The following is a 72,089-nucleotide window of genomic DNA, read 5'->3' on the forward strand; positions in this document are numbered from 1 at the left end:
TAAAGACAACCATAGACTGGTTCATCTTAAGTCAAATTAATTGGGAAACTGAGAAGGTTCTGGTTGCTTCCATTTTGGAGCTAGAGGAGAAACAAGGAAATTGAGAAAACATTGAAGGAACTCTCTTTTTTATATGGAATAAAAATTTACATCTTTTTCTCAAAGAGCTAAACAATTCTGAGGAAATTTATTTTACCACATCCTGGCTAGAGTATTGCAAGGGGACTTACAGAGTCTTTTTATTGACCTGGAGTTTATGTTCAAACATATTCATGAGGTGTGATAATAGTCTTTAAAATTCCCCTGGATCATCTGAACTTAAATGTTACAGCTATAACATTGTTTACTTTTTAATATAACAGAATAATAAAAGGATTCCAGTACGTTGCCACGTGTAGTCATCAGAGGGAGAGAGAGAAAATTTTCCATAATGAAAAACAGATTAGTCCTTCCTAATTGTGCAATAAATAAGCCGCTCTATCGCGCTAATGAATTGGTACCTTGATGGTGTCTTGCATTAGAAATTTAATTTCAATGAGCATGTTTTCCAGTTATTAGGGACCATAGATAATGCTACTGTTTTCACTCTCCTGAGTTTAAAATTTGAAAGTACTGAGATTACCTTAAATCTTCCATCAAAATTGATTCTGGTTCCCCTTTTAAACTATAAGAAAATTCTCTACTATCCAAAGATGAAGTTTATCTCTAGTGCAAGTGACTCCCCTTAAATAACAAGGGCAAAGCCAAGATGTGGCTATATAAATGCCTCCATGATATCTCTATTTATAATTACAGCTGCCTCATGATTATTAACAGAAGAATGTTTGTCTGTGGAAATCATCCTGTTTTGCTTGCGTAATTACTGGCTAATAATTCAATTTGTTCAACCTCATAAACAGGAACATAAACAGGCCTACATGTTCATGGCCCCGTTTGTAAGCTTGGGGCTGGATGGAGGCTTCCCTTCCGCTTGACTGGCAGGTGGACAGCCTGCTTCCTGTTTAACTTCCACAGCATATTGTCGTATAGAACTGCAAACCATTACAGAATCGAGATGAATTTCTGCTGGAGTCTCAGCTTTGTTTTAAGATTCATTTTCCGTCTCACAAAAGTAGTGATCTTAATTTGACAAGTGATACAATCTCTCCTGCAAAACTCAATATTAGATTCTTCCTCCTTTACCATCTTGGGAGGATCAAGTTAGAAATAAGTTGTTTATCTAATGTAAAATATGGTGCCAGAGACAGGACCCCTCTTCCCTCCAATAATACCCTGACAAGGTGTTGTTATAGGACAAATCATGCACCCACCTATATGTTTTTAGCGAGGAATGAGTTGAATAAAACCATTCTTCATTTGTTGCTGTTGGGAAATTAGTGTAATGCATTTCCTGCGTAGGTTGTTTTTTTTTGGTTTCTTTTTTTTTTTTTTTTTTTTTTTTTTTTTTGAGATGGAGTTTCGCTCTTGTTGCCTAGGATGGAGTGCAATGGCGTGATCTGTGATCTCGGCTTGCTGCAACCTCCGCCTCCCAGGTTCAAGTGATTCTCCTGCCTCAGCCTCCCAAGTAGTTGGGATTACAGGCACCTGTCACCACGCCTGGATGATTTCTGTATTTTTAGTAGAGATGGGGTTTCATCATGTTGGTCAGGTTGGTCTCAAACTCCTGACCTCAGGTGATCTGCCCGCCTTGGCCTCCCAAAGTTCTGGGATTGCAGGCGTGAGCCACCATACCCATTTTTTGCTAGTCTTATGATAAAGCTTAGTGTTTTAAATTTAAAAAAGGCCAGAAAAGGTGATTAATAGCTTTAAAATATTTTTAACAGACTTCAAATTAAACAATTACCTGTGATGTACAAATGTAACTTATATGTTAAGTAGAGATCACTTCATTTGTGGTTGGACTTTACTTCTTTTAATTATGAAAATGTGCTTCTTGGAGAGGTGGGAATGACCTTTTCCTAACACTTTTAATCTATCCTCTGCCTGGAGGAGAGAAAAATACTTTAGATAAACCATCTGGAAAACTTCTAATTTGTTCTATGAAAAAATAAACATTCTGCTCAGCAGAAATAACCCAACTGGCAAGAGTCTTCTTTCCATTTGGATTATTTCTTATCTACCCTTTATTATTGTTGTAAATTAAACCTTTGCATCTAAACTCAGCACCACATAAAATATAGAGGACAGTATTTGCCCTGCCTTTCTGTAAAATGTTTTAGAATTAAAGATGTAGAGATATCTGTATATATATGGCCAACACACCATACAGACTAATGAAAAATGTGTGAATTATGTGGCTGTTTAGTCTTTTGTACTCACAGATTTTAATATAAAGGTCCCCTTGTTTGAATATATATAGTATGAGAAGACAAATTTTGGTGAGGAAACTCCTTGGTGCTAAATACAACTTAAAAATGTAAACACATTTTAAGAAATGTCAAATTTCTCACGGAGTCAATTGTTACTATTTATTGTATGCTTTCTCTGTTCCTGGCCCTATACTAAGTTTCTTACATGAACTAATGAAGAAGGTCCTAGTGTTATCCCCATTTCACAGATAAACAGAGTTAAAGAGAGACTGACTCGGACCAACAAAATCATGGGACCAATAAGTTCTACAGTTTGGATTTGAACTAAGGAATTCTGTTCTCATAGAATGCATTGAACTCATACACCATTCTAAGCTTTTATATAAAAAGCAGGTTGGCCGTAGGAATAGAAAAATGCACTCAGCCAACCAATACTGCTTTACACTATACAGTTTTAATCTGGAAATACTTTATATTTAGACTTTAGTTACTGTATATGGTCAATGTATGTAATGTATATAAAATGGTATTAATATGTATAGATGGTAGCTTATCACCTTTTAAGAAATGAAAATAAAATAAAATAAAACAAAACATAATAGCTAATGTGCAGGAATTCAGGAGCCATGGAGGTCAGCACAGGAGCAGCAAACTGGTTTAAGTGGAGGGGTGGTTTACTGCTAGCATTGTGATCAGAATCTTGCCCCAGTGACCAGTCTCCTGAGGCTGAATGGATTGAGCTGGAAGGAGATAGCTGTCACTTAAGCACTCGCAAATGAGTCTTCTCCTTTTCCTCCTTGCTATTACACCTTATTCCTGTGGTCTCTTATTTATTTCTGTAATTAAGTCAAAAGACTCTTTTCTGGGCTCCCTTACTCTGGTTTTCTACATTTCTGTTCTTTAATTCACCAATCCATTCTCCACATTGCTGCTAGAATGTGTTCTATACAATTCAAATCTGCTTCTCTCATTTTTCTATTTGAAATTCTTCAATTGCCTCTTACTGCCTTCAGGATAAAACCCAAACTCCTTAGTCCGACACACAAGGCCTTTCATGTTTGGTAGCTATAAATATCCAAGTTACAGACTCTGATGTGCAAAAATGTAACTTTCTTTATTTAATAACTCAATTTGACTTTCCAATTCTTAGAACTCAGTCTGCAAAATGGCAGACAATTTAATCTAGATATTTTCTAGATTTCTCTGTCTAATTCACCTGTTTTTCAGTCAGCTCAGGTTTAACATTCAGTCATAATCAGAATGTCTCCTATATGTATTTTCCCCATCCACATCAGTTAGTAGAATATTCAAGAGGCACCAGGGTGAGTGTGGTAGAGGACACCTGTGTGTCAGCTGTAATCCGAATGGATTCCAGGCTGCCTTTGCTATAGCTAGTGACTCCACTCCCATCTTGGTTCCTGGAACTGGTGGCTAAACTTCCTTAGATTCCAACTGGAAATGAGTTACTTCACAATTTACTATGGAGTGCCTTTATTTTGGCTGTAGTGACCGTTAGGAAGTCCCAGAAAGTCTTTATTTATTAGGTTGGTGCAAAAGTAATTGTTACCTGCCCAAATGCTCATCAATCAACAAGTGGATAAAGAAACAGTCAAATATATATATATATATATACACATATATATTATATTATATATTATATATATACACATATATATATATATATATATAATGGAATACTACTCAGCCATAAAAAGGAATGTATTAATGGCATTCACAGCAGCCTGGATTGGATTGGAGACTATTATTCTAAGTGAAGTGACTCAGGAATGGCAAACCAAACATCGTATCATCTCACTCATAGTGGGAGCTAAGCTATGAGATTGCAAAGGCATAATAATAATACAGTGTTCTTTGGGGACTCGGGTGGAATGAGTGGAAAGCGGGTGAGGGATGAAAGGCTACAAACTGGGTTCAGTGTATACTGCTTGGGTGATGGGGTGCACCAAAATCTCACAGATCATCACTAAAGAACTTATGTAATCAAATGCCACCTCTTCCTTAAAAACCTATGGAAATAAAAAATAAAAAACGTAATTGCAGTTTTTGCTGTTACTTTTAATGGTACCAACCTAATTTTTTAATTTTTTATCATCTTTGGGGATGGTGGGAAGCTCATTATCTGTTTACTTCATCTAGGATAAGTTAGAGACATTGGCAGGACTCTCTCTGATCCTTTTTCCTGGACCCTTCACACCATCCTTTCTATACCCCTCCCCACACCCCTGTTGTCAAAGAGTGCTTTGGTGATGTAGAGCTCAAGAAGCAGAGAAATGGTACTCTGAATTCAGATTCTGCCAAACCTCAAACTAACTCTATCATGTTCCTACATGGTGCTTGGTTATCTCAGAGTAGGACAAAGAGTTTATGGATCCTACAGTATACAAAACTCACCTCCTCTTCAAGCTTGCTCTCTTTCCAGAGTGGAGGATTTTCCTGCTCTTGGTGGGTGGGCCAAGAAAAAACTTGATGGCACCTTTTTTCAAACATATTGTTTATACCCTTCTCATAATTATTTGAGGTTGGAAGATGAGAATCTGGTTCATTTGTTCTCTGGGTGAACATTCCTCTCTGGGTAAACTGGTCTTTATGTTTTGAGTTGGAGATGCTGCTTGGATAGAGCTAGTGAACCCACAAATGAATATTCCAGATTATCATTCTGTCACACATTCACCTCTCGCTTACTTTTTGTTTTAGTTAGATTTGTTTTCATAATCTATCTTGCAATAAACACACACACACACATCACCTGGCTTTTTTTTCTTTTTTGAGACAAAGTCTTACTCTGTCATCCAGCCTGGAGTGCAATGGCAAAATGTTGGCTCATTGCAACCTCTGCCTCCTGGATTCAAGCGATTCTCCTGCCTCAGCCTCCCGAGTAGCTGGGATTACAGGTGCCCGCCACCACAGCTGGCTAATTTTTGTATTTTTAATAGAGATGGGGTTTCACCATGTTGGCAGGCTAGTTTCGAACTCCTGACCTCAGGTGATCTACCCGCCTCGGCCTCCCAAAGTGCTGGGATTACCGGCGTGAGCCACCGTGCCCAGCCCACCTAAATTTTAATAATCTATTAATATTCAGTGAAGTGATCATCATGCAACCTGTGAAATTTGAATGTGTTCCCTAATTGCCCAGCCCACAACAACCCAAGTATGGTGAACTTCCTGTTGTTTCCATAAAGCTTGTGTTTCTCTTCACAATAACACTGGAATGTATTAAAGTCATTTCCTTATTTGTGTTTTTCTCACCAGACTGTGAACCCTTTTATTTTAAGAACTCTTACTTTATCTCTGGTAAACCCCATAATCTCAAGCCCCTACATTTGGCACAACTACTGACATTTAACAGGTTTTAGCATAAGTTGACTCGATGAATGAATAAATGATGAGTAAATCTAGAACCTAAACAATTCAGAATAATGTAGGGAAATGGTTTTCAAATAATTTTTGCTTGCGTAATCCCTAAAAGAATGTTGAACATTATTTAACTCTGTATATTTTTAAGTTGATATTTTGAAATGTTCACTATAAGCTTAGATAATTTTGAAGAGTGTAATTTCCAGAATGCGCTAAATATTTAAATGTAAATGTTGTGTTATTTTAAGTGCATTGAATGGTATGTAAATATCAGAGTGATTTGGTATCTTTCACTATTCGTTTAAACAATACACGAACAAATGCTTCTGAAATAGTTGGAATTTTAATATCTTTTCTTTTTCTCATTGAAGTTATATTTTAATTTCAATTCCTCTACAGTTTTTTCAAAAGTAATAACTTATCATGCTTGCAAGTTATTATGGATCATTTATTGTTTTCCTCTGTATCAAAAATATGTAGATTGAAATTTTAATTGTTTATTAATTTCCTGCAACCATTAACTCTGCAGTGATTTTTAAAAGCTCATTTGTGTTACTATAACAATTAGTAGTATACACTTGATGAAAGCAAAATAGATAAGAAATTTTTATAATAAATGTAAGAGATAAATTTAGTGAGAAGGCATCTTTTAATAAAAACAATTGGGGCATGGTTTTATGGTGCTTCTATTAAAGGAACTGCAAATTATTCCTTTGTTTGGCACTCTACAGGTTTTTGCATGATGGTAAAATGCCAACTGACTAAGGGGTACACGTTATTACAGAGAGAAGGGGTAATTGCCAAAGGGGAAGTGGGAAAGGATAAATTGAGGGCTGGTACTTTCTCACAGAGATCAGTTACCAGACAGAAAGCAGATGAAATTTGAGGATCTGAAAAGTCATCTCCTGAAATCAGTTTTCAGGTTCCCATCAGAAAATTTCTGATGCAAAACCAAAATTGACAAGTGGGATCTAATTAAACTAAAGAGCTTCTTCTGCACAGCAAAAGAAACTACCATCAGAGTGAACAGGCAACCTACAGAATGGGAGAAAATTTTTGCAATCTACTCATCTGACAAAGGGCTAATATCCAGAATCTACAAAGAACTCAAACAAATTTACAAGAAAAAAACAAACAACCCCATCAAAAAGTGGGCAAAGGATATGAACAGACACTTCTCAAAAGAAGACATTTATGCAGCCAACAGACACATGAAAAAATGCTCATCATCACTGGCCATCAGAGAAATGCAAATCAAAACCACAATGAGATACCATCTCACACCAGTTAGAATGGTGATCATTAAAAAGTCAGGAAACAACAGGTGCTGGAGAGGCTGTGGAGAAATAGGAACACTTTTACACTGTTGGTGGGACTATAAACTAGTTCAACCATTGTGGAAGTCAGTGTGGCGATTCCTCAGGGATCTCGAACTAGAAATACCGTTTGACCCAGCCATCCCATTACTGGGTATATACCGAAAGGATTATCAATCATGCTGCTATAAAGACACATGCACACATATATTTATTGCGGCACTACTCACAATAGCAAAGACTTGGAACCAACCCAAATGTCCATCAATGATAGACTGGATTAAGAAAATGTGGCACATATACACCATGGAATTCTATGCAGCCATAAAAAAGGATGAGTTCATGTCCTTTGTAGGGACATGGATGAAGCTGGAAACCATCATTCTCAGCTAACTATCGCAAGGACAAAAAAACCAAACACCACATGTTCTCACTCATAGGTGGGAATTTAACAATGAGAACACTTGGACACAGGAAGGGGAACATCACACACCAGGGCCTGTTGCGGGGTGGGGTAGGGGGTAGGGATAGCATTAGGAGAGATACCTAATGTAAATGACGAGTTAATGGGTGCAGTACACCAACATGGCACATGTATACATATGTAACAAACCTGCACATTGTGCACATGTACCCTAGAACTTAAACTATAATAAAAAAATTTAAAAAAGGAAAAAAAAAGAAAATTTTTGATGCGGGTATATACGCACCTGAGTTAACATCTGAACCTGGATTAAGAAGATGCTGGTATTGTTTACTAAATAGTAATTACAGATAAAGTTTTAAGAGCTAGAATATCTTTGCTTTTAAATAATGTGAAATTAAATAGGGGTTATGTTTCCCTGTAGATTTTTTAAACAATAGAGTTAATGAATCACAAAGGATTACTTAGTATCAACACATGGATTCCATGCCAACTGGTAACCAATCATATACCATATAGTAGTACTTTATTCTCTTGAGTAAGGATATTTTCACACTGCTTACCATTATCTTGTGAACTCAGAGAGAGCTCACTTACCACCAAGGGGTTGGCCCAAGCTATTCATGAGGGATCCAGCCCCATGATCCAAACACCTCACACCAAGCTCCACCTCCAGCATTGAGGATAACATTTCAACATGAGATTTGAGTGGGGACAAATATCAAAACTATGTCAGAGGGAATGAAATTTTAAAATCTCCAGTGAGGGTTCATAAAGAATATATTTAGTTATAATATTGCATGTGATTGCCTTCACGAATGCAAATGCTGTAAATCCCATATACACATTGAGGATGCTTTAGCATTATAGTCTAGAAGATTTTTCCCATTGTAATCATTTTTCCCCTAGGGAGAAATATTTTATGAATTGTAAAAAATGGATTTTAAAATTAATTGTAGGGAGAAAAACACATTTATATATTGAAAACTGTCTATTGTGTGTGTGTGTGTGTGTTGTGTATTTCTATACATACATATATAAAGATATATAAACTTACGTATATTTAAATTGAAGATGACTTGTGGACAAAATGAGGGCATGTTTGGATTCTGTAAGCATTGCTACCCTACCTTCTAATTTGCTACTTCTTTTCTATACCTTGCGGACAGGCCTCTTGCATGTATTTATAGAGGGCCCTGCTTCTACCAATAATCAAAGGATGATTTGAGGTCATAGACAAAAGAATCACAGATAATTAAGTATAACACTTTATTGATTAGGACAGGGTCATGCTACCATTTGTCTGAGAAGAGAAGATAGTACACAATGTGAATAGCCAGGGAGATGCCACACACTTAGAGGACTTCTAGAGAGGGTATAGTGGGTAGGTGTGGTGTTGATTAATGATTGCCAGGTCAGGTCTCTTCTCTCTTCTTCCTGGGCACATGGCTGAACATGTGCCAGTTGAACATGAGAAAAAGTGAATGTGTAACTTTTAGGTCGCTTGTCTAAAAGGAAATCACTTTCCTGGGACTTCTTATGTTTTCTTTTCCCTCGATTTGGAACATAGAAGTGTCCACATTCAGCTTCAACTCTGCAAATGAGGACACGGTCCTGGGAATAGGGGGCCCACAAGATGAAAAGAACTTGTCTGAATGAATCTATGGCCTGGAATTTCTACATACTTTTAAGCAAGATAAAAAATATGTATTATTCAATGTAAGGGGACTGTATTTTTTGATGTTTCGTGGCCGGTTTCTTCACTAGTATAAACGGGCTCAGGATGAGTCCATCATGAAAAAGAAGAAAACCTCAGGTGTTATGTGATTTTATGTGGCAGATATACCCCAGGCTTGGATGTTTCAGATAAAAAGAAAATAGACGCAGCAAAAAAACAGATAGGGCTATCTCCAGAAGAGATGAACATATTTAGAGAAAAGGTTGAAAGTCAAAGGAATGTGTAGAGCATACAAGGGGGGCTGGTAAGTAACTTTATGGTAAAGATGGGAGGAACTGATCTGAGGCCCTAGAATTGTACTCCTCAAAGTTGAGTGTACAACAGAATCACTGGGAGAGCCTGCTAAAACAAAATTTCCTGTTAAAACTGGAAATTATTGCAGATTTTGAGCTGCTGACTTGTTTAACGGGCTGTTTCTGCCAACACCTCTGAAATTTACATTTCAGTATTTACAAGTGAACTTTTTCTACCATTCTTGGTCTGACAATCATATTATATATCTTGGTCTCTAGAGTTTGACACTGCTGCACTTTGTCACTGTAATTTTAAAATTTCTTTGAAGATAATAACTTTTTAAATGATATCTGATCATATGTCCATGTGGAATATGCATTTATTTATTAAATGCTTTAGAAATTCTGTTATTTAATTAAAATTAATTTGTATTATAATCCAATAGAGAGATGAAAAGTTATAACACTCTGACAGTGAAAATTTGATGCCACAGGCTAATCACTATTTTCTTTTTTTTTAATAGCTACGATAGAATATGTACTTGGACTCAGGCTCAGAAATTACCAAACTGTCATAACTGACCCAAAGATGCTTCCGTAAGTGTCTTCTTTTTGCAACCATGAAAACTCTATGTTCTTTTTGCTTATTCACCATTTTATTTACCTCAAAATTTATTGTATTTTGTTGATTATTTCAAAATTGTCCATCTTGCCTAATAGACTCCTAGAAGCCATAAATAACAGATCATGTATGTTGTATTGGTCATGATATTCTCAATGCCTTACATAGTGCTTGGCTCACAGGAGGTCATACATTTGCTAAATGAATAAACTAATAGATGAATGAATGAGGAATAAAAGAATAAGTAGGGAATTAACTAATGTTAAGTATATGTACATTTGTGTGTTACATATGTATGTATATTACATGCGTATATGTACATACACATACCACCTTGGACAGCACTGTTTCTTATAAATTTTACAGTGTTTTAACTGAAATTAGAAATTTCATTTCCCTATTAACATATATATGATATATATATCACACACACACACACACACATATATGGACAATGATAATCTTAGTTCATACTTCCTTTGCCCAATTACCATTGCTAAGTAGTTCTATTTCTTTATATCCAGTTACTTATAAGATTTACATAACCATTAGCTCTTTTAGGCTTGCAAGCTTGGGACACTTATTTGCAGTGTTTTGACCCTGATGAAAGATTTTTCTGTTGGTTTTTGTCCTTGAATGAGACTATTTGGAATATGTCCTTTTGCCTTTTAGTTTTGGTTAAGCATGAATCTATTCTTTTGTAGTTATTTTTTGCCTTTTTTTGGTTATAATAATGTTTCAGAAGCTTCTGTTCTTTTTCAAAAACCATTTGATCATGAGGGAATTGGAATGTTACATTTCAAAAATTGAACACCTCATCTTGAGGAATGAAAAGCTTTGAAAGGGAGGTATCCAATGTCCTTGCATTTAGACTAGAGCTGAGTCTGAGCTGACTTGAAAGCTGAGACATCAAAAGTATACAATTTAGCTGAGTTTTCTCAAACTAATCTTCAAGACACCTAAAATGCAAGCTTTGCTCATCTGCCTCCTTTCAGTTCCAATATCTTGTTCAATTTCTGAAACACAAGAACAAAGGTTTTATGGGAAATTGTTAGTTAATTGAACCATGCTTATTGTAAGAATGAAGGGACAAACAAATGGTAACAAATTTTGTGACAATTTTATCATTTTAACTTCTTTATATGTAAATTTAAGTAATTTATACTCAATATACGTTTTATTTGAATTATCGGATACTTAGTATGTGTACCCAACATATGCTAGACAATCTGATGGCTTACAAGAGTGTTTAAATAATTATTTACACATCTAACCTTTTTTATTTTAATTGACAACAGAGTATTTACAGAACTTTGTTCAAGAAATCTAATATACTATGTTTTTACATCTTACCTGTCTTTCGTTTTTAGTATAAAGGTTTTCCAGTATGAGTGTAAAATTGCGTGTCCTTTTTTCTAAAACAAAAATAAATTTCCACTGGGTAAATGATATATGTTCATTGCAAAGTTGGCCTGAAAAAAAATTATTGTATTTCTTTATATTAATAATACTGTTTAATCTTTTTTCCAATCAGAATGGTCACTTTTATGTTTTTTTAAATCAACTTTTCAGATCTTCCTCTGAACTTTATTCTTTTCTGAATATCAGAAATAACTCTTTCCATTTTCATTATGTTAAAGTTTAATCATTTCTGGAAACGACACTGAAGTTTCTGATTTTATGGGAAGCATCTTTAGACGCTGTCTTAATTTTCAACTGGGTATATTGTTTATACCACTTTTTCCCACCATTTAAACAGCAGATATTTTTAAGCAACTGCTATTTTCTAGTGAAGTTATAAACACTTTCAAGTGATTCTTATAACTTGCCAGCAAAATAGATGTACATACAATTACAAAAGTATAGATTCTATTTTAAAAAATGAAATAAAGCATTAAAATCACACAAATGGATTACTTTTAGTGACTGTGATAATTAATATGAAGTGTCAACTTTATTGGATTGAAGGATGCAAAGTATTGTTTCTGGGTATGTCTATGAGAGTGTTGCCAGAGGAAATTCACATTTGAGTCAGTGGGCAGGGTGTGGTGGCTCATGTGTGTAATCCCAGCACTCTGGGAGGCTGAGGCTGGTGGATCACCTGAAGTCAGGAGTTCGAGGCCAGCCTGGCCAACATGGTGAAATCCCATCTTTACTAAAAATACAAACATTAGCCGGGCATGGTGGTGTGCACCTGTAGTCCCAGCTACTCGGGAGGCTGAGGCAGGAGAATCACTTGAATCTGGGAGGCAGAGATTGCAGTGAGCCGAGATCACACCACTGCACCCCAGCCTGGGTGGCAGAGCAAGACTCTGTCCCAAAATTAAACAAAACAAAAAAACACAAACACACACACACGCACACACAAACACACAAACATTTGAGTCAGTGGACTGGGAGAGGCAGAATCACCCGCAATCTGGGTGGGCACCATCTAATCAGCTGCCAACATGGCTAGAATGAAGCAGGCAGAAGAAGTTGGAAAGAGCAGATTTGCTGAGTCTTCTGGCCTCATCTTTTTCCTATTCTGGATGGTTCCTGCCCTCGAACATCAGACTCTAAGTTCTTTGTCTTTTGGACCTCTTCTATCATGGAAAGGGCAGCAGAATAGACACTTCAGATGTGGGCTTGGCTATCCTGCAGCAATGCTTCTGCCAAGGCTACCATCCATGGATTCATGGAATGCCTTATCCACTGTCATAGTATTGCATACAGCATTGCCTCTGACCAAGGCACTCACTTTACAGTTAACGAAGTGTGGCAGTGGGCTCATGCTCAAAAATTCACTTGTCTTACTATGTTCCCCATCATCCCAAAGTAGCTGGGTTAATAGAATGGTAGAATGGCCTTTTGAAGTCACAATTACAAGGCCAACTAAGTGACAATACTTTGTAGGGCTGGGACAAAGTTCTCCAGAAGGCTGTGTATGCTCTGAATCAGCATCCTATATACAGTGCTGTTTTTCCCATAGCCAGTATTCATGAGTCCAGGAATCAAGGGATGGAAGTGGAAGTGGCACCACCCACCATCACCCCTAGTGACCCACTAGCAAAATTTTTGCTTCCTGTTCCCACAACATTATATTCTGCTGGCCTAGAGGTTTTAGTTCCAGAGGGAGGAATACTGCCATCAGGAAATACAACGATTCCATTAAACTGGATGTTAAGATTGCCACATGGCCACTTTGGGCTCCTCCTACCTTTAAGTCAATAAATAAGGCTAAGAAAGGAGTTACAGTGTTGGCTGGGGTTATGGACCCGGACTATCAAGATTAAATCAGTCTATTACTCCACAACGGAGGTAAAGAAGAGGGAATTCAGGAGATCCCTTAGGGCATCTCTTAGTATTAACCATGCCCTGTGATGAATATCAATGAGAAACTATGACAACCCAAATCCAGGCAGGACTACAAATGGCCCAGACCCTTCAGGAATGAAGATTTGGGTCATGCCAGCGGGTAAAAACCCACTACCTGCTGAGGTGCTTGCTGAAGGCAGAGGGAATACAGAATGGGTAGTAGAAGAAGGTAGTTATCAATACCAGTTATGACCACATGACCAGTTGCAGAAGCGGGAACTGTAATTGTCATGGGTATTTCCTTCTTATTTTATTAAGAATATGTTTGTGCATGTATACACTTGTACTAATAAAATATCATTTTATTTATTTTCTTTTTCCTTTATCACGTGACATAAGATTTATCGACTTCATATCAGCATTTAAATGTTGTTAACTTTATGTAATAGCATTTAGGTTAAGGATTGGCATGCTTACGGTTGTACAAAGGATAGCTGTATTATGTTAAGTACAATTATGATCTTATTGTCTTTACTTGAAGATTATGTATGATTTCATGAGATGTGTGTGGGTTCAAATTGACAAGAGGTAGGCTTGTGATGGTTAATATCAAGTGTTAACTTGATTGGATTGAAGGATGCAAAGTATTGTTTGTGGGTGTATCTGTGAGGGTGTTGCCAGAGGAGATTAACATTTGAGTCAGTGGACTGGGAGAGGAAGACCCACCCTCAATCTGGGTGGGCACCATCCAGTTGGCTGCCAGTGTAGCTAGGAAAAGCAGGCAGAAGATCTTAGTATTGCCTTTAGTATTCAGGCCTTTGGCCACAGACCGAAGGCTGCACTGTGGGTTTCCCTACTTTTGAGGTTTTGGAACTCAGATTGAGCCACTACTGGCTTCCTTGCTTCTCAGCTTGCAGACAGCCTGAGACTTCACCTTGTGATCATGTGAGTCAATGCTCCTTAATAAACTCCCTTTTGACTGGGTGCGGTGGCTCACACCTGTAATCTCAGCACTTTGGGAGGCCGAGGCGGGCGGATTGCCTGAGGTCAGGAGTTTGGGACCAGCCTGGCCAACATGGTGAAACCCCATCTCTACTAAAAATACAAAAAAAAAAAAAAAAAAAAAAATAGCTGGCGTGGTGGCAGGTGCCTGTAATCCCAGCTACTTGGGAGGCTGAGGCAGGGGAATTGCTTGAACCAGGGAGAAGGAGATTGCAGTAAACCGAGATGGCACCACTACACTCCAGCCTGGGCAACAGAGCGAGACTCCGTCTAAAAAAACAAACAAACAAAAAAAACCACTCACTTTTACATATGCAATATCCTATTAGTTCTGTCCCTCTGGAGAATCCTGGCAGTGAACTAGAAGTAGGGAATAATGTAGACTAGTATGTTTCAGTAACATTCAGAGAATTCAATAGGTCATTTTGGTGCAATGTAGTGGAGTCCAAGTAGAGTGACAATCTTACTGAGCTGTAAGTGGCAGATATTGCAATTCAAGGCTGCTGAAATGATAGAGATTTGCTGGGTGGTGGTACCAGGGAAGTGTAAGCTTTGTGTCTGGATTGGGAGTGAAGTCAGTTGTCTTTGTGGATGTTCACTAGTTTACTACGGGTTTTTGCCCAAGTGCTGGGTTGCTCATGAACTGGGGAAACTTCCTGGGCCTTAGCAGAGAGCAGATCCTTCAGGCATGAGAGCTGAACAGAGCTACCAAAGGTTGAGAAATGCTGGGAGGTATGGGAGTTCTGGCCTAGTTGGAGTGGAAAGACCTCACTGAAGATTCAGGCATTTGGTTGAGACTTCAAGAAGGCCTAGCCTTAGAGGTAAGGGGCATGTCCTAGAGTAGCAGCCACACTGTAAGAGTTAGAACCGAACTGAACTAGAACTACTCTAACAAAGAATAAATTCAAGCAATCCAGGTGTCCAGGGTTCTCCCATTTGTGTCTCTCTCTTTAATGCCTGGCTGTCAAGGTCAGCATGCTTGTGTGGATCAAGCAGCTGGAAGGGGAAAAATAGGAGGATCGCACCTGGGAGATTTTTAAGAGCCAGGCGTAGAAGTCTACATTATTTCCGTTCATATTTCATTACCTAGAACTCAGGCACAAGCCCATGCCAACTCCATGGGAAACTGGGAAATGTGGTTTGGCTCTAAGGCTGTAAGAAATGGAATTAAATTTGGTGTGTAATTAGCCAATCTCTGAAACATTTGCAATGCACATTGAAGCGGGGAGGGCCGGTGAGGAACAGAGCGGAGCTGGAAAGATTCCACTGTTGTGAAAACAAAATTCATTTCAAATCTTTATCTGTTTCTATATCTGGGAAGGACACATCCTGCTCAAGAATAACTGTTCAACGCTTTCCCTACCATCATCAGGGAGAAAATTTCTAAGATTGTATGAACTTACGTCAAGTGATCTTACTCTGGACATTGCTGCACTGGCTCCAGAAAGTTCATTTTCATGGAGCCAGGGTCCAGCTGCTTTGGTTTAGGATTGCTGCAAGTCCACATAGATATAGCTAAGAGGGGCTCCTGCAGGCTCTCAATGGCTGCCATCAGCAAGAGGTGGCTGAGAACCTGAAACTTTGCCTTTTCTTTGAGTACAAATAAGTGCCTAAAGTCCTTACTCATCCAAGCACATAATAGATCATATATAGAAACTCCACATACTTAATGGCCAGATATGTGTGATCACTGAGAGTTTGGTTTCTGGATTTATATGAATGATTCAAAATAAATAATATGCATATCTGTGGGAAATAAATGTAAAAAATATTATGAAACATCGATAGATTTTCAAAAAATTATCAGATACATTTATTGCTAAACAACTTGATATACCTTCTCTTCTGCTTTGTTCAGACTGGCACAGTAGTAAGGTAGGGGATGGTAAATAAGAGGAAGAGAGAAAGAAAATCTAGAAGATGGAAATCAAAATGTCACAGCAGGCAGTGTAAAGGGCAGAAACAGCCATTCTAGGTAAGCTCAGAAAAATCTTCCTTTTGTCTTTGTTAATGGCAGTGATCCCATTTGTGTGGAACACTAGAGTGCATTTAGATTAAGTGTTCTCTTCAGCTTGATTCCTAAGCTCATCAAGATCCTAAGAGCAGAGAACTGAATGATGCTGGGGAGCTTATCCTGAGCTTTGAAGAGATTATCCCCCAAGTTCCCTGGCAGGCCTGCAGAAGGTGACCTGCCTGTTATCTCAGAACACTCCTTACAGCAGAGATCATCAACACCATTATGGCCCTTACCGCCTGTAAATGCCTTAAGCAGCTTTAGATAGAAGATATATGGCATAGGCCTGCAGCAGAAAATTTCATCACCATGATTTCTCTGCTGGGCCCTTGTTTAGAAACATTGCTCACATCTTTGGGTTTGACAGGAAAACAGCAGCTGTTTTCTGATCATTTGGCCATCTGTTCTTTATTGCTTATATTATTAACATTTACAAGGGATAATTAGTATTTTAAAGTGACTAAGATGATTGATCAAGAAACACCCAACTATCTTTTACCATGATGCCTGGCTTAAAAATGTCAAAAGTAGCAGCAGTTACTTAATATATTAGCTCACTCTGAAATTGCAATATAGTCCACCTGATCAAATTCTCTCACTTTACTAATCAAGAAGCTATATATAGATATAAAATATATATCATATTGTATATGATATATATCATATGATATCATATATGATATATATCATATATATGATATCATATATGATATATATCATATATATGATATATATAATATGAGATATATATATTTATAAATTTCACTCTATTTAGTCCAATTTAATTTCTTCATGGTAAGTCCACATAAAGTATCTCTGACTGTTCCAGTCTATAACAACCTCTTTATCACCGGAAAGGTATTTTGAAATCTATCTAATGTTTTAAAATATATTATGATTAATTATTTTATTTTACTTGTTTTTATATTCATTATTAGCTTGTTTTATGAGTTTGATGTCTTAATAATGTGCTTCTGTAAGGCTAGGAATGTATTTTATAATTTTACCCACTCACATCATCACATCATTAAAATATTGAGTAAGGCTGGCCCTGAGTAAGTATATTCTAAATGTGGAAGAACAGACAACTGTAGCATGGGCCAATTCTAAGTAATGAATTGATGGCAGAGATTCTACTCTTGGATTTGAAGGGTGTAAATTGTAAAAATTGCTAGTTTATACAACGGATAGCTACTGAGAGCCTACCAGGTACAGTCATCTTGCCTGAATTACTATAATACCCCTCAACTTCTCTTTATGCCTTCAGCCTTTTCTTCTCCAATTCATTCTACACACCACAACTAGAGTGAGTAATCCTTCTATAATGCCAATTCATTCATGTTTTTGCCCTGACTGTAATCTTCCAATAGTTCTCCATTTATTTCAAGATAAAGTGAAACTTCTTGGCATGACATTCAAAGTTTATGATAATCTGGCTCCTGTAGGTCTCCCTGCCCCTGCCATATTTTCTTTTCTTTTTAAATTTGACTTTAAGTTCCAGGATACATGTGCAGAATGTGCAGGTTTGTTACATAGGTATATGTGTGCATGGTGGTGTGCTGCATCTATTGACCTGTCTTCTAAATTTCCTCCCCTCATCCCCACCCCACAATAGGCCCTGGTGTGTGTTGTTCCCCTCCCCTGTGTCCACGTGTTCTCACTGTTCAACTCCCATTTATAAATGAGAACATGTGGTGTTTGGTTTTCTGTTCCTGTGTTAGTTTGCTGAGGATGATGGTTTCCAGCTTCATCCGTGTCCCTGCAAACGACATGATCTCATTCCTTTTTATGGCTGTATAGTATTCCATGGTGTGTATGTACAATGTTTTCTTTATCCAGTCTATCATTGACGAACATTTGGGTTGGTTCCATGACCTTGCTATTGTAAATAGTGCTGCAATAAACATACCTGTGCATATGTCTTAATAGTTGAATTATTTATATTTCTTTGAATATATTCCTAGTAATGGAATTGCTGGGACAAATGGTATTTCTGCTTCTAGATCCTTGAGGCAGCACCATACTGTCTTCCACAATGGTTGAACTACTTTACATTCCCACCTCAGTATAAAAGTGTTCCTAGTTCTCCACAGCCTTGCCAGCATCTATTGTACCTTGACTTTTTAGTAATCGCCATTCTAACTGGTAAGAGATGGTATCTCATTGTGGTATTGATTTGCATTTCTCTAATGATCAGTGATGTTGATATTTTTTTCATACGTTTGTTGGCCACATAAATGTCTTCTTTTGAGAAGCATATGTTCATATCCATTACCCACTTTTTGATGGGGTTGTTTGTTTTTGTCTTGTAAATTTGTTTATGTTTCTTATAAATCCTGGATATTAGACCTTTGTCAGATAGGTAGATTGCAAAAATTTTCTCCCATTCTGTAGGTTGCCTATTCACTCTGATGATAGTTTTTTTTGCTCTGCAGAAGCTCTTTAGTTTAATCAGATCCTATTTGTCAATTTTGGCTTTTGTTGCAATTGCTTTTGGCATTTTTGTCATGAATTCTTTGCAAATGCATATGCCCTAAATGGTATTGCCAAGGTTTTCTTCTAGGGTCTTTATGGTTTTGGGTTTTACATTTAAGTCTTTAATCCATCTTGAGTTAATTTTTTGTATAAGGTTTAAGAAAGGGGTCCAGTTTTAGTTTTTTGCATATAGCTAGCCAGTTATCCCAGTATCATTTATTGAATAGGAGATCCTTTCCCCATTGCTTGTTTTTGTCAGGTTTGTTGAAGATCAGATGGTTGTAGATATGTGGTGTTGTTTCTGAGGCCTCTGTTCTGTTCCATTGGTCTATGTGTCTGTTTTGGTACCAATACCATGCTGCTTTGGTTACTGTAACCTTGTAGTGTAGTTTGAAGTCAGGTAGCATGATGACTCCAGCTTTCTTCTTTCCTTTTAGGATTGCTTGGGCTATATGGGGTCTTCTTTGATTCCATATGAAATTTAAAATAGTTTTCCCTAATTATCTGAAGAATGTCAATGGTAGTTTGATGGGAATAGTATTGGGTCTATAAATTACTTTGGGCACTGTGGCCATTTTTAGGATATTGATTCTTCCTATCCATGAGAATGGAATGGTTTTTCATATGTTTGTGTCTTCTCTTATTTCCTTGAGCAGTGGTTTGAAGTTCTCCTTGAAGAGGTCCTTCACATCCCTTGTAAGTTGGATTGCTAGGTACTTGATTCTCCTTGTAGCAATTGTGAATGGGAGTTCATTCATGATTTGGCTCTCTGCTTGTCTATTGTTTTTATAAAAGAATGCTTATGACTTTTGCACATTGATTTTGTATCCTAGACTTTGCTGAAGTTGTTTATCAGCTTAAGGAGTTTTTTGGCTGAGACAATAGGGTTTTCTAAATATAGAATCATGTCATCTGCAAACAGAAACAATTTGACTTCCTCTCTTCCTATTTGAATGCCTGTTATTTATTTATCTTGCCTCATTGCCCTGGCCAGAACTTCCAATACTATGTTGAATAGGAGTGGTGATAGAGGGCATCCTTGTCTTGTACTGGTTTTCAAAAGGAATGCTTCCAGCTTTTGCTCATTCAGTATGATATTGGCTGTGGGATTGTCATAAATAGCTCTTATTATTTTGAGATATTTCCATCAATACCTAGTTTATTGATAGTTTTTACATGAAGGGATGTTGAATTTTAACAAAGGCCTTTTCTGCATCTATTGAGATAATCATGTGGTTTTTGTCTTTGGTTCTGTTTATGTAATGAATTACATTTATTGATTTGCATAAACCAGCCTTGCATTCCAGGATGAAGCCGACTTGATAGTGGATAGTGGATGCTGGAAAAGTTTTTTGATGTGCTGCTGGATTTAGTTTGACTTTTATTGAGGATATCTGCATCAATATTCATCAGGGACGTTGTCCTGAAGTTATGTTTTTTTGTTGTGTCTCTGCTACGTTTTGGTGTCAGGATGACGCTGGCTTCACAAAATGAGTTAGGGAGGAGTCTCTTCTTTTCAATTGTTTGTAATATTTTCAGAAGGGATGGTACTAGCTCCTCTTTGTACCTCTGGTAGAATCTCATCTTGAATAATAATTCCCATAATCCCCATGTGTCGTGGAAGGGACCTAGTGGGAAGTAATTGAATCATGGGGGCAGTTACCTCCAAGCTGTTCTCATGATAGTGACTGAGTTCTCAAGAGATCTGATGGTTTTATATGGGATTTTTTCTCCTCCCTTCATTCTGTACTTCTCTTTCTTCTCCTTGCTGCCAACACGTGAAGAAGGACATGTTTGCTTCCTCTTCCACCATGACTGTAAGTTTCCTGGGGCCTCCCTGGCCATGCTAAACTGTAAGCCAATTAAACCTCTTTCCTTTATAAATTACAGTCTTTAGTATGTCTTTATTAGCAGCATGATAGCAGACTAATACAATACTGTATGTCACATATAAGATATAATGTTAGATTCTGACAGACACCAATATTAGGACAAAATGGTAATTATTATAATGGCATTTACGATCTATATTATAAGACAGAATGACGAAATTCATACTCAAGTGAAGAATAAACAAGTTGCTGTCAGTAATCAGCAAAATGCAGTATAATTCTACTCTTAGACATATGCAAGAATGTAAGAGAAGGTGTAAAATTCAACTAATTTATTTATTTATTATACATTAAGGTCTGGGATACATGTGCAGAACATGCAGTTTTCTTATATGGGTATACATGTGCCGTGGTAATTTGCCACACCCATCAACCTATCATCTACATTAGGTATTTATCCTAATGCTATCCCTCCCCTTGCCCGCCACCCCCCAGCAGGCCCCAATGTGTGATGTTCCCCTCCCTGTGCCCATATGTTCTCATTGTTCAACTCCCACTTATGAGTGAGAAAACGTGGTGTCTGGTTTTCTGTTCCTGTGTTAGTTTGCTGAGAATGATGGTTTCCAGCTTCATCCATGCCCCTGCCAAGGAGATGAATTCATTCTTTTTTATGGATGCATAGTATTCCATAATGTATATGTGCCACATTTTCTTTATCTAGTCTATCATTGGTGGGCATTTGGGTTGATTCCAAGTGTCTACAAATGTGAATAGCGCTACAATAAACATACGTGTCCACGTGTCTTTATAGTAGAATGATATGTAATCCTCTGGGTATATACCCAGGAAAGAGATTGCTGGGTCAAATGTTTTTTCTGGTTCTAGATCCCTGAGGAATCGCCACACTGTCTTCCATAATAGTTGAACTAATTCACTCTCCCATCAACAGTCTAAAAGTGATACTATATCTCCACATCCTCTGCATCATCTGTTGTTTCCTGACTTCTTAATAATCACCATTCTAACTGGCATGAGATGGTATCTCATTGTAGTTTTGATTTGCATTTCTCTAATGACCAGTGATGATGAGCTTTTTTTCATGTGTCTGTTGGCCGCATGAATGCCTTCTTTTAAGTGTCTGTTCATATCCTTCGCCTACTCTTTGATGGGGTTGTTTGTTATTTTCTTGTCAATTTGTTTAAGATCCTTGTAGATTCTGGATTTAGCCCTTTGTCAGATGGATAAATTGCAATTTTTTTTCCCATTCTGTAGGTTGCCTGTTCACTCTGATGATAGTTTCTTTTGGTGTGCAGAATCTCTTATTTTAATTAAATCTCATTTGTCAATTTTGGCTTTTGTTGCAATTGCGTTTGGTGTTTTAGTCATGAAGTGATTGCCCATCCCCATATCCTGAATGGTATTGCCTGGGTTTCCCTCTAGGTTTTTATGGTTTTAGATCGTACATTTAAGTCTTTAATTCATCTTGGGTTAATTTTTGTATAAGGTGTAAGGAAGGAGTCCAGTTTCAGTTTTCTGCATATGGCTAGTCAGTTTTCACAACACCATTCATTCAATAGGGAATCCTTTCCCCATTGCTTGTTTTTGTCAGGTTTGTCAAAAATCAGATGTGTGGTGTTATTTCTCAGACCTCTGTTCTGTTCCATTAGTCTATATGTCTGTTTTGGTATTGGTACCATGCTGTTTTGGTTACTGTTGCCTTGTAGTATAGTTTGAAGTCAGGTAGCATGATGACTTCAGCCTTCTTCTTTTTAATTAAGATTGTCTTGGCTGTATGGGCTATTTTTTGGTTCCATATGAAATTTAAAGTGGTTTTTTTTCTAATTCTTCGAGGAAAATCAATGATAGCTATGTGGGAATCACATTGAACCTATAAATTACTTTGGGTAGTATGGCCATTTTCACGATGTTGATTCTTCCTATCCAGAGCATGGAATGTTTTATCATTTGTTTGTGTCCTCTCTTATTTCCTTGAGCAGTGGTTTGTATTCTTCCTTGAAGAGGTCCTTCACATCCCTTGTAAGTTGTATTCCTAGGTATTTTATTCTCTTTGTAGCAATTGTGAATGGGAGTTCACTCATGATTTGACTCTCTGGTTGTCTATTATTTTTGTACAGAAATGCTTGCAATTTTTGCACATTGATTTTGTATCCTGAGACTTTGCTGAAGTTGCTTATCAGCTTAAGGAGTTTTTTGGCTGAGACAATGAGGTTTTCTGAATATACAATCATGTCATCTGCAAACAGAGACAATTTGACTTTTTCTCTTCCTATCTGAATACACTTTATTTCTTTCTCTTGCCTCATTGCCCTGGCCAGAACTTCCAATACTATGTTTAATAGGAGTGGTGAGAGAGGGCTTCCTTGTCCTGTGCCAGTTTTCAAAGGGAATGCTTCCACCTCTTGCCCATTCAGTATGATATTGGCTATTGGTTTTTATAAATAGCTCTTATTATTTTGAGATACATTCCATCAATACCTAGTTTATTGAGAGCTTTTAGCATGAAGGACTGTTGAATTTTGTCGAAGGCCTTTTCTGTATCTATTGAGATAATTATGTGGTTTTTGTCATTGGTTCTGTTTACGTGATGGATCACGTTTATTGATTTGCATAGTATGCTGAGCCAGCCTTGCATCCTAGGGATGAATCCGACTTGATTGTGGTGGATAAGCTTTTTAATGTGCTGTTGGATTTGTTTTGCCAGTATTTTATTGAGGATTTTCACATCAATGTTCATCAGGGTTATTGACCCGAAATTTTTTGTTGTTGTGTCTCTGCCAGGTTTTGGTATCTGGATGATGCTGGCTTCATAAAATGAGTTAGGGAGGAGTCTCTCTTTTTCTGTTGTTTGACGTAGTTTCAGAGGAATGGTACCAGCTCCTCTTTGTACCTCTAATAGAATTCGGCTGTGAATTTGTCTGGTCCTGGGCATTTTTTCGTTGGTAGGCTATTAATTACTTGCTCAATTTCAGAACTTGTTATTGGTCTATTCAGGGATTTCACTTCTTCCTGGTTTAGCTTTGGGAGGGTGTATGAGTCCAGGAATTTATCCATTTCTTACATATTTTTCTAGTTTATTTGCATAGACGTTAGTTTGTATTTCTGTGGGATCATTGGTGATATCCCCTTTATCATTTTTTATTGTGTCTATTTGATTCTTCTAACTTTTCTTCTTTATTATTCTGGCTAGTGGTCTATCTATTTTGTTAATCTTTTCAAAAACCGACTCCTGGATTCGTTGATTTTTTGAAGGGTTTCTTGTGTCTCTATCTCCTTCAGTTCTGCTCTGATCTCAGTTATTTCTTGTCTTCTGCTAGCTTTTGAATTTGTTTGCTCTTGCTTCTCTAGTTCTTTTAATTGTGATTGTAGGGTGTCGATTTTTGATCTTTCCTGCTTTGTCCTGTGGGCATTTAGTGCTATAAATTTTCCTATAAACACTGTTTTATCTGTGTCCCAGAGATTCTGGCACGTTGTGTCTTTGTTCTCATTGGTTTCAAAGAACTTATTTCTGACTTAACTTCGGTATTTACCCCGTAGTCATTCAGGAGCCGGTTGTTCAGTTTCCATGTAGTTATGTGGTTTTGAGTGAGTTTCTTAATCCTGAGTTCTAATTTGATTACACTGTGGTCTGAAAGACTGTTATAATTTCTGTTCTTTTGCATTTTCTGAGGAGTGTTGTACTTCCAGTTATAAAGTCAGTTTTAGAATAAGCAAGACCACTCGGCTCCCTGACTTCAGTCCCCTTTCCAGGGGAGTGAACGGTTCTATCTCACTGGTGTTTCAGGTGCCACTGGGGTACTATATATATATATATATATATATATATATATATATATATACTCCTGCAGCTAGCTTGATATCTGCTCAAACAGCCATCCAGTTTTGTGCTTGAAACCCAGGGCACTGATAGTGTAGGTACCCAAGGGAATCTCTGGTCTGCAAGTTGCAAAGACCATGGGAAAAGCGTAGTATCTGGGGCAGATAGCACTGTCCCTCATGGCACAATCCTTCACGACTTCCCTTAGCTAGGGGAGGGAATTCTCTGACCCCTTGTACTTCCCAGGGGAGGCGACACCCCACCCTGCTTCTGCTCATCCTCCATGGGCTGCATCCACTGTCAAACCAGTCCTAGTGAGATGAACTGGTTACTTCAGTTGGAAATGCAGAAATTGCCTGCCTTCTGCATTGGTTTCACTGGGAGCTGCAGACTGGAGCTGTTTCTATTCGGCCATCTTGCCTTCTCCCTGGATTTTATTTTCTAAGTACTAATTAAGAGATTTTTTAAAAAGGAGTAAAATATATCTGACCTATGTTTTACTAAGTTATACAAAGGCTAGTTTGGATGAGTAAGAAATTAGAGACACAGAGTCCCTTAGGAGACCATTTCAAAGGCCAGATAAGAGATGACGAAGATTTAACTAAATAAATAGCAATGAGGAAGGAAATCAAGGAACAGTTATGAGGTATATTGTAGATTAAGGGTCCACAGGATTTTTGCAGTGGATGAGTATAGTGTTCAGAATGAAGGAGTAGGAAGAGAAAAATGAGCTGCAATAAATTCTGCAGCTGGTGGTATCTGAAAGCCTTGAGTGACTTCATTGTAATTGATTTAGAACATTGTCTGTTATCAGAGAACTATATTATAACCATAGTAACCATGTTTATTTAGTATTGAAATGCATTTATATGACACCTGATTCCGAAGGTTAAGAACTCATAGTAATAATAGGTTTTATATTCAAAAAGGAAGTAGATTATTTTGTTCTTGTCAGAAAGGCCAGGCTAAATTTATTTATCACTTTCTTCTTAAGGAAATTGCATTTTCTTCTTGCTTTTTTTTCTCACACCAGTTGTTTAGCAATCAAAACCTGACATTCAATAATCTGAAAACTACCAAAATTCAGCAGAGAGAATAGGGACACAAAGAAGTTAGGAAGGGGAATAGAGTCAAGTGCTTTTGGTCAAATAATAGAGAAGGGAATCAAAGAAGAGATATAAGTGTTCTCTAATGTGATTTTTATAAAACTCAGGGTTATGTAATTTTTGTAATTTTTAGATTATCCACATGATCTCTCTAGGTGGCCTACAAACAAATGAAGGCTTACCTTAAAAACAACTCTTCCTAAGAAGTAGAATGTGGCCCTCAATTCCTTGATTTATCTGTTTTGATTTTAATCTAAATGTATGTGTAATAATTGGTAATTATTTAACCATTGGAGTCAGATCTATGATGTAATCCAAATGATATTTTTCCTAAAATAATTTGTTTTGATTACAATAGGTCAGCATATTCTAGGTGTATTACATTGCCAAAAAAATCTCTTTATTGTCTACTTATTTTGACTTCACATTTTTTATTGTTATTATTATACTACAACATAGTATGCTGTTTTACTATACATACACAAATTGATCAATCTATCTATCTAGATCTGTCTATCTGTCTATATCTTTGTCTCCTAAATAGGGAATGAACTCTTAAAAATAACTTTGTTAGAAGACTTTCACTTTAGTACACTTTCTTCTTGGTTATAGATAGTTTGCTAATTTAACTCTCTTGGTTTTATACATATTAAGAGCCCACAAATGCAAAATGGCAAGGGACATTAACCAAGAAATAATATTTGATGTGTATCTCAATGTGTAAGTTAGAATGTGAAACTAAAGAATAATGCCTCTAGAATTTGCCCAGACATCTCCCCTTACCCACTCCACCACCACTGCCAAAGACAGAAATAAGAACAACCATAAGGGTTCCAGTGCTACAAGGAATTGAAAGCTTTTGAGCAAGGTGCATGACTCTTCCTCCAAGAATCCACCCATTATCCTTCTATGTGCTGTTGATGTACAATTTGCTACTGCAAAATTTCTACTGATTAACTGTAATAGATGCTGAGATGCACCCCATATCCCTTCACAATCCGAATACTCATTTCCCACTTCCAGGGGTGAGGTTGTGCCAGTTATGGCTGAGTCTCTTGCCAGAAATGGCTCTTGACCAAGCAGAGCTGCCTCAGGCAAGGTTGTACCTGCTCCCTGGGGGCAGCCCGCATTCAACAACAGAGCCTTTTGGGAGCTACAATTCATAGCTCCATTGTTTCAATTTGGTCAGTCTCTTCAGGGTTATCCCAACTTCAGAGCGAGCCAAGGGATTTGCTGAGGCCTCTTTTGAAAATGCGTCTCAGTCTACCTTTTCCTTCCAGTAGATCAGTCATGTTTCTCTCACTCTCTCTCAAGCGTTGTGTTGCAGAGACCTTCACAATAAAACTCTCATTTACAAATCTTCGTCTCAGATTTGGCCTGTGACAGTAACTTTTTTTTGTTTTTAGGGAAAAATATTATTTTTCTATTATGTGTTCTGTTCTTCCAGGTGTGATTGGAACAAAACGTAAGGAGGAAGCTACCCTGTGAAGAGAGAGTGGGAAATGCAAAGGTTATGTTATTTTGAAAACATATTTTGACTACGTATCTGAGATTACTGTGTGACTGGGAGAAATATTTACAAATTACATGTACCTGGCCTTATAGCAAACTCAATAGGAGTCATTATTAGTATACTCAGTCTCAGAATGTCAACCTATTACTTAACTGGCTGGACCACAGTTTCTCTCCAGGTCTCTTATAGCAATTAAGTTAACTTGGGGTAAGAATGGTACAAAATTTATGCCTCTATTAGTTTTATCTGGGTATAGCCTGTGCTGACGTCCTAAGTCTCTGATGGTGTATATGTTTAAAATATATTTATATGAAGGATGAGAAACAAAAAAAAATACTCCTTAAATTGAAAAAGTACTAAATAAATTTCTAATCTTACTGGTGCTCTTGGTTTATGTTTAAAATTTTGTCACCATAGTATATTTTCTTTTATTGTTGATGTTGGTGTTAAAAAGTTATTGTATTTACTATATAAACCTTCAACTCCAGAACTTAGAGTACCAGTATGAAAATTGCAGTAGAATTGGTGTATGAGGTCAACATTTGAGCTTTCAAAAGCTATTTCTTGTTGTTTCTGTGAACAGCTATGACTGACCAAAAAGTCCATATGCACATGACTCTGCACACACAGAAATAGATTTTTCTTTACAATACCTTTCCCAAATAAGGAAAACAGTTAATTAGGGGTCAACTATTCACTGGAGAAGAGTATTTGTAGAAATTGTGAGGATTTTATCTATAAGTAGAATTTATAGAAAATAATTTGCTGTCTAAAAAGTTTCATTGGAGTATTGTTTTTATTCTTCTTTGCAAAAACTCATAAAATATATAAAATAATTCAAACTTAGGGGTAATATTATGTGTGTATTTTAGGTTTTTGCAAATGACAGTCACCATCGAGCTATCTTAAAGCATCCCACATAGGGGTGTGGGTGTGGGAAAAGAGAAATATAATGGTAATATTTTAGTTCTCAGACCCACTAAAAAAGCATTCCTAAGATGCCACACTTTTATTCTAATCATTTACAGTAAAATTATAAAATTTTTATTTGTTGAAAATATATGTTCCAAGAGGAGCATTTAAATAGAGATAGTGTGAAAACAAAAAATAAATCAGTAACTCTAAATTGAGATTCCTTTATGATGTAAAATGTAGAGATGAGGTTGCTCATGTTTAGTTAAGCCAAGACAATGAGTGCAATCAGCAACATGCACTGTTGTACTGAGCTACCTCTCAAAATAAACTAGAAGCATTTTTTCATGTGTAATTACTGCTGATGATTAAGTTACATTCAAAGATTCTTCCTGGGTTTTATGTGGTTTTCAGTAAATAGTAGCCATTCTAAAATTTAAATAAAATTATACATAATTGAGCCTTTCTTAAATAGTGAAATAATGCATTGAATTTCCATTTTCACAAAAGTTGAGGATTAGGCACAGAATACATCTGGAAAACCTGTTCATTCAGTATTTATGACTAATTTGAATAGTTAATTTTAAAGACAAAATGGAACAAGAAGTCACAGTTATATGTATATAAACTAACGGATCACCAAGGAACAGAAAAGAAACAAAAATCCCAGGTAGTATGGGAGGAAAATGTTAATTAAGTGGCTGTTCCAGCAACACTTGCTACTTTGCTCTCTCGCACCTCATTATTTTCATAGGTACAATTTTCTTTTAAAGCACACGCACAGGCAAATGCAACTGGAGAGAGATATTATTTTATATTTGTCATCTGCACCGTATTTTGACATTTTTTATCGCTTGTCCTCATGAGAAGAGCAAGTCCAGTGGAGTGGAAACAGCAGCAATCTGGAAATAGAATTTCTGAGTTTGAATCATGACTGCTTCTTGAAAGTTGTATATTCTTGGGAAAGACATTAATATAGATGTCTCTTTGCTCATCTGAAAGTAGACTAGGCTATTTCTAATACCTCTACTAATTGTACAAATTCTTTGAGATTATAGTCACTTTCTCTGGAGAGTTTAAAGCAAATGGTAAACAACTGGCTTGTGGAAGGTTTTTAATGCAGGAATTGAAGGTGGGATTGCTCTGCATCATCAAGTGATGCCTATTTGCAGAGCATGTTTAAAGGCCCTTTGGAAGGAGAGAAAGTGAATCATAACTTGGAGGCAGCAATATTTCCTAACCAGTGGTTGGAGAGCATCTAGAAGTTTTTGAAGGTGCTCTTGGGAGATTCTTTTGTTAGACATTCTGCAATTGCAACTTCTATTTTTAAAAAGAGGTGAACTAAAAGATGATTCCAAACACTAAATTCCTTTGAATTGGAACCATATAAGATACCTATGAGTGAACAACAAATAGAAGCACAATTCATGACCTAGTCTGTCAGTTTAACAGTCAACCAAGCATTTTTAACCAATGTGATGATTTTGGCTATTGTATATTACTTTTAAATTGCTTTTATTGTTAGTCCTAAACTAAATAATTAATAGCAATAGTGGACCACTTGTTAAGGATTTTTATTGAATATAATTATAAGAGTGACACTCATTCTGAAAACTCCATTTATGATTTCAGCATATCAATGTGTTGTACATTTTACTAAAATTCTTTTACAGCACATTAGGGTATTCCTAATATTTAAACAAATAAAAATTGTTAATATAAGAAAATATAGTTATGATTATACAAATACAGAATAAAGATTATTCAGTAATCCCTCAATTCATTATTTGAGGAGGAGCACTTCTAATTATCATGTTGAATCTTTCTCTTACATAAGTCATGGTTTAGAAACAAAACCTGAAAATTATGAAAAGAATTTAGGTGACTTTGAAACCACAGAATACAAGAATTTCAGACAACCTATAGAGAAAATGGTTGTCTATTTTTGGTATCACCACATAATATGCATTTTAATGTTTTTGGCTAAAAATCCTAATACTTCATGCTGTGTCATTTCTTGGCAATTTACTATGTATTAAATACATAATGTAAGCAATAACAGCATTCATCACTTTTAATTTGAAAAACTCAATTTGTCAAAATCTGAGCTATTCACATGTAGCCCTTTAAGATAAATGTTAAATGAATTAAACTTAAACAAACTTAAAAATTCAATTGGTCAGTTTTATTAACCACATATCAATTGTTCAATAGCTACATGTCTAGTTGCTACCATATTGATTAGCACAGAATAAAACATTTTCATTATTCCCATTATTGCATAAGGTTCTAGTAGATATTGCTGGTTTAAATATAAAATTTAACAATAATTTGGTCTTAATATAATACTAATATATATTATGTTATACAAACTATATATTTTATGCAAAATTATATATATATATTACTTATATATGCTCGAAATTAGTTTATTGTCTTGCAGGCAAACATGACATAAAAACTTTCTAAGAACTAGACCAATTCTTTAGCGTTCTCATATTTTGTTACAAGAGGAGACTTAATAATCTAAATGAGCAGGTAGTGAATTAGAATTCAGGTAATGTCACACAGATCAGTTATGTCAGCTCTGTTTTTGGCAGGAGTTGTATAGCAGTTTAGCAGAGCATATGGAGTAGGTCTTGCCTGTAGTATTGCACTTATGTTTTTAGCTAACTGGCATGCATATGGAAAAATCAAGCTCTGTTATGAAGGATAAAGAGACTGACTTGTATTCTCCATGGGGGGCTATAGAATAGTCTGCATGGATGAGGGATGTACAACAATCTAAAAACAAAACCAACAATATTCATATAACATACTGTTAACTGTGTGTACTATTTTGAAATATATTTAATAGAAGGACCAAGAGTTTGAAAAGTTTGAGGAAGACAACAATCACTTATACATAACAACTATAAAATCTTTAGCTTGACTCCCGAAAATCTTATACCTTTGAAGAAGGTTGCATTCTGATTGGTCTCCTAGGTTAAATATTCTTCAAAACTTATTTCCAGATAAATAAATGAGTTAAACTCCTGAGCTGTGATTTTGTATTGAGGGGGTGATGATTTTGATCATTTTGGCAAATTCAATGTAGAACTTATATATGACAACACTGGCCAAAAGGTTGACAGAAAAGAGGAAGATGTTAACAGTTCTCTTTGTTATGGCAACATATAGAGAAATTAATTAATAATACTAATAGACTGGTTAGGGCATAACATTATTTTATATTACTTTAAAATATATTAAAATTTAAAGTAGAATTGTAGCAATTCTACTTCTATCTACTCAGAGACTTCTAGTGGTAATGCTTGAAGGATGTGGACATGCATGAAAGCCCTGGTATCTACATAAAGTCCATGCATCTCATCTTGAGGTAAGAGATGCTTAGCATGGATTTTATATTAGCATTACTTGTGGAGCTTCTAAAACTGCTGTTGCCCAGGACTCACCTAATATGTAAAATTAGATACTCTAGGGATAAAGCCCATAAAATGGTTTGTTTACAAAGCTCCCAGGAGATTCTAATGGGCAGCTAGTTTTGAGAACCTCTGACTTACAGATCTTAAAATTCTTTTTAGTTTTCTATTTTCTTATTAGATACCACACCTTATTTATCAAAACAGAAAGTTTAACTTTTTAAAATAATGTTGATGTTGCATCTAGTTAATAGTAAATATACTTTAAAACAATAAAATATTAATATATGTTATTTTGAAAACAATGTAAAAGTAATCTAACATTTAAATTCAATAAGAAGCATTTTTTGAGATTAAGTTATCTGATTTTTCGTAGCAATTAATAATAGCTTATGAACTTCAGCACATCGGGAACTTAAGAAAGTCGCTGTATTCTGGATTTCATGCCACGACTTTCAGGGCTTCACCTTGCCCTTAAGCTTGGAATCATAGCTTTAAATTGTCTTTTAACTAATTGATACTTAAGCCATTTGAATTGAGTTATTCTCACTCAATTATAATTCAGGTAATGAGACTGTCAACTTCACAATCCTCTTTCTTTTGTACTATTTTCTCAGCATCCCATCAAACTTGAAAGACTACAAGAAGTAACTGTCTTTAGCTTCCTGGTTCTTCTAGGGGGCTATTGAATCACAAGTTTTAGGTAGAAATAGAACTGGATCTAGACCCAATCCTCTGTTGTTCTCTAAGTCATGCCTGGGACTTAATTTCAGTCAGGTGTACAACCTGTTTATCTATTTAATTAACACATGGTTAAAAGGTGCCATCCTTAACTGAAATTTACATGGTTTAATCCTATGTGGTTTATACACTGCTTTTTACATGGATTTTCATTTAATTACCATGACAACCCTACAAGCTAGGTACTATTTTTCTCATTTTTCAGATAAAGAGTGGAGCTTAGAGGGATTAAATGTCTTGTCTACATTCTCACAATTAATAAATGGTGGTATTGGGACTTGGATTTGGTATTCTGAACCTAAACCCAATGATTTTTCTACTATGTCATGTAGTGATTTCTTTTTATGTTAACAGATAATATATTTTACAACTTCTGATTTTTCATGATCAGAAAATAGAAGTAATTCACTGTATATTTAATTATATAATAGCATATTTTTCCCATTGTAAGGGAACCTACATTTTTCTTCCCTATCTCTCAATAAGAATTCTATTGTATCTCTTATATTTATGGCACAGACAGGTAACTCCTATATGTTGAATATCCAAATACGTAAGGCACAATACAGAGAACAAATTAGGATTTGAATTTGGAATCTAAGTACCCATAAAATTCACCTTGGAGATTAACAGAATTAAAGCAGCTCGAGAATTTCAAAGTTTAAGCCTATTTGCTAGATCCATTATTACTGACTTCAAAAGAGTATCAACTGACTGGGAGGATTTTCTGTATCATGGAGGGAGTTTTCCTTGAAGCTGTTCATGTGTGATTTCTTCAGAGAATTCTCATTTGGTAATGGGAGAACTATGTATGACAAAGCTTTCTGATTTATGTTTGGAAGATCTTGCAGGTTGGTAATCAGATGATGAATTTATTCACACAAATCCTAACGATCCCAAATATTTCTTGTATGATTTTTCCTCATCATTATTACTGAATTTGAAGTGTTCTGCTTTGTCTGTTAAGCTTTAGATTTGTATTTCTAATTATATGCTGACTACTGAGAATCTCTCAAGCATCACAAAACCAGCATGTCTCAGACTAAAGTATTCTTCTGTCCCTCACTTACTCACCATTCACAGAAAACAAAGACTATACCTGTACCTGAATTCCTTTTCTTGGTGAATTGCGTCATTATTCACAGAGGACCACCCAAACTATGCACCTACTTGTATTCCTTAATTTTGCCAATGTTTTTACCTTGAAATCTTTAGATTGTCACTTCTTAAGTCTTAACATACCCATCATCTACATCTCTCTTAAAAATTATCTTGTCCATGTTTCTATAACTCTGCCACATTCTGGGCTCAGGAGTGCCCCTTCTTACAACCAAATAAAAAATTGCATCATCTTCCTTATTATTCTGTCTGCAGGTCCTTCTCACCTTAATCGCAGACACTATACTAGAAAATCCCTTCCTTTCTTATTTCCATAAAATATTTCTCACACTTTTAGGATTAAATTCAACATACAATTCCCTAACTATGCATCTAACTGAGCTGCTCGTATTTCTCTCATTACACAAATTCCATCATCTTGCTATGGACATTTTCTTTTCATCCCTTTCTCTGATGGCTCATGCTGCTTGTCATAAATGGCACCTCTCCAGTGGGGCTATCCCTAACCACTAGGACTCAAATAGTCCCCAGTCACGTTCTATCATGTTCTCTTGTTTTAATTATATGCACAGAACTCATAACTAGTATTTTTCCCTTTTTTCAGTATTTGTCCCTTACTGGAACCAAAACTCTAGACCTTATGTGCCTTGTTTACCATTCTATTTCCAGAGCACAGATCACTGGTCGAAACATAATAAATGTCAGTGTTTGCTGTGAATTTTGTTTTTCTGCTGGGAACAGTCTTTACTTCTCTTTCCTTTGAGACTTCTTCCTGATCCTTTAGAACATATTCCAAATGTTACCTTTTTTTTTTTTTTTTTTTTTTTTTGACAGCCTTGCTGGGCAGTGTTAATTGGTCCTTCCCTTTTGCGCTCTGAGCCCTGTGCATTTCTTTATTATAACTTTTATCAATGTCTACTATATTGAGTGTCTATTTTACCCACTAGACTCTGAATTTTTCAAGATTCCAAGTTATGAGTTGTCCATAGTGTCTGTTGCTGTGGATTTTAGTAAGTTCTCATGAGGTATGCCAGCATGTTGAGGAAATAATGTTTATGTTATAGCTCACTGAGACTGTATGGATCTTTTTTATAATGATAATTTTATTTCAATAATACATTTCTTAATTTTGTTAATTATTATGCAATATCTATAGAAAATATAAAAGACAGCTATTGAATATCAGAATAAAGTTTGCTACTCTTTCAAAAGAGAGAAAAGGTTAAAAAGAACACACATAAGCTACAGATACAGTAGTATGATACCCATTCAAATCCACAGAAAGTTTTTAAAAAAATTACTGAAGTAATGAAGTAACCTTAATTCATGCTTCCAGAAAAACAACTGTTTGTCATGTGCATTCTTATAGGTTATAGATTCATAAATTCATAAATAAATATATTTAAATACATAGAAATTTTGGAATTCACAGGACTTAACATTTATTGGTAACTCTAAACCTAAGTTCAGGCCAGGTGTGGTTACTCACATCTGTAATCCCACCACTTAGGGAGGCCAAGGCAGGTGGAGTGCTTGAGCACAGTGGTTCAAGACCAGCCTGGGAACATGGTGAAACCCCATCTCTACCCCACAACAAAATACAAAAATTTGCCGGGCATGATGACACATGCCTGTAGTCCTGTCTACTCAGGAGGCTGAAGTGGGAGAATTGCTTGGGTCCAGGAGTTCAAGGTTGCAGTGAGCTATGATTATGCCACTGTACACCAGCTTGGGCGACAGAGTGAGACCTTGTCTCAAAAAATAAAAACAAAACCAAAACAAGCAAAAAAACCTAGGTTCAAAAAAAAAAAAAAAAAAAAAACTAGAGCAGATGAGCAGATAGGTAATTGAAACAGGGAATGAATGATGAAAAATAGAATATGATAAACTATCTACTGGCCATTCTTTCAATGATGAACTGTGGAGAGAAGCAACTAGCTGCAGGGCTACACGGGACATAGTATGATAGTTTTGAAATGATTGCCTCAGAATAGTCCACTAGGCAAGATGTGGCCGTATTCAAAAAGTCAAAACATAATAGATGTTGGTGTGGATGTGGTGAAAAAAATTACACTTTTAGAACGTTGGTGGGAATGTGAACTAGTACAACCACTATGGAAAACAGTGTGGATATTCCTTAAAGAACTAAAAGTAGATCTACTGTTTGATCCAACAATCACATTCCTGGATATCTACCCAGAAGAAAGGAAGTCATTGTATGAAAAAGACGCTTGCACGTGTATGCTTACAGCAGCACAATCCACAATTGCAAAAATATGGAACCAGCCCAAATGCCCATCAATCAGCATGTGGATAAAGAAAATGTGGTCTATATATATACCACAGAATACTACTCAGCCATAAAAAGGAATGAAATAATGGCATTTGTAGCAAACTGAATGGAATAGGAGACCATTATTCTAAGTGAAGTAACTCTTGAATGGAAAACCAAACATCATATGTTCTCACTCATAAGTAGGAGCGAAGCTATAGGGTTGCAAAGGCCTACAGATGATACAATGGACTTTGGGGATCAGGGAGAGGGTGGGAACGGGGTGAGAGATAAAAGACTACAAGTTGGGTATAGTGTACACTTCTTGGGTGATGGGCACACCAAAATCTCAGAAATCATCACTAAAGAACTTATTCATGTAACCAAACACCACCTGTTCCCCAAAAACCTATTGAAATAAAAGAATAAATTTTTAAAAATCCTGGAGATTGCAAGGCTTTCTGGGAATAATTTATTTTTTTAATTATATATAAAAAAGTTGTTAAAGGGAGAAAGTATGCATCTGAAAAGAAATACACGATGAGAAGACCCAGTGCCATTACTTTGGAGAGCTGAGAGGTGGAGAATGAAAAAGCCATTGGTCTCAGTTTTCCTGCCATGGTTGCCTTTTACGAGAGGGATGATATGCCAAGAACGGGTGCAGCATTCGCTGGTGCCCTGGACAGCAATCTGGAAAAAAGACAATAAAAATCAGTTTGTCATAAGGTTAAATCACAAAAGACTTCCTAGATTAGGTTTTCAGATTGTTTTTCCTTTAGAAAGATTAAAAAAATATATGGGCTAAAAGCTAATTTATTTCTTCTTCTATTTTCCCCTCAGTGCAAAACGTAGCTTTCAGAAAATATGTTGAGCATGTTGAAGCATTACCAAGATCAGTCTTCGGTTGTTGAATGAAAAAAGAAAGAAAGACAGGGACCAAAGTCCCCATGGTAGTGAGGTTCTTGAGATAACAAGAGGTAATGGGGCCAGGGCTTAAGGGGAAAGAAGCGTTTGGTGTCTGGCAAGTAGTGAACACTCAACAATCTTTTTTTTTTTTTTTTTTTTGAGACGGAGTCTCGCTCTGTCGCCCAGGCGGGAGTGCAATGGCGCGATCTCGGCTCACTGCAAGCTCCGCCTCCCGGGTTCACGCCATTCTCCTGCCTCAACCTCCCGCAAAGCTGGGACTACAGGCGCCCGCCATCACGCCCGGCTAATTTTTTTGTATTTTTAGTACAGACGGGGTTTCATCATGTTAGCCAGGATGGTCTCGATCTCCTGACCTCGTGATCCGCCCGCCTCGGCCTCCCAAAGTGCTGGGATTACAGGCGTGAGCCACTGCGCCCGGCCTCAATCTTCTTGTTTAAAGAATGTGGAAAGGTCACAATAGAATTGAGGATGCAGAAGATAGGTTTCATAAAGATAGTTTTAGTTTTGTATTGGTGATGTAAAAAAGAATAGACATTTCCTCTACTATAGCTTTTTTTTTCATCGAAGTTATGTCACCAAACATAAAAAAGAAGAAGACAGATTTCAGAAGGTTTCAAAAAGAGACTATAAAATGATCCAGTTGAATAGTAGAAAGGCAGGCTTACATAAAAAACAAAGTATTAGCATTGTCATGTTAAATATCTACTAGGAATATTTGATCTTTTTTTTTCTTGAGACAGAGTCCCACTCTGTCACCCAGGCTGCAACATCCGCCTCCCAGGTTCAAGCGATTCTCCTGCCTCAGTCTCTCAAGTCGCTGGGACTACAAACGTGGGCCACCACGCCTAGATAATTGTTGTATTTTTAGTAGAGAGAGGGTTTTGCAGTGTTGGCCAGGCTGGTCTCGAACTCCTGGCCTCAATTAATCTGCTTGTCTCGGCCTTCCAACGTGCTGAGACTACAGGCGTGAGCCACTGTGCCCAGCCTGATCAAAACTTTTAAGCAAAACCAATCAAATTTGCTGGATTGTTTGTGCTAGCACTGTACCAGTCCATGAGTACAGGCATAAATAAATGGTTGAGTTTGTCCAGCATATGCAAAATCAAAGAGAAAAATGTCAAGGGAAATGAGGCCTTATGCCAAGTTTTGAATATAAATGATGAATTTTAAAATCTAAACTAGCCAGAAGAGTGAAGCCAAGAAGCTGATGTCAGTGAGAGATTGAGTAGAGAAGTTTGGAAAAGTCGAAGATTTGTACTAATGGATGAACCAGTGAGCTCAAAAGATTGGAGGTATGCATCAGAGAGAGTGAGGGTGTTCCTTGATGTCACTTGATGTCAGGGTTTCAATGAAGGTTGAAGTTTCAGGTGATGACAAAGCTAATTGTACCCCCAAGGCAATGTGTATCTATGGGGGCATGCAAAGAGACTCTCAGTGGAGATGAGCATGTCAAGGAACTGAGAGACTTAGATATCGATGGTTAACCCAAACTGATGTTGAGTCACTGAGAAAGACGGGAATATTTGGGTAAAAGAGGAAGACTGGGGAGAAACAAGGGGAGAAACCAGATTACCAATAATGAGGGGACTGTGTGAGGGAGGAGAAAAAGAATGGCATAATCAGCTGGCATGAGCTTCAAAGCAATAGGATTTTATTTTTTCAGTAAGGAATTTTACTGTAAAGAACACCCTTATCTGTATTTCATCCCTGAGGCACCTGGAATCTGTAAGAATATTCAAGCAACTTTAGAGGACTACAGGTGAAATTGTGTCCACGGGGGCAGCACTTCAGTTACAAATTCTTCCTTATAAAAAAAATCTGACATTTCTAAGGTGATTTTAAAATAATGAAGTCTTTTTTTTCTATCTGTTACTAAAATCTATCAGATTTAATTTCTTCATTTAATTAATGTAACTTGTCCCACTCAAATGACATTTTCCATTTAATGGAAAATTAGTGCCAGTTTGTGCCAAATTTGTGAACAAATTTCTGTAAATCATATTTTAATGCCATAATAAAGCACCAAAAAATACAGAATATTTTATTGATTTAACTTTCATACTACAAACATAATTTTTTTTGTTTTACCTCTGTGACATTTTAGAAATCAAAGGAATTCTAGATTGTAGTCAAAGGACTTGGGTAAAGTCTTAACTTTATTTGGTATTGTTTTATATTGGGCAGGTAACCTCCAAGCCACAATTTCTACCCCGGTAAAATAGAGTAATACTTGCTCTATAGAACCTATAGGGCTTATGATGTGAAGTTAAGAAGATAGTAATTTGTGTGAAATAACTGTTCAGTAAGTGGCACAAATGAAATATGTTATGTAAATTACTTATTCTGGGTCCCCATAGTATCCAAAATACACAGCAACACAGCACATATGCTTCAATAGACTCACACGATGTGGTTGGAGGACACATATTGAGGATAATGTCTGGGAATATTGGATTCCATGGAATGGGGGTCTAACTGTATTTCTATACGAAAAGGCCAATGGCCATATCATTAGCTCGGTAATGAAACTATGTTACTGCCTTTGGTATAATTTCTTTATGGGATTTTAATATCCCTTATTCAGGAGACAGCTTCCTCAGAGAACTGTGCTGACATCACAATGGGCTTTATTTCAGTGATGTGGATGTGCGTTTGGATTTTTGCGATGTTTGGATCTTATCATGTTATTTCACATGTTGATATTGTGCTAGCTGCTCACAAGAAAATGATCATGCATCCTAATAGGAGAGCTGTATATGGTCATTGTTTCAAGAGTTAAATACCAAAGCACAGCACTTATGCTTTGGCACTGACATGGCCTCAACATTTCATGAATGTTTTGCCAGCCACTGAAGGGCAGTATGATAGCTTTCAACAACTTGCATTTTCTTTTATTGTTTCAAGAGTTAAACAATATCCATGATTTCCTGGGTAGCAATGGCATCCAATAAAGTCCCACATTATGCAAATACCTTTGTCTTTTTGGCCCTGAAACTCTGACCAAGATGAAGTAAAATATTAGTGAAATGATCTATTACCATATGCATTTGGGGGGATTATAACTACCCAGGTAGTTATATTTTTAGCTAGTCTTCTATTTTACTCCTTTCTTCCTTGAGTCATCTAGATAAATTGGTGGCTTATATCCATCCCAAGATCCTTTATATTCCATCCATTAAAATACCCAAGGTGAAACACTCTCACCTCAGCAACAGTCCCTTCTCTAGCCAGTTGCCACAGACCCACTGCTTGCTCTCCTGTTGCAACTCCCTTGCTCTGCAGCAGAAAATTACTATTTCTATTCCATGTAGTCTACTGAACTAACTGGTCCAGTCTCTCCTTTTAGGCTTATTGGATTTGAGTTTCTCCTTTCTGTCTTCATTTCGTCCTCTAGGGTGTCCTGTGGTTTTCAAAAGGTCTCTTCACTTTATCCTTGGTTATGTGGAAACTGACTGGGTGCCTGCAAGGGGATAGGAGCAGAAGCTGGATATTTGCCTAGAATCCCAAATTGCCCTGACACCCTTCTAAGGAAGTGGATGAAGTTACATACTTATGCTAATCTGTATCAGGATTCGCCTGGGGGATACAAGAGCAGCTAACTCTGCATTTGTTTGTGGGCAACAACAGTCTAAGCTAGGAAATGTCACATACTCTATCCATACTCCATATGCATCTCACTTTGCTCCACAAAACTACTCGTAGCTTGATAACCATATCACATGCACTCATCTCCAAGTTTTTGAATATGCAACATCCTCTTATTAGACTACATTTCTGTCTTCTTGTCTAACTCATCTTAGTTCATTAAGAGTCAGTTTGTACCCTAACCTCTTTATAGTTATTAAATATTCTTTCTGCAACCATGACACTGGGTGCTTAACAAAACAATGCCACACATAAATCCTTTGTAATTTTTGGATTCCTTATCTTTTTCTTCCATTAGTCAGAAAGATTCTGAGAATAAGGACTAGATCATTTTCATCTTTTTATCTACAGCACCTGGCTTAGTGACTAGCATATAAGTAGTATCCTGTGTCTACAGTTGAAAAATCTAAGAAACGGAGATGTGAAATTATTTGTTCAAGATTAGAATCTGATGCAGCCACAGCTTACAGTCATGTATCAATGACTCTTGAAGTCAAGCTGCTAACATCTACTGAAGGGCAATTAAAACATTTCTTTTGGAACATTGGCTCATTCTGCGTTTCATTCATTTAACGAATATACATTGAATCTACTCTATGTGCTCAGTGCCTTGCTAAACTCAGCAAATCAAAGGTAAATCACAGGGACGCTATCTGCCTTATAGTTCCATTCTTTAGTCATTCCTTCTGGTACCTCACTGGCCTACTGGGTTTCTTGGCTCCAGCTTCACTATTCCATTTCTGACATGGAGCCCTTACAGAGCTCACAGTGCCTCTATTTGAAACCCAGTCACTGTAGAGAACGTTATGTATATTTACAACTCTTCTGCTAACAAACCCTTTCAGGCCTCTGGTTTTAATTTTTTCTACATTCTGCTTTCATCCAGCAAGAAAGTGAAAATAATATATCATGAAATAGAATTTTTCCTATTGTAGCTCCGAAACTGAACTTAACAAATATTAAGTACCTCTGTATTCTAAAAAGAACAGACAAGGAACTTCCACACACCCACCTTTAGTATGGCTAAAGGAAGCCAGAGGGGTCCATATAACTTCCCCACCCCATCATTCTCCACCCAATGTTAGCGGAAAGCTAGATTGCATTGAGAAACTCATGGGATGAAAAATTTTTGATTGAGAAGAGAGTGCTTGGTGTTTCACCTCTGTCCTCTTTGCAGAGACGTTAGGTTTTAAGCATCTCCCTTTAAGCCAACTGAGAGAGTTCTAAAGAAACAGAAAGAAGGAGTAAGTGGCCCGCATTCCCTGGCTACAAGCTTACTGAGCTCTTAGATTCATTCAGTGTCATCTGACCTTAACACAGTGAGAAAAGAAGATCTTCAGTTGTATCCCTCCAAGTTTGTGGTGGGACGTGAACAAAATGACTGGTATCCAATTCTTGTCTGAAGATTTTAAAGGCAGGAGTTTGACTGTAAAAGCTGATGATTGATAAGGGAGAAAAAGAGCTGCAAGGTGTTGACTGCACTTCTACTTTTGGAGTTTTCAAGAAAATGAAATTTTCCTGAGTCCCAGCGGATGCAACAGAGGTAGCTAAGCTTAGGTGCCATGAAGTTATCTCCAGCAAGAGAGGGTAGGACATGAGAAAGCAGGAGCTAAATGGTACATTTCATGTGATCAGCTGGAGAGCACATCCTTCACTACAGAAACTGTCCGGTCTAGAGGTCTCTGTGTGTGACTGGGGAGGCAGGTTCTGAATAAACCATAGACACAATCTATTACAAAGTGAACATTTGGATGTCTACCATGACAGATGGCATCAACAGGCAAAATAAAAGAAACACTAGCATCAACTAAATAAGTGAATTTTTGCTTGTGTTTCTTTAATTTTCTGTCCCTTGTTCTGTCCTTGAAGTTCCCAACAGGAGGAAGGGAAAGAGCTAAAAAATAGAGAAGCAGTTAACTATTGTCTTCTCTGAGTCAATGGTTATATCTTAACTGAAGAGAAAGGGAAATTTGAAAGTCTGTCATTTATATGGGCAAGGAAGGGGGAAGGGTAATTAATATTTGAATCAGGGAGTGGAAAAATACTGAGTTGTTCCTTGTTTGTGTTACTGCAATTTTACTCTACTGAATAATAGAGAAAAAGAAATGAATCTCTAAGATAAATGCAAGTAGTCTTAGCAAATATATAAACAGTCCCCAACTTACCATGGTTCAATTTAGGATTTTTCAACTTTATGATGGTGCAAAAGTGGTATGCATTCAGTAGCAACCACACTTCAAGTACCCATACAACAATTTCCCTTTTAGTAGAGCAGTCAATAAATTGCATAAGATATTCAACATTTTATCATAAAAATAGTCTTTGTGTTAGATGATTTTGCCCAACTGTAGGCTGATGTAAGTGTTCTGAGCATGTTTAAGGTAGGCTAGGCTAAGCTATGATGCTCAATAGGTTAGGTCTATTAAATGGGTTTTTGACTTACAGTATTTTCAACTCACAATGGGTTTAACAAGACATAGCCCCATAGTAAATTCCAAAGCATCTGTATTTGTTTTGCTGCTACACACACACACACGCACACACACACGTGTGTGTGTGTATACATTTCACCAACAATGTCCTGGCTTCATGATGTTTTTATCATCATACTTTTAATAATCATCAATTAATATTAATTCTAATATATGATATAACATGTCATGTGTTCACTTAGTCAACTATTCATTCGTTTATGTATTCAATACATATATGAGCACTTATACCGTATGAGGTGCTATCCTTTAAAAAACCTGAGGATCAGAGAGGTCTAGATAAATCTCTTAAAAGTCATACAATGATAAGTGGTATAGCAGAGACTTAAAATTGGAGCTTCCAAATCAAAATCCTATGTGCCCGAGCACTAGGCTAGACTACCTACTTTAAGTCCAAATATTTTCTCCTACTGATTGAGGTGAGAAAAAATACCATGATCCGTTGCTATGTGTTGCTTAGGGACCGTCTGTGTTGTAACAATCACAAAGCTTAGAGAAAACCTATATGGAAAGCACAATTCACCACTATTATTCTCATTGTAAATTCAAGGAAACCAAAGCAAAGCAAGCTTTAGTAATGTGCCCCTGGTTTAAACCTACTATGTGTTGGAGGTACAGTTTGAAACCAGCTAGTCTAGCTTCAAAGGCCACACTCATAAATACTAAGTGCTCCTAACCATCCTCATATGAGACTTCTGATGCACACTTGAAAGAGATTCTTTAAGCCTTAGAAGGGGAATTACTGGATATTAAAATATGTGTCCAATCTCAGGAAGTATTTGTATAAATTTATACTTCTGCGAGCAGTGAATAAGACTTCCTGTTACTCTGTTTCCTCACCAATACTTCATATTATTGGACTTTTCAAACTTTTGCCTATCTCATTCTAACATGGTTGTAATATGGTACTTAATTATTGTCTGAATTTGCATTTTCTTGAAAACTGATGATGTTCTATATATTCTCATGTTTATCTGCTGTGTAAAACATGTCCTAGCTTTTACTTATTTCCTGCCTTATTGTTGTTGCCTGTATAGGATTTTATTTTCTTTGTTATACATCCTGTACACAAGGTGTCATAGACTTGTCTTTTTCTTTTATTTTGGATCCTCTTTTGAAATAAAATTTTTAATTTTAGTCTGATATACATAAAGTCATATTTAAAAAGGTTTCCCCAGACCCAAGTTATAAAAGTCACCTACATTTTTAAATAGTATTTGTGGCTGTTTGCTTGCTTCTTTCTCTGTTTTGTATTGTTTTAGATTTTTGACTTTAGTGTTTAGATTTCTGATCCAGTTGGAATATGTTCTGATGTATCATGTGTTTGTTTTCCAACTGACTATCCAGTGCTCATTTAAACATGTTTCTTTCTTAAACCTATCATTCCCTGAGAGATTTAAAATATCATCTGAATTATAAAATACATTTCCTTATGTACTTATATCTATTTCTTGAATTTATCCTCTATTTCACTGGTCTTTCCGCTTACTCATGCATGGGGACCACACTATTTTAATTATAGGGGTTTTATAATATGTTTTAATATCTGGAAGAGCTATTTTCTACTTACTACTCATTTGTGTAAAATTTTCCTAGTTTTTCTTTATATTTGTTCGTTTTATTTATATACTTGTTTTTCTATTTTTAAATTAAACTACTTTTGGAGATAATAGTAGATTTAAATAAAATTTAAAGAAATTATAAAGAGAGTGTCTATGTACCCTTTACTTCGTTTCCCTTAATTATAGTATCTTGCAAAACTATAGTATATTATATCATGAGTCCCTAACCCCAGGGCAATAAAGCAGTACCAGTCTACAACCTGTTAGGAACTGGGCCATGCAGCAGGAGGTGAGCAGTGTGTGAATGAGCATTACCACCTGAGCTCCACCTCCTGTCAAATCAGCAGCAGCATTAGATTCTCATAGGAGCATAAACCCTATTGTGAACTGTGTATGTGAGGGATCTAGGTTGTGGCTACTTAGGAGATTCTAATGCCTGATGATCTGAGGTGGAACAGTTTCAACCCGAGACTGCCCCCACACCACCCCATCCATGGAAAAATTTTCTTCCATGAAACCGGTCCCTGGTGCCAAAAGGTGGGGGACCACTGAAATATATCACAACCAGGATATTAACATTGATACAGTCAAGATACATAATAGTCCCATCACTAGAAGGAGTCCTGGTGTTGCCTTTTTTATAGCTACAACCACCACACTCCCCTACCTGGTTTTTAATCCCTTACAACCACCATCATATTTTGCATGTCTATAATTTTGGGATATTGAGAATTTTACATATATGAAATCATACAGCATGTATCCTTTCGGAGTTGACTTTTATTTTACTCAACCTAATTACCTGGAGATTCATCTAAGGCATCTCACATATCAATAGTTTGCTTCTCTTTATTACTGAGAAGTATACAATAGTATGAATGTACTTCAGTTTCTTTAACAAGTCAGCTATTGAAGGACTTCTGCTTTATTTTCAGTTTTTGTCTATTATGAATAAAAGTGCTATGAGCATTTGTGTTTATGTTTTTGTGTAAGCACAAGTTTTCATTTATTTGGAATAAATGCCAAAGAGTTCTGTTGCTGGGATGTATGGTAGCTGCAAATTTAATTTTTTAAGAAACTTCCAAAATGTTTTTCAGATTGTCTGTACCATTTTACGTTCCCACCAGCAATATATAAGTGCTCCAGTTTCTCTACATCTTTGCCATCAGTTGATGTCACAATTTTTCTTATTTTAGCATTCTGATAGATATGTAGTGATATCGTATTGTGATTTTAATTTGCAATTCTGTGATGTATAATGATGAAAATCTCTTCATGTGTTATTTACCATCTGCATATCCTCTTTGATAAAATGTCTATTAATATCTTTTGTCCATATTCTACTTGAATTGTTTATTTTATACTGTTTAATTCTGAGAGTTCTTTATTATTCTAGATACTAGACCTTTGACAGATACACAATTTGCATATATTTTCTCCCAATCTGCAGCTTGTCTTTTTATCCTTAACAAGGTATTTCACAAAGCAAAAGTTTTAAAATTTGATATCTAATTTGTCAATTTTTTTATGCATCAAGCTTTTGGTAAGTTTAAGAACTACTTGTCTGTTTCTAGATTCCAAATATATTCTACTTTTAAAAATAAGTTTCGAAGCTTTAGGTTTAAACTTTAAGTCTGAGTTAATTTTTGTATAGCATGTGAGGTCTAGGTTGAGGTCCATTTTTTTCCCTATGAATGTCCAATTGCTCCAGCACCATTTGTTGAAAAGACTATTCTTTTTTCATTGAATTGGTTTTGCACCATTGTCAAAAATCAGTTGGACATATTTGTGTAGGACTATTTCTGTCCTCTCTATTCTGTTCCATTGATGTATGTGTCTATCCCTTTTTCAATACCACATTGTCTTGATTACTATGCTATATAGTAGGCCTTAATAATGGTTACAGTCATTCCTATCATTTTCTTCTTCTTCTTTAAAGGCTATTTTAGCTATTATAGGGCTTGTATCTTTGCATATAAACTTTGGAATTACTTGTCTATGTCTCCCAAAAAGCTTGCTGGAATTTTGAGAGGAATCGTATTAAACTGATAGATCAATTTGGGTAAAATGAACATTTTCACTATGTGAGTTTTCCAATTTATGACAGTGATATATCTTTCTATTAATTCACATGTTTGATTTCTTTGAGTGGCATTTTAAAATTTTGTAAAACCTACACATATAGTTTTCTTTGAAGTTATTTTGAATTTATATATTTTTAATATAACCTTTAAAATCCATCTTTATATTTTTAGAAATTAAAAGACCTGTTTGGATTGTGGTAATTTATATATTAAATTGTGAAGAATTTTTATGATATTGAGTCATCTTATTCGAGCACTTTATTCAAGACTTTTAGGTTTGCTTTCCTGTTTTCTAAGAATGTTTAAACATTTTCTTTACATAATTTTAGAATAATTACTGCTAATTATATGAAATATTTTTTGCTATTTTTGTAAATGGTGTTTACCCTTCACTCATATCTTCCAACTTGTTATTGTTTCTGTATGTAAAGATGATTGGTCTCTTGTAGTTGGATGCCACTAGCATACTAATTTCCTGAATTTTGGTATTGTTTTTCATCATTTTAAATAAAAAGTCTTGGGTTTTCTACATATACATTTATACCATCTAGAATTTTTACACCACTAACTGTTATCATTTGTCTGATTGCACTGGCCTTTCCTTTCTTTTTTTTTTTTTTTTAAATATTTGCAATCTCTGATTCTATGCAACAATTCTTTCTTTCTTTCTGTATTTTTATTATACTTTAAGTTCTAGGGTACGTGTGCACAATGTGCAGGTTTGTTACATATGTATTCATGTGCCATGTTGCTGTGCTGCACCCATTAACTCGTCATTTACATTAAGTATTTCTCCTAATGCTATGCCTCCCCCGTCCCCCCACCCCACGACAGGCCCTGGTGTGTGATGTTCCCCTTCCTGTCTCCAAGTGTTCTCATTGTTCAGTTCCCACCTATGAGTGAGAACATGCAGTGTTTGGTTTTCTGTCCTTGCAATAGTTTGCTGAGAATGATGGTTTCCAGCTTCATCCATGTCTCTACAAAGGACATGAACTCATCCTTTTATGGCTGCTTAGTATTCCATGGTGTATATGTGCCACATTTTCTTAATCCAGTCTATCATTGATGGACATTTGGGTTGGTTCCAAGTCTTTGCTGTTGTGAATAGTGCCAGAATAAAAATACGTGTGCATGTGTCTTTATAGCAGCATGATTTATAATCCTTTGGGTATATACCCAGTAATGGGATGGCTGGGTCAAATGGTATTTCTAGTTCTAGATCCCTGAGGAATCGCCACACTGACTTCCACAACGGTTGAACTAGTTTACAGTCCCACCAACAGTGTAAAAGTGTTCCTGTTTCTCCACATCCTCTCCAGCACCTGTTGTTGCCTGACTTTTTAATGATCACCATTCTAACTGGTGTGAGATGATATCTCATTGTGGTTTTGATTTGCATTTCTCTGATGGCCAGTGATGATGAGCATTTTTTCATGTGTCTGTTGGCTGCATAAATGTCTTCTTTTGAGAAGTGTCTGTTCATATCCTGCACCCTCTTTTTGATGGGGTTGTTTGTTTTTTTCTTGTAAATTTGTTTGAGTTATTTGTAGATTCTGGATATTAGCCCTTTGTCAGATGAGTAGATTGCAAAAATTTTCTCCCATTCTGTAGGTTGCCTGTTCACTCTGACAGTAGTTTCTTTTGCTGTGCAGAAGCTCTTTACTTTAATTAGATCCCATTTGTCAATTTTGGCCTTTGTTGCCATTGCCTTTTGGTGTTTTAGACATGAAGTCCTTTCCCATGCCTATGTCCTGAATGGTATTGCCTAGGTTTTCTTCTAGGGTTTTTATGGTTTTAGGTCTAACATTTAAGTCTTTAATCCATCTTGAATTAATTTTTGTATAAGGTGTAAGGAAGGGATCCAGTTTCAGCTTTCTACTTATGGCTAGCCAGTTTTCCCAGCACCATTTATTAAATAGGGAATCCTTTCCCCATTTCTTGTTTTTGTCAGGTTTGTCAAAGATCAGATGGTTGTAGATATGCAGCATTATTTCTGAGGGCTCTGTTCTGTTCCATTGATCTATATCTCTGTTGTGGTACCAGTACCATGCTGTTTTGGTCACTGTAGCCTTGTAGTATAGTTTGAAGTCAGGTAGCATGATGCCTCCAGCTTTGTTCTTTTGGCTTAGGATTGACTTGGCAATGTGGGCTCTTTTTTGGTTCCATATGAACTTTAAAGTAGTTTTTTCCAGTTCTATGAAGAAAGTCATTTGCAGCTTGATGGGGATGGCATTTAATCTATAAATTACCTTGGGCAGTATGTCCATTTTCACAATATTGATTCTTCCTATCCATGAGCATGGAATGTTCTTCCATTTGTTTTTGTCCTCTTTTATTTTGTTTAGCAGTGGTTTGTAGTTCTCCTTGAAGAGATCCTTCATGTCCCTTGTAAGTTGGATTCCTAGGTATTTTATTCTCTTCGAAGCAATTGTGAATGGGATTTCACTCATGATTTGGCTCTCTGTTAGTCTGTTACTGGTGTATAGGAATGCTTGTTATTTTTGCACATTGATTTTGTATCCTGAGTCTTTGCTGAAGTTGCTTATCAGCTTAAGGAGATTTTGGGCTGAGACGATGGGGTTTTCTAAATATACAATCATGTCATCTGCCAACAGGGACAATTTGACTTCCTCTTTTCCTGATTGAATACCCTTTATTTCTTTCTCCTGCCTGATTGCCCCAGCCAGAACTTCCAACACTATGTTGAATAGGAGTGGTGAGAGAAGGCAGCCCTGTCTTGTGCCAGTTTCCAAAGGGAATGTTTCCAGTTTTTGCCCATTCAGTATGATATTGGCTGTGGGTTTGCCATAAATAGGTCTTATTATTTTGAGATATATTCCTTCAATACCTAATTTATTGAGAGTTTTTAGCATGAAGGGCTGTTGAATTTTGTCAAAGGCTTTGTCTGCATCTATTGAGATAATCATGTGGTTTTTGTCTTTGGTTCTGTTTATATGCTGACTTATGTTTATTGATTCGCATATGTCGAACCAGCCTTGCATCCCAGAGATGAAGCCCACCTTTCCTTTCCAAACAATATAAAATGTGGTGACATGGGAGTGTTTGCTTTTTAAAAAGATCTCAGTTGGAATGCCAATAGAGTTTTTCATTAAGCAATATGTTGGCTTTAAGAGTGGAGAATAGATTTACTTTTTTTTTTTAACTTTTATTTTAGGTCCAAGGGTACATGTGCAAGTTTGTTATGTGGGTAAACTCATGTCACAGGGGTTTGTTGTACAGATTATTTCATTACCTAGGTATTAAGCCTAGTATATATTAGTTGTTTTTCCTGATATTCTCCCTCCTCCCACCCTCTTCCCTCCACTGAGCTCCAATGTCTTTTTTCTCCTTTATGTATCCATGTGTTCTCATCATTTAGCTCCCACTTATAATTGAGAACAGATTAGTAGGGGATCGTGGTGGACAGGAGGCAGGGCTAGATTGCAGCTCCCACTTGGATAGACAGAACAGCATGTGAAGGCTCGCATTGTGAACTTTTGCTGCAGAACAACTTCAGGAGTACATGAGGAAAGTCAAGAGAACCCATAGAACCTCTGAAGGAGGTGGATTGCTCCTGCGAATCTGGGAGACACCCCAAATACTGTGAGTGCCCAAACTGTGGAAATGAGAAAGGGAGGTCGTCTGCCCCTGAACACACACCCCTACTGGGGAACCTGAAGGTCTAGATTACGGGAGAAGATTCTGACCTTACCTGAAGCTGAGTTAATTTAGAGAGCCAAGCAAAATACAGGTGTAGAGGAAGCAGTGGGAAAATCCCTGTGGACTCACTGGCTCCTCTACTAAGCCATTTCTGCCTCACCTGACAGGGTTCCTTGAGGAGGGCTGCCAGAGGCACTGGGAAAAGGCCATAGGGAGAAGGAAACCTTCAGCCAAACTTTATAACAATTTGAACCAATTGAGAAGTCTCCTGGCCAGAAATCGGGGAAGGGTGTGAATCCGGTGTGCAGACTCCACAGGCAGGCGGAAGAAGGAAAGCTCTACTTATTTTCACAGCTGGGAGGTGAGTAGCGTGGGGCAAGTTCTCAGCCCTACTCACCCACTGCCTGGAAAGAGCCTTGGTGCTGTTGGAGGGGGCATGGTGGGAGGGAGACTCGCCTTTTGGGTTGCATGGGAGCTGGGTGAGGCCTGTGACTGCCAGCTTTCCCTGACTTTCCTCACAACCTGCATGACACAGCAAAGGCAGCCATAATCCTCCTAGGAACATAACTCCATTGACCTGAAAGCCTCACTCCAGTCCCCCACAGTGGCCAAAACAAGACCTGCTCAAGGACCGTCTGAGCTCAGACATGCCTAGCCCTGCCCCTACCTAATGGTTCTTCTCTACCTACCCTGGTAAATGTAGACAAAGGGCATATACTCTTGGGAGCTCTAGGGCCCGCCCACTGCCTGTTTCTCCCCACACTACCACAGCTGATGTTCTCTTGAAAGTGCCATCCCCCAGCAGGACGCCAAACAGCACAAAAATAGTGTATTAATCAACCAAAGCTAAAGACCCTCATAGAGTCAATTTCACCCCCCTGCCATTTCCACCAGAGCAGGTGCTGGTATCCATAGCTGATAGTTCACATAGCTGGTATCCACAGATAGTTCACATCACAGGACTCTGAGCAGACAATCCCCAGGACCAACCCGGAGCGTTGTAGACTTGCTGAGTGGCTAGATCCTGAAAAGAGATAAAAATCTCTACAGCCTGGCTCTCAGGAAGCCACATCCCTAGGAAAAGGGGGTGAGTACTACATCAAGGAAACATCTAGTGGGACAAAAAGAACTAAACAGCAGCCTTGAGCCCTAAACCTCTCCTTTGACATAGCCTACGCAAATGAGAAGAAACCAGAAAACCAACTCTGGTAATATGACAAAACAAGGTTCTTTAATACCTCCCCAAAATCACACTAGCTCTCCAGCAACGGATCGAAACCAAGAAGAAATCCCTGATCTATCTGAAAAATAATTCAGAAGGTTAGTTACTAAGCTAATCAGGGAGGCACCAGAGAAAGGCAAAAGTCAATGTAAGGAAATTAAAAAAAAAATGATACAAGTAGTGAAAGGAGAAATATTCAATGAAATAGATAGCATAAAGAAAAAACAATCAAAACTTCAAAAAACAATGGATGAACTTATGGAAATGCAAAATGCTCTGGAAAGTCTCAGCAATGGAATCAAACAAGCAGAAGAAAGAAAATCAGATCTCAAAGACAAGGTTTTTGAATTAACGCATCCAACGAAGACAAAGAAAAAAATTAAGAAAATATGAACAAAGCCTCCAAGAAATCTGGGATTATGTTAAATGACCAAACCTAAGCATAATTGGCATTCCTGAGGAAGAAGAGAAATCTAAAAGTTTGGAAAATATATTTGGGGGAATAATCGATGAAAACTTCCCTGGCCTTGCTAGAGACATAGCCAAATACAAGAAGCTCAAAGAACACCTGGGAAATTCATCATAAAAAGATCATCACTTAAGCACGTTGTCATCAGGTTATCTAAAGTCAAGATGAAGGAAAGAATCTTAAGAGCTGTGAGGCAAAAATACCAGGTAACCTATAAAGGAAAACCTATCAGATTAACAGCAGATTTCTCAGCAGAAACCCTATAAACTAGAAGCAATTGGGGCCCTACTTCAGCCTCCTCAAACAAAGCAATTATCAGCCAAGAATTTTGCACCCAGTGAAACTAAGCTTCATAAGTGAAGAAAATATATAGTATTTTTCAGACAAATGCTGAATTTGCCACTACTAAGCCAGCACTACAAGAATTGCTAAAAGGAGCTCTAAATCTTGAAAAAAATTGTGAAAACACACCAAAACAGAACCTCTTTAAAGCATAAGTCTAAGTCTCACAGGACCTACAAAACAGAAATACAATTAAGAAAAAAAAAAAAAAAAAACAGAAAACCGAGATGTACAGGCAACAAATAGCACATTGAATGGAATGGTACCGGACACCTCAATACTAATGTTGAATGTAAATGGCATAAATGCTCCACTTACAAGATACAGAATTGCAGAATGGATAAGAATTTACTATGCAATTATCTCCTCCCTTCAAGAGACTTACATAAACTTAAGGTAAAGGGATGGAAAAAGACATTCCATGCAAATGGACACTAAAAGCTAAAAGGAGTAGGTATTCTTACATCAGACAAAACAAACTTTAAAGCAACAGGAGTTAAAAAAGACAAAGAGGGTCATTATATAATGATAAAAGGCCTTGTCCAAGAGGAAAATATCACAATACTAAGTATATATGCACCTAACACTGGAGGTCCCCAAATTATAAAACAATTACTACTAGATACAAGAAATGAAATAGCAACACAATGATAGTGGGGGACTTCAATACTCCACTGACAGCACTAGACAGGTCATCAAGACAGAATGTCAACAAAGAAACAATGGACTTAAACTTTACCCTAGAACAAATAATTTAACAGATATTTACAGAACATTTTACCCAGCAACTTCAGAATACCACTCTATTCATCAGCACATGGAACATTCTCCAAGATAGACCATATGATAGGCCATAAAATGAGCCTCAATAAATTCAAGAAAATTGAAATTATGTCAAACATGCTCTCAGACCACAGTGGAATAAAACTGGAAATCAACTCCAAAAAGAAATTTCAAAACCATGAAAATACATGGAAATTAAATAACCTGTTTCTGAATGATCATTGGGTCAACAATGAAATCAAGATGGAAATTAAAAAATCTTCAAACTGAATGACAATAGTGACACAACTTATCAAAACCTCTGGGATACAGCAAAGGTGGTGCGAGGAAGAAAGTATATAGCCCTAAATGCCTATATCAAAAAGTCTGAAAGAGCGCAAACAGACAATCTAAGGTCACACTTCAGGGAACTAGAGAAACAAGAATAAACCAAACCCAAACCCAGCAGAAGAAAGGAAGTAAACAAGATCAGAGCAGAACTAAATGAAATTGAAATAAAAAAATACAAAAGAAAAATGGAACAAAAATCTGATTCTTTGAAAAGATTGATAAAATTGATAGACCGTTAGCAAGATTAACTAAGAAAAGAAGAAAGAAAATCCAAATAAGCTCAGTTAGAAATGAAACAGGAGATATTACAGCTGACACCACTGAAATACAAAAGATCATTCAAGGCTACTATGAATACCTTTATGCAGATAAACTAGAAAATCTAGAGGAGATGGATAAATTCCTGGAAATATATAATCTTCCTAGCTTGAGTCAGGAAGAATTAGATACCCTATAAAGGAGAACATGCAGTATTTGGTTTTCTGTTTCTGTGTTAGTTTGCAAAGGATAATGGCCTCCAGCTCCCTCCACGTTCCTGCAAAGGACATGATCTCATTCCTTTTTTATGGCTGCATAGTATTCCATGGTGTATGTGTTCCAAATTTTCTTTATCCAGTCTACCATTCTTGGGCATTTAGGTTGATTCTATGTCTTTGCTGTTATGAATAGTGCTGCAATAAACATATGCGTGTGTGTGTCTTTACCTTAGAACAATTTTTATTCCTTAGGGCATATACTTAGTAACGGGATTGCTGGGTTGAGTGATAATTCTGTATTATGTTCTTTGAGAAATCTCCACCTGTTTTCACAGTGTCTGAACTAATTTGCATTTCCACCAACAGTGTATAATCCTTTTTCTGTATAACCATGTGAGCACCTGTTATTTTTTGGCTTTTTATTAATAGCCATTCTGACTGGTGTGAGACGGTATCTTATTGTGGTTTTGATTTGCGTTTCTCTAATGATAAGTGATGTTGAGATTTTTCTGTATGCTTGTTGGCTGCATGTATGTCTTAAGCATAGATATTTTATAATGCTAAGGAAATATGCACAATTTTCTGTTTGAATGAGTGTGTTTTTAGGTTTTCCACTTTATTGCAGTATAGTTGACAGTTAAAAATTGTATATTTAAGTTGCACAACTTGATAATTTGATATATGTATACATTGTGAAATATTTACCACAATCAAGCTAACTAATATATCCATCACCTCACTGAAATGGTTTGGCTGTGTCCCCACCCAAATCTCATCTAGAATTGTAGCTTCCACAATTCCCACCTGTTATGGAAAGGACCCAGTGGGAGGTAATTGCATCATGGGGGTGAGTCTTTCCTGTGCTGTTCTCATGATAGTGAATAAGCCTCATGAGATCTGATGGTTTTAGAAAGAGGAGCTCCCCTGCATAAGCTCTCTCTTCCCTGCTGCCACATAAGATGTGACTTGCTCCTCCTTTCTTTCCACCATGATTGTGAGGCCTCCCCAGCCACATGGAACTGTGAGTTCATTAAACCTCTTTTTCTGGCCAGGTGTAGTGGCTCACACCTGTAATCCCTGCACTTTTGGAAGCCAAGTCGGGCGGGTCACCTTAGGTCAGGAGTTCGAGACCAGCCTGACCAACATGGTGAAACCCTGTCTCTACTAAAAATACAACAAATTAGCCAGGCATGGTGGCAAGCATCTGTAATCCCAGCTACTTGGGAGGCTGAGGCAGGAGAATTGCTGGAACCTGGGGGGTGGAGATTGCAGTGAGCCAAGACTGCACCACTGCACTCCAGCTTGGGCAACAAGAGTGAAACTCCATCTAAAAAAAAAACAAAAAACAACAAACAAACAAAAAACATCCTCTTTTTCTTTATAAATTACCCAGTCTCGGGTATGTCATCATTAGCAGCATGAAAATGGACTAATACACTAACAGTTACCATTTTTTGTGTGTGGTAAGAATATTTAAGATCAATCCTTATCAAATTTCAAGCATACATTAAAATATTGTTAACTATAGTCACAGCGTTGTACATTAGATCTCCAAGACTCATTTACCTTGCATAACTCAAATTTTGAATCCCTTGACCAACATGTCCCCACACATTCTTTTCCTTATACCCCAGCAACCACTATTATAGTCTCTGTTTCTTTGACTTTGACATTTTTAGATTCCTCAGGCAAATGAAATCATACAGTATTTGTCTTTCTACATCTGGCTTATATCACTTAGCATGATAACTTCCAAATTCGTCCACGTTGTCACAGATTTCCTCCCTTAAGACTGAATAATATTCTGCTGTATATGTGTATACAACATTTCCTTTATTGATTGACCCATCAATAAACATTTAGGTTGTTTCCATGTCTTGGTTATTGCCAATAATGTTGAAATGAGCATAGAATTGCAGTTATCTCTGTAAGATACTGATTTTATTTTCTTTGACTACATACCAAAGTGGGATTGCTAAAAATAAAGCAGTTTATTTTTAATTTTTTCAGGAGTCTCTAAACTGTTTTCCATAAGGATTATGCCAGTTTACATCCCCACCAACAGTGTACAAGGGATCCTTTTTCTCCACATCCTGATCAACACTTGTCATCTTTTGTAATTTTGATATAGCCACTGTAACAGGTGTGAGGTAATGTATCATTGTGGTTTTGTTTTTCATTTTCCTGCTGATAGTTATTTTGAGCAAATTTCCATATGTTATATTGTTAGCCATTTATAAGTCTTCCTTAGATAAATGCCTATTCAGATCCTTTCCCTATTTTTAAGTTGTGTTATTTGGTTGTTTTGCTATTGAATTGCTGACTTCCATAAATACTTAAGATATTATCCCCTTATTAGCTATATGGTTTGCCAACATTTTCTTCCATTCTATAGGGTGATTTTCACTCTGCTGTTTTCTTTGTTTTGCAGAAGCTTTTTAGTCTGATGTAATCTAATTTGTCTATTTTTACTTTTGTTACATATGCTCTTGGGGTCATATCCAAAAGATCATTATCAAAACCAATATCAATAAGCTTTTATCCTATGTTTTTTTCTAGTTATTTTATTGTTTGAGAACATATGTTTAAGTCTTTAATCCATTTAAGTTGATTTTTATATAGGGTGTAAGATAAAGCTCCAATTTCATTCTTCTGTATGTGAATGTCTAGTTTCCCCAACATCATTCATTGATGAGACAATTCTTTCCTCTTGGTGTTTTCTTATCACTTTTGTTCTAGATCAGTTGACCACAGATGTGTGGATTTATTTCTGGGGTCTATTCTGTCCCATTGGCCTATATGTATGTTTTTATGCCAGTAACATATTGTTTTGAGCACTGTAGCTTTGTAATACGTTTTTTTCTTTTTCTTTTTCTTACTATTATTATACTTTAAGTTTTAGGGTACATATGCACAATGTGCAGGTTTGTTACATATGTATCCATGTGCCACGTTGGTGTGCTGCACCCATTAACTCATCATTTAGCATTAGGTATATCTCCTAATGCTCTCCCTCCCCTCTCCCCCCACCCCACAACAGTCCCCAGAGTGTTATGTTCCCCTTCCTGTGTCCATGTGTTCTCATTGTTCAATTCCCACCTATGAGTGAGAACATGTGGTGTTTGGTTTTTTGTCCTTGTGATAGTTTACTGAGAATTTTGGTTTCCAGTTTCATCCATGTCCCTACAAAGGACATGAACTCATCATTTTTTATGGCTTCATAGTATTCCATGGTGTATATGTGCCACATTTTCTTAATCCAGTCTATCGTTGTTGGACATTTGGGTTGGTTCCAACTCTTTGCTATTGTGAATAGTGCCGCAATAAACATACATGTGCATGTGTCTTTATAGCAGCATGATTTATAGTCCCTTGAGTATATACCCAGTAATGGGATGGCTGGGTCAAATGGTATTTCTAGTTCTAGATCCCTGAGGAATCGCCACACTGACTTCCACAATGATTGAACTAGTTTACAGTCCCACCAACAGTGTAAAAGTGTTCCTATTTCTCCACATCCTCTCCAGCACCTGTTGTCTCCTGACTTTTTAATGATTACCATTCTATCTGGTGTGAGATGGTATCTCATTGTGGTTTTGATTTGCATTTCTCTGATGGCCAGTGATGATGAGCATTTTTTCATGTGTTTTTTGGCTGCATAAATGTCTTCTTTTGAGAAGTGTCTGTTCATATCCTTTGCCCACTTGTTGATGGGGTTGTTTGTTTTTTCTCGTAAATTTGTTTGAGTTCATTGTAGATTCTGGATATTAGCCCTTTGTCAGATGAGTAGGTTGCGAAAATTTTCTCCCATTCTATAGGTTGCCTGTTCACTCTGATGGTAGTTTCTTTTGCTGTGCAGAAGCTCTTTAGTTTAATTAGATCCCATTTGTCAATTTTGGCTTTTGTTGCCATTGCTTTTGGTGTTTTAGACATGAAGTCCTTGCCCATGCCTATGTCCTGAATGGTATTGCCTAGGTTTTCTTCTAGGGTTTTTATGGTTTTAGGTCTAACATGTAAGTCTTTAATCCATCTTGAATTAATTTTTGTATAAGGTGTAAGGAAGGGATCCAGTTTCAGCTTTCTAGGAAACCAGGGAATGTGATGCCTCCAGATTTGTTCTTTTTGCTCAATATTGCTTTGGCTATTCAAGGTCTTTTACACATACATTTAAATATTGTTTTCTCTATAACTTAGGATGTCTTTCTGTTTAGCTATGTCTTTTTAAAGTTACCTCAGCAATATCGTATAATTTTCAGCATACAAGTCTTTCCCCTCTTAGGTTGAGTTTTTCATAAGTATTTTATTATTTTTGTTGCTATTGTAAATGAGATTTTCTTGATTTCCTTTTTAAGTAGTTTGTTGTTTATAGAATGTGATTTTTTTTATGTTGATTTGGTATTTTGTAATTGTATTGAATGCGTTTATTATTTCTAACTGATTTTTGTTGTGAATTTATAATTTTCTATGTATATCATCATTTCATATGCAAAGAGAGATAATTTTACTTCAGTTTGTTTCCAGATTTGGATGCTTTTTTTTTCTTGTCCAATTACCCTGGCTAGGACTTCTAGTGCTATGTTGAGAGAAAATGGCAAAGTGGGCACCTTTATCTTGTGTTAGACCTTAGAGGGAAAGGTTTCAGTGGTTCTTCACTGATTATTATGTTAGCTGTGTGGTTTTCATATATGGCCTTAATTGTGGCTAGGTAAGTTCTTTATGTACCAATTTTGTTGAGAGTTTTAATCATGAATGGATAGTGAATTTTGTCAAATACTTCCTGTGTCTCTTGAGATGATCATGAGTTTTCTCTTTTATTTTGTAATGTGTTGTATCACATTGATTGATTTACATGTGTTGAAGCATTCTTGCATCCCAGGGATAAATCCCATTTTGTCATGGTATATGAACCTTTTAATGTACTGTTAAAATAAGTTTTCTAGTATTTCATTGAGAATTTTTACATCTATGTTCATCATGAATATTGACCTTAAACCAGGAGATAGAGATGAAGACCAAATATGTATTTTATAATATCACAGTTTCTATCTCTGTTGAACTTCTCATTTTGTTCATGTATTGTTTTTCTGATTTTTGGTTTAGTTGTCTATCTGTTTCTCTTATATTTCACCAAGCTTTAAAATAATGATAATTTTGAATTCTTTTTCAAGCTAATCTAAAATGTCAATTTCTTTGGGTTTGGTTACTTGAAAATCACTGTGTTCCTTTGGTGGTGTCATGTTTTCTTGATTTTGTGTGTGTGTATTTGTAGGCTTGTGTTGATGATTGTGGATTTGTGGGAGCAGCTGGCCCTTCCAACCTTTGTGAATTATTTTGGTGGAGAAAGTCCTTTACCTATGGACAGGGGCAAGGGTGTCACCTGGGTAGGGTGCAGCAGGTGCAGCTCTGCTGAGAGTCAGTGATACAGTCTATATGTAGCTTTGTCAGTTGAGGCCAGCACTGGTGAAGACTTCAGAGATTTTCAGTGGCCAAGGCAGCAGGAGCCTACCTGCTGTGGTGAGGGTATTCATTCTATTCCTAGAGCACAATGGTTTTGGGTCCAACTAAAAGTCTTAGTGTTTACCAAGGTCCTTTTTTCTTTTCTATTCTAAAAGTTCAAAATTTTCCACTCCAACTCTATGTATCTACCAAAAAACTGTTCAGTTTCTTAGCTTTCAGTTATCACTGTTGGAATTTGCAATTACTCTGAATGAAAAGTAGTTCCAAAAGCCATAGCCATATTTCTCTCTCTAGATTTATCTTCGTCCTATGTTATGAACCTACAAATATTTTCTCCTTTAGAAACTCCATAATAAATTTTTTCTTCTTCCCTATGGGTCTAACTTGGTTCTTAAATCGATTTCTAGCATGATTTTTTTTATCTCCCTTAATAATAACCTCTACAACTTTTTTTGCTGGATTTTTGCAGTTATTAAGCACTTTATGTTCCTTTTAGTCTGAATATGTCTCTATTTCATCCTTATTCTTAAGGATTGTTTTCTTTGGTCTTCTGCATTTTATAAACATGTGTGTATGTAAGGGTTTCTTCTGTTTGTTCGGTTTCCCATTGATTGTAACTCCTGAATATATGGACTCATATATTTTATCCATTTTGTTGAAATTCTCAAAAAATGTCTATTTGAACATTACTTTTTCTCCATTTTCTGTAGTCTTTCCTTATTGAAATCCAATTAGATGTATGTTAAACCATCTTACTTTATCTTTTGTTTCTTGTCTCTTTTTCATAATTTCCTTCTTTTAGTTTCTACACTATTATTATCCTTGATTGCCTTCCTCTTCTGGAGCTCTCTCTTTAGCTGTGCTAATCAAAGTCAGTAGAATATCCCAGTGAAGAGTGGCCTATGTACGTAGATCACCAAGGTTTTCATTCTCATTCCATTATCTAGTACAAGCTTATCAAACCTGCAGCCTGTAGGTGGCATTTGGATAGCTATGAATGCAGCCCAACACAAATTCATAAACTTTCTTAAGATAGCACGAGAATTTTTTTTTGCATTTTTTTTTTTTTTAGCTCATCAGGTATTGTTAGTGTTAGTCTATTTCATATGTGGCCCAAGACAATTCTTTTTCCAACATGGTCCAGGGAAGGCAAAACATTGGACACCCCCAACCTAGTACTTTTATAATTTAGGCAAGTTTCTTAATCTCTTGTCCCATTTTCTTTATATGTCAAATGACAATAATAATACCTACATGCATACTTCATGGGTTAATATAAGCATTAATTTTTAAAATCAATGTAAAGTTCTTAGAAGTGTGTCTGGTACATAGTCAATCTTCCTTAAGTGTTAGCTATTGTAATGGTAGACTAATTTGCTACTTACCATCTCCATTTACTTTTAAATTGCAAAGATTACACTTTATTTTTAAAATTTCTATGATTTTAAAAATATGTCTTCATCATTTTTATAGCTGCTTTTTTCCCATGACTTTGATTCTGCTTTTTTTAGCCATATTGAACATATTTTTTCATTCTCTATCCAGAAATTCTAATTTAATAAGGCCCCATCATAAAAATATGAGTAGTGTTAAAAAATTCTGTAATGAGAAGTATGAGTTTGTGCTATTACAAAACAAATAGAATGATTGGATTGAATCATTGTAACTAGCTCACAATGTTTGTCTTGGGATCCAATCACCAATATCTTTAAGTAGGAATTTACACTATTTTGGAAACATTTGGAGGGATTTTACTATACTGAAATCTTTATAAGTCTGATTTTATTGTTGTTTTTTTTCCTGTAAATTTTTGTTTATAATGTGGTTTTCTTGTGCACTTGTATTTTTTCTTCAGAGGCAGTTTTCATTCAAGTTTCTTCCTCCCCTGTGGGTCTTAGAAAAAGGGTACATTCTCTCAGAGAGGATTTGTATTTACTTTGGTCAATATCTAAATGTCCTACATTGTGATAATTCTAAATTAAGTTTTGGCTTAAATTTTTTCAGATCCTAAATCAGATAAGTATCAGTTTATAATTATGAATTTTTAGAATATATATTTTAGTTCTCTGTCAGAGACTGAAAATGGTCCCCCAAAATCACATCCTAACCCCTGTAACATAAATGCAACCTTGTTGGGGAAAGGAATTTGCAAATGTGATTAAGGATTTTGAGTCGAGGAGATTCTCATGGATTATGGAGCTAGCCCTAAATGAAATATACATATCTTTTTAAAATGAAACTAGAGGGAGGTATAAAATAGACAGTAGAGGAGAAGGCAATGTGAACACAGAGGCAGAGACTGAAGTGATGCAGCCACAAGCCAAGGAACACTAGAAGCCAACAGAAGCCGAAGGAAGCAAAGAATGGATTCTCCCTTAAAGCCTCTGAAGGTGACACAGTCCTGTTGACCCCTTGACTTTTGGCACAGTGATACTAATTTCAGATTTTTAGCATCCATAAGTATGAGCAAATAATTTCTGTTGTTTTAAACTGCCTAGTTTGTGGTAATTTTTACAGCCACCATAAGAAACTGAGATACCGTGTTTTCAAAGCCAAAGCTAAGGTAAATTATTGTGCCATTTTTCTTGATAGAATAATAAGACATAATACATATTTATTGATTACATTCACATTCATCACTCCATTTGTAAAACACAATCTTTCCAATTAAGAAAGGATGGCATATCTTCTGAACCTTCGTTTAAAATTTCCTTCCATGGGACATTCCAGCAGCTTGACTGATTTATCTCACAACTGCTCCTTAGTTGTTCAGAAGAGTTACAGATTCCTAAAAATAAGTCTCCAAAATGCCATTTTATGATGGGACCATCCTAATGTTGATCTTTAAACAGATCACAACACCCTATTGCAATAAACCGCTAGGCTTTAAAAACTGGTTGCAAATTTGTATTATTTGTATATCTAGACATTGCTTTTATCCTGTAGAAGTTTAGCTCCAAGCAACATCCAATCATTTGACTAGAGAAAAGTTTCAACAGCTATGCCAGTAGTAGGCTCTGCTGCCTTTGATTTGAAAAGGATCTTCTCAGAACGATTGAAAAAGAAAAGTTTATTTCTACTTCATGTATTAGTCTTCTAAAGGCCTTTGATCTCTTTAAAGGTGCTCATGGTCTAAATAACCACCACATTCTTCTAGAAATAAGTAAAATCTGGATTTAAAATAATTGACACCTAAGGGAAATCTTATTAAAAGTAGTCATCTTTATACACCATATAAAAGGTTTCTTTAGATCAAATATTAAAGGTGAATAAATCCTTTATTCTTCTTTAAAATTAGTTCTTTAAATATGAGTAAGGATATCTATTCACTATTAAATTGGAAAGCACCATAAAAACAAAGATAACTTAAGGGGAAGCAGTCTGTCAAACTTAGCCACATTTAAATTATTTTCACCCCGAACTTAATTCAAAGTAGAAAAAAAAAACAGATGGTGCATACAAAGCAGCAACATATGATGACAAATTTAACTAGCAAGCATTTGCATCTTTTAACATAGCACCATTTTTCACTTAAGCATAGATAGAAGAGTGAGTTCTTTGTAAACCAGTAATTCTTATTTTGAGTTTAGGAATTCCTATGAGAGTTTATTTTATAGGGAATTTCTCACTACTTAAAAAAATCATTTTCTCCCAATTGCATTTACTTTCCTCATACTTTCATATCTTATTATACCGTAAGTTTGAGAAGGAAACGGATCTTGAATATAAGGAATTTTACTCCTGGGATCTCATTTCAGTTACTAAAAGCCATCTCGTTAAAGAATTGCTATGTTCCATGGTTTAGAAGTGCAATAGATTATGCTTTGGAGTGACACCTAAGGGAAACATACGTTCTTTGAGGAGTCAGAATTAAAATAGCAAACACATAATAATGAAGTTGAAAAAGTGGACCTATGAAAGAAATGTGGAGAAAATAATTTCTGTGGCTCTTGAAAGGAGGAGCAGTACACATTTAGATTTAGCATTGTGACTACTGAGTATGGGGAAGATTTTTTTCTTTATTATAAACATATAATAACTTTGTATTTATTTTGTTGATCTTCAATAAAATATTTTTATTTTCTGATTTACACTGCATGTGTTCTATAATTGTGAATGGTCAATACAAAGACAGATAAGATATTATTTTATGGGGTTGGCATTCCTCCAAAACATGGCCATGAATTTCATGTTATATATTCATATGTATATGTATGTGTGTGTGTGGGTGTGGGTGTGTGTGTATCTTTGCTTTGCATGACAGACCGCATAGATTCCATGTTATTCCTTTACTCAGTGAGCATGGCATTGCTGTGCATCAAGCCAAACCATGTAACCCATTTTTTCCCCAGAAATCTGATCCTTTAGAGTCTGCATGGTAACGATTGTAGCTTCTTGAATGACACCAGATGAAGGTGTGATGGACTTGACTTATAATGAAGAGAATTATTTCAGCTAACAATACCTAAAAATACAATTCAGCCTTTTAGGCTAAACTTCTTTGACCATGTTGGTTTTAGACAAGTTTTTAAATAAAAGAAAATTTTTTATTAGTATCTTTCTAAGACTAAGGACATAGGTTTTAGTATTCATAGTGATTGCCTGAAAGAAAAAAAGACCCTTGGATAAAGGTTAAAAAGTGAGTGGAATTTTTTTTTTTTTTTTGAGTAGGGTGAGATTGAGGAGAAATGACTCAGTGGTACACTTCAAGAATATGGAATACACATCATTATGTGTAATTGCCTAGTTGTTTCTTATTTCAAATGAATTACCTGAAATAAAAGAAAGAAGTTAGAAGATTTGAATACATTTCTGAAAGTCACATTGAAGAAGTGATAGACTAGATTTTTAAAAGCTTATTCTCAAAAATTTAATAGCATGAAGAAGAACCTGACTTTTGACATCCATATGTATCTTATTGTCTCAGGACTTCTTTAGTATTGTCTGCAAAATGAAATGGTATGGTTTCATTGCAAATGGCTGCTTGCCTTTGTCTGAAAGCTTACATTTCTTTGGAAACTAAACATTTAAAATAAAGATTATTTGCTGTAACGTAAACCATGTTTTGATCACTGGAATTTGCAGGAGTTGTTTCAGGGTATCATGGGATTCTTTTTGTTGTTTCCAAATTTTCTCCTTAAATTATACACATTTCCTGACCCTTTGCCAACACCCTGGTAGTGAAACATTATTTAGGAGATCAAACACAGATCATATGAAAGAAACATCTGTTGTAGTTATTGTTTTTCAGAAGTTCAGGTTGCCCAAGAGGTCCACTAGGCAGTATTTTCCAGTTCTCATTTATGTACAACTGGGGGATCTTGGTGGCAGCAAAGGATAAAAGGCCTTTAATTTAACGTTTGAGATGTGTGTGTCCTGAAGTTATTTGTACTGAAAATGTCTTGTAAGACAAAAGAAATTCCATGGTGACTGTTTTAGGTTTTTTTCTGCTCTGCAAAGCCATCTAGTGCTACAAAACTCATCATTGAAAGTGGACAAAAAAAGCCAAAGAAGGAGGGATGGGAAGCAGCTCTTGCTTCAATTGTTTCTTGATTTTCTAGTCCCATCCCCATGTATTGCTTAGTCTCCATCATTTTTCCAGCCTAATCCTCGAAGCAGATCCCATTTTTAGGGAGGAGATGGTTCTTTCCAGGACTACATTCCTCTCTACTCTAATTTCCTTTACACCCTGCCTCCTAGTCAGCTGTTGGGTCTGCAATTGTCTTTCAAAATAGATCAAAAAGAGAAAAGCAATTTGTATTTTAATGACAATGCTTGGTTTTGTGTTGGGCACAAAGGGTTTATAACACTGGGAGGTAATTACTCAGGTTGAAAGGTGCTTCATCTGTTCAGATTACAGCTTCCAACAGGGTGATGTTCTCAGTAAAACTGGTGATGGCAAAACCATCTGAGAGGTTATGCAAGGAAATTTCATTGAAGAAACATTTTCTGTGTTTTTCAATTACAAAATTCAAAATTAACTCAAATTTTATTACTTCCATTAAAACAATCCAACTGAAATATCTAAAATGTTGTATAAAATTTCCTGTAAGGGATGCAACAAAGAATTGTCAAAAAAAAAAAAAAATCCTGGATGTGATGCCAGGGGATGGGGGCAGGGTAGGTGGCTCAATAAACCATAGCTCTGCAATTCAGTAGTTCTCTGCCTCTGGACATATCCTTTACATTTTATTCTAGCTTGTACCACATGTGATGCTATAGTATCTAGGAAAAATCAGAATTCCCCTGCTCCCCCATACAATTCCCATGGTCTTTTTTGCTGGATTTATTCTATCAGAAAGATGACATAATCAGATCTAAGTATTAAAAACATGATTTTCTTACTTTTACTTTAGAAGATGTTCAACTCAGTATTAACATTAAAGAATAATTGAACTGATTAACTGTTTCTCTTAGAATTATCATCATCATCATACTGCCAATGACAACCACTTTCAAAATATTATACTACCTCAAGTTAAGAGCCATCTATGAAAAAACCCACAGCCAGCATCATGCTGAATTGGCAAAAACTGTAAGCACTCCCCTTGAGAACAAGAGCAAGAAAAAGATGCCTACTCTTGCCACTCATATCCAACATAGTACTGGAAGTACTAGCCAGAGCAATCAGACAAGAAAAAGAAATAAAAAGTATCCAAATAGAAATAGAAGAAGTCAAACTATTTGTCTTTGCAGATGATATATTTCTATATCTACAAAAGCCTAAAAATGTCACCAAAAGGCTCCTGAAACTGATAAACAACTTCAGCAGTTCCTGGTTACAAAATCAATATATAAAATTTAGTAGCATTTCTACACATCAATAGCATTCAAAGTGAGAGGCAAACCAAGAACACAATTCCATTTATAATAGACACACACACACACACATAATACCTAGCAATACATCCTGCCAAGGAGGTGAAAGATCTCTACAAGCAAAACTACAAAACACTGCAGAAAGAAATCATAGATAACACAAGTAAATGGAAAAACACTCCATGCTCATGGATTGGAAGAATCACTATTGTTAACGTGTCGATACTGCCCAAAGCAATCTACAGATTCAGCCCTATTTCTATCAAACTACCAATGTCACTTTTCACATAATTAGATAAAGCTATTCAAAATTCACATGGAACAACAACAACAAAAAGACCAAATAGCCAAAGCTATCCTAAGCAAAAAGAACAAAGCCAGAAGCATCACATTACCTGACTTCAAACTATACTTTCAGGCTACGGTACCCAAAACAGCATGGTATGGGTACAAAAATAGATACATAGATCAGAATAGAATAAAGAACAGAATAGAGAACCTAGAAATGAAGCTGCACACCTACAGCCATTTAACCTTTGATAAAGTCAACAAACATAAACAATGAGGAAAGGATTCACTGTTCAATAAATGGTGCCGGGATAGCTGGGTAGCCATAGGCAGAAGCATGTAATTGGACCTCTACCTTTCACCATATACAAATATTAACTCAAGATGGATTAAAGATTTAAATGTAAGACCTCACACTATTAGAATCCTAGAAGAAAACAAAGGAAACACCATCCCAGACATGGGCCTTAGGAAGAATTTATGACTAAGTCCTCAGAAGCAATTGCAACAAAAACAAAAACTGAAAAGTGGGACCTAATTAAACTAAAGAGTTCTGCACAGCAAAACAAGCTATTGGCAGAGTAAACAGATAACATACAGAATATGGGAAAATATTCACAAACTGTGCATCCAACCAAGGTCTAATATTCAGGAAACTAAACCATTGAACAAGCAAAAACCAAATAACTCCATTGAAAATTGGCAAAATACATGGATGCTTCTCAAAAGAAGACATACAAGCAGCCAGAAAACATGAAAAAATGCTTATCATTGCTAATCATTAGAGAAATGAAAGTTAAAACCACAACGAGATACTATCTCACACCAATCAGAATGGCTATTATTAAAAAGTGAAAACAACAACAACAACAAGAAATTTGGGTGATGTTTCAGAGAAAGCAGAAGGCTTATCCATTTTTGGTCAGAATGTAAATTAGCTCAGCTACTATGGAAAGCAGTTTGGAGATTTCTCAAAGAAACTTTAAACAGAGCTACCATTCAACCCAACAAACCCATTACTGGGTATATACCCAAAGGAAAACAAATTATTCTAGCAAATAGACACATGAACTCATGTTCATCGCCACACAATTCACAATAGCAAAGAGATGTAATTAATTTAAGTGCCCATCAATGGTGGAATGGATAAAGAAAATGTGGTATATATACTGTGAAATACTACATAGCCATAAAACAGAATGAAGTCATGTCTTTTGCAGCAACATGGTTGCATCCTGAGGCCCTAATCCTAAACAGATTAACTCAGGAACAGAAAACCAAATACCACATGTTCTTATTTATAGGTAGGAGCTAAATATTAGGTACCCTGGACATAAAGATGACACCAATAGACACTGGAAACTACTAGAGCAGGGAGGAAGGGAGGTCAAGGATTGAAAAACTAACAGTTGAGTACTAATATGGTTTTGCTGTGTCCCCACCCAAATCTCATCTTGAACTGTAACTCCCACAATTCCCATGTGTTGTGGGAGGAACCTGGTGAGAGGTGATTGAATCATGGGGGTGGGTCTTTCCCATGCTGTTCTTATGATAGTGAATAAGCCTCATGAGATCTGCTTTTAAAAAAGGGAGTTTCCCTGCACAAGCTCTCTCTTCTTTTGTATGCTGTCACGTGAGGCATGCCTTTCACCCCTTGCCATGATTCTGAGGCCTCCCCAGCCACATGGAACTGTAAGTCCATTAAACCTCTTTCTTTTGTAATTTGTCCAGGCTCAGGTATGTCTTTATCTGCAGTGTGAAGATGGACTAATAGAGTAAATTGGTACCAGGAGAGTGGGATGCTGCTGTAAAAACCTGGAAATGTGGAAGCTACTTTGGAACTGGGTAACAGGCAGGGGTTGGAACAGTTTGGAGGGCTCAGAAGAAGAGAGAAAATTGTGGGAAAGTTTGGAACTTCCTAGAGACTTGTTGAGAGGCTTTGATCAAAATTCTGATAACAATATGGACAATAAAGTCCAGGCTGAGGTGGTCTCAGATGGAAATGAGGAACTTGTTGGGAACTGAAGCAAAGGTGACTCTTGCTATGTTTTAGCAAAGAGACTGGTGGCATTTTGCCCTGCCCTAGAGATTTGTGGAACTTTGAACTTGAGAGAGATGATTTAGGATATGTAGTGGAATAAATTTCTAAGCAGCAAAGTATTCAAAAGGTGACTTGGGTGCTGTTAAAGGCATTCAGTTTTATAAGGAAAGCAGAGCATTAGAGTTTGGAAAATGTGCAGCCTGACAATGTGATAGAAAAGAAAATCTCATTTTCTGAGAAGAAACTTAAGCCAGCTGCAGAAATTTGCATAAGTAACAAGGAGCCCAATGTTAACCCCCAAGACAACGGGGGAAATTTCTCCAAGGCATGTCAGAGGTCTTCACGGCAGCCCCTCCCATCACAAGCCTAAAGGCCCAGGAGGAAAAAATAGTTTTGTGGGCTGGGCCCAGGGTCCCCATGCTGTGTGCAGCCTAGGGACTTGGTGCCCTGTGTCCCAGCTGCTCCAGCCATGGCTGAAAGGGGCCAACAAAGACCTTGGGCCATGGCTTCAGAGGGTGCAAGCCCCAAGCCTTGGCAGCTTCCAAATGATATTGAGCTTGCAAGTGCATAGAAATCAAGAATTGAGGTTTGGGAACCTCTGTCTAGATTTCAGAGGATGTATGGAAATGCCTGAATGCCCAAGCGAAAGTTTGCTGCCAGAGTGGGGTCCTCATGGAGAACCTCTGCTAGGGAAGTGCAGAAGGGAAATGTGGGGTTGGAGCCCCTACACAAAGTCCCTTCTGGGGCATCACCTAGTGGAGCTGTGAGAACAGGGCCATTGTCCTCCAGATCCCATAATGGTAGATCCACTGATAGCCTGCACTGTGAACCTGGAAAAGCTGTTGACCCTCAATCCCAGCCCATGAAAGCAGCTAGGAGGGAAGCTGTACCCTGCAAAGCCGCAGGGGCGGAGCTGCCCAAGACCATGGGAACCCACTTCTGGCATCAGCATGACCTGGATGTGAGGCATGGAGTCTAAGGAGATTATTTAGGAGCTTTAAGATTTCACTACCCTGCTAGATTTTGGACTTGAATGGGGCCTGTAGCCCCTTTGTTTTGGCCAATTTCTCCCATTTGGCATAGTTGTATTTACCCAATGCCTACACCCCCATTGTATCTAGGAAGTAACTAACTTGCTTTTGATTTTACAAGCTCATAGGCAGAAGGGACTTGCCTTGTCTTGGGTTCGACTTTGGACTGTGCACTTTTGAGTTAATGCTGAAATGAGTTAAGACTTTGAGGGACTGTTGGGAAGGAAGGCATGATTGGTTTTGAAATGTGAGAACATGAGATGTGGGAGGGTCCAGGGGCAGAATGGTATGGTTTGACTGTGTTCCCAACCAAATCTCCTCTTGAATTGTAATTCCTACAATTCCCACAGGTCATGGGAGGAACCGGGTGGGAGGTGATTGAATAATGGGGGCAGATCTTTTCTGTGCTGTTCTCATAATAGTGAATAAGTCTCACAAAATCTGATAGTTTTAAAATGGGGAGTTTCCCTGAACAAGCTCTGTCTTCTCTTGTCTGCCACAATGTGAGGTGTGCCTTTCACCTTCTGCCATGATTGTGAGGCCTCCCCAGAAATGTGGAACTGTAAGTTTATTTAACCTCTTTCTTTTGTAAATTGCCAGTCTTGGGTATATCTTTATCAGCAGCATGAAAATGGACTAGTACAGGCACTATGCTCAGTTACCTGGGTGATGGGATCCTCTGTACCCCAAACCTCAGCATCGTGCAGTATACCCGTGTAACTCACCTGCACATGTACTCCCTGCATCTAAAATAAAACTTGAAAAAGAAACAAAAAATAAAAAAAAAAATCAGGCTCAATGGTAGATCAGATGTGCATGTCCTGTTGTCCTTAGGAATTCTGGAGTGGAATAAACCTACGAACAGGCAAGGACTTCCATGGTGTTAAATAAATAATTTCCCAATTTACTAAACAAACAAACAAAAAGCAAACTATTACACAACCTTAAGGGATAGAAAAATATTGTGCTAACCCAAGGATCTATAAAAGAGTAGTAACTAATGTTACATAAAATGATAGTATGATATTAATATTATGAGACATATAGTATGTAATTTTAAAACTCTTATTTGAAAATAAATTTAGGTTTACAGAGAAGTTAAAAAATTAATTCAGAATTTTTTTATATATTTCACCCAGCCTTCCAATATCTCGCATAACCTTAGTGTAATCATTGAAACTAAGAAATTAACCATCAGAGTGAACAGGCAACCTAAAAAATGGGAGAAAATTTTTGCAATCTACTCATCTGACAAAGGGCTGATATCCAGAATCTGCAATGAACTCAAACAAATTTACAAGAAAAAACAAACAACCTCATCAAAAAGTGGGCAAAGGATATGAACAGACACTTCTCAAAAGAAGACATTTATGCAGCCAAAGACACATTAAAAAATGCTCATCATCACTGGCCATCAGAGAAATGCAAATCAAAACCACAATGAGATACCATCTCACACCAGTTAGAATGGCGATCATTAAAAAAGTCAGGAAACAACAGGTGCTGGAGAGGATGTGGAGAAATAGGAACACTTTTACACTGTTGGTGGGACTATAAACTAGTTCAACCATTGTGGAAGACAGTGTGGGGATTCCTCAGGGATCTAGAACTAGAAATACCATTTGACCCAGCCATCCCATTACTGGGTATATACCCAAAGGACTATAAATCATGCTGCTATAAAGATACCTGCACACGTATGTTTATTGCGGCACTATGCACAATAGCAAAGACTTGGAACCAACCCAAATGTCCAACAATGATAGACTGATAGACTGAATTAAGAAAATGTGGCACATATACACCATGGAATACTATGCAGCCATAAAAAATGATGAGTTCAGGCCGGGCGCGGTGGCTCACGCTTGTAATCCCAGCACTTTGGGAGGCCGAGGCGGGCGGATCACGAGGTCAGGAGATCGAGACCACGGTGAAACCCCGTCTCTACTTAAAAATACAAAAAATTAGCCGGGCGCGGTGGCGGGCACCTGTAGTCCCAGCTACTCGGAGGCTGAGGCAGGAGAATGGCGTGAACCCGGGAGGCGGAGCTTGCAGTGAGCCGAGATTGCGCCACTGCACTCCAGCCCGGGCGACAGAGCAAGACTCTGTCTCAAAAAAAAAAAAAAAAAAAAAAAAAAAAAAAAAAAAAAAAAATGATGAGTTCATGTCCTTTGTAGGGACATGGATGAAGCTGGAAACCATCATTCTCAGCAAACTATCGCAAGGACAAAAAACCAAACACCACATGTTCTCACTCATAGGTGGGAATTGAACAATGAGAACACATGGACACAGGAAGGGGAACATCACACACCCAGGCCTGTGGTGAGGTGGGGGGAGGGGGAGGGATAGCATTAGGAGATATACCTAATGTTAAATGAAGAGTTAATGGGTGCAGCACACCAACATGGCACATGTATACATATGTAACAAGTCTGCACATTGTGCACATGTACCCTAAAACTTTAATAATAAAAAAAAGAAATAACTTCAGTACAATACTCTTTTTTTTTTTAATACTCTTAATTAAACAGTGAACTTTATTTGTATTTCACCAGTTTTCTACTAATACACTTTTTCTATTTCAGGATCCAATCCAGGATACTACATTGAGTTTAGTTTCAGGTCTTCCTAGTCTTTTCCAATCTGTCATAGTTCTTTAGTCTTTTGTTGTCTTTCATGATCACGATGATTTTGAATAGTGCTGGTTAGTTATTTTATAAAATGTCTTATAGTTTAGTTTTGTCTGATCTTTACTCATGATTTGATTAAAGGTATGCATTTTTGGCAAGAGTGTCACAGAAATAATGTGTTTTTCTCAGTATAGAATATCAAGTAGTACATGATGTTAATACATCTTATGTCTTATTTAACCTCGATCACCTAGTTAAAGTAACCTGCTGT

The sequence above is a fragment of the Symphalangus syndactylus genome, chromosome 2 (assembly GCF_028878055.3).
Source record: "Symphalangus syndactylus isolate Jambi chromosome 2, NHGRI_mSymSyn1-v2.1_pri, whole genome shotgun sequence".
In the NCBI taxonomy this organism is placed as follows: Eukaryota; Metazoa; Chordata; class Mammalia; order Primates; family Hylobatidae; genus Symphalangus; species Symphalangus syndactylus.